Source organism: Cyprinus carpio, chromosome A9, assembly GCF_018340385.1.
Source record: "Cyprinus carpio isolate SPL01 chromosome A9, ASM1834038v1, whole genome shotgun sequence".
NCBI classification, from domain to species: Eukaryota; Metazoa; Chordata; class Actinopteri; order Cypriniformes; family Cyprinidae; genus Cyprinus; species Cyprinus carpio.
This window is the reverse complement of record NC_056580.1, coordinates 6,790,385-6,856,851: the sequence shown is the minus strand read 5'-3', so window position 1 is coordinate 6,856,851 and position 66,467 is coordinate 6,790,385. Positions and strand designations below refer to the sequence as shown.

At 38.2% G+C, this 66,467-nt stretch overlaps 1 protein-coding gene and 2 pseudogenes across 1 annotated transcript; 2 read left to right on the top strand and 1 right to left on the bottom strand.

Annotated features, from left to right (window-relative positions):
• Positions 1–20,511: 20,511 nt before the first annotated feature.
• Positions 20,512–23,931, bottom strand: LOC109089380 (annotated as a pseudogene).
• Positions 23,932–28,666: 4,735 nt separating this feature from the next.
• Positions 28,667–29,820, top strand: LOC109075828 (annotated as a pseudogene).
• Positions 29,821–38,860: 9,040 nt separating this feature from the next.
• LOC109075829 (TSC22 domain family protein 1-like) lies at positions 38,861–54,022 on the top strand. The gene is made up of 2 exons (XM_042763304.1): positions 38,861–42,005; positions 53,087–54,022. The coding sequence occupies exons 1-2, from the start codon at positions 39,421–39,423 to the stop codon at positions 53,094–53,096; spliced, it is 2,595 nt and encodes an 864-aa protein (XP_042619238.1). The 5' UTR covers positions 38,861–39,420; the 3' UTR covers positions 53,097–54,022.
• Positions 54,023–66,467: the final 12,445 nt, after the last annotated feature.

Genomic DNA, 66,467 nt, shown 5'->3' with positions numbered 1-66,467 from the left:
TATGAATTTCATTTGCAAGGCATAAAAACAAATACAACCAGCAAAGGAAAAATATACAAATATAAATATATAAATAAATAAAGGCAAAACACAATTTAACAGTTTTATCAGTTTATCTGCTTATTCTTCTCGTTGAACCATTTCTAATATATTTTGACCTCTCTGTTTAGTTGGTTACTGTTTACTATTCTAATAATGTCCAAGGCTGACATGGTTAAAAAATACATATCAACATATAATTTACATGAAATTGGAAATTAAACACTGTTGAAAAGAGCATTTATTTATGTATTTACATTTTTTCATCTGTTTGTCATTACTGACCAACAGTAATCTATTTCAGCTAAAACTTGGTAAATCATCAGCACTTCTCAGATGGGCTTCTGTGCTGGGGACCAGGAGGTGAAGATGGCTCCTGCTGTCTCAGCAGTGTACGAGGAAGCTGAGTTTGTTCATGGGCCACTCCACAGGCTCTGCCCCTCCTTCAGGAAACCAGTCCATTGGAGACACGGGGCCCCTGCCTGCAGGAGCATCAGACTGCAGCCTTCACATTAGCATGGGATGAACTTCTATGCTAATTCCTGTCAGCTCTCCACGGCACCCATCCGAGATGTTACAGTCACTTCCAAACCAGGCCACTGCTATCTAACTTAAACAAAAATCTAATTTGAAAATTTGAATTAAAAAAAAAAAAAAAAATACTGTTCAAAATGAAGACAAATAGTTTTGGTTGTCAAACAGATGTTAATATGTTAATGTGATGAACTTCAAGGACACCTGTGTGAACTTGAGGATAACTGACTTCATACATCCACTACAAATCACCAAAACACCAGATTAAAATGAATTCAATTGAGTTCAGAGGAAATGCTATTTGTTTGCAAGTCAGATATTGCTTGATATTTTGTTGTCTAATGCATTATATGCATTTTAAGAGTGTCATGTCCAAATGTCTGAATACATTTTAGTGTCACTATGTGTAATTGACATTCATAACATCTGTAGCAATGAATGCAAAATAATTGACTAATTCAGTATACTGTAAGTCTAAATAAATCTAATTATGAACGAAAGACTCTCTTAAGATATTTAAAGACAGTTTTCCATTCATACTTGTAAGTTGTAAGTCCAAATGCTGGAGCAAGTCTATGAATAAATTCTTTTTATTACAGTTCAGAATCTGCCACTCATCTCAAATACTTCCTTTAAAGTCAGTCAAAGGAAATGAATGGCTTGACTGTGAGTCAAACAAAAGCCCTGTGCGTCAAGGCTGGAGGCTCACGACAGTTCACCCCAGGAGTCTGAAAAAGCTCTCGAGTCACATTCTATTAGGATTCTTTTGGAGCATTAATTGATCAATCTGCCACACAGCTATACTGTACTTTCCTAAAGTTACATTTTCAGCTGTGTTAATTATGATTCAGCCCATTTCAAACTGAAAGCAAGTGTACTGAATGACTCAATAAAACTTTAAAGATTTATTTATAACATCAGTGATTCTTCAGAATGTGGACTAAAGATGCTATATGATTTCAAACAGTCTCATCATAAAAAAAATCCATAATTTCTCAAATATTTATATTTTGAGGAAACAGATTAAATGGTCAAAGCGTCAAATCCGGAAAAACGAATCTTTTTTTGTGCTTAATGCAAGATAATCACATGAAAAGCATGGCGTCAAATTCCCAAGTCCCAGTAAAAGAGGGTGAGCCTGCAGAAGGACTTGACTTCTCGCCCTTGGAGTGCTGAGCTGTCAAAACAGAGCTTTCTTCCTCGTCTCTCTCAGGCACATTCCTGCGTAATTGAGCTGATGATTAGTCTAACAATCACCAACACAATGCCAGCTGCCAGGATGTGAAACTACCTAAATACAGGCATCCCGGTTTGACCGGGCTCAGTTGGCACTCCTCTGTTTGTTCAGTGAGCTTGAGGAGCACATGGCAATCATAAAGACCGCTGTAACCAAATATGATCTGATCTCTCACATCCACATGCCAATTTTACAGATACATTTTGAATAATTTACTTTCCTCATGCAAGCCAGCAGATATAAAATGCTTCTCTCTGGTTCTGTTTGGATGTTAAGGGCAGGGTCCATTTTCTCTAGCCATTACATGTCAACACCCTCCTAAGTTGAATTAAATGGATCGTGGTTCTTGAATTCAACTGCTTATGTCCTTTTGATTGTTTTTAGTGCCACCTGAACATTTAGTAATTAAATGAGCGAAAACAGGCCACTCAGTGGCGTAGAGCAAACTATAGGACTGGTGTTGCTCTGAAGCCATTTTAGAAGAATTTTTAAATGATGTTCATGATGTTTATGAAATTTTTTATTCTAAACTGATTTAAACACATCTGACTGTATATCATATACGTAGTTCATGTACACAGTACATGTGGCATGCACTTGCAAAAAAAAAATGCATATTTGCACAGCACTGTTAAATTAGTGGTGTGAACTTGTGGTCTGGGGAAATGTTGGCAGCTGGCGTGGCAGTAAATCAAAGTGAAACACAGAGTTAATACATGGGCTAAAGTCCACACTGATGAGTGTTTAAAATCAGCACTTAGGAATATCCCATCAGCATTTCTGCTCAGTGCACCTGCAGAGCGCATGCCCACCCAGAGTGTAATGAGAGTGCATACCTCGCACTTAATGACAGTTTAGTTTCCTCCCTATTTCACACAGTGCAATAAAACCTAATGATGCTATCAAATATTTAACACCTGATAGTGGTCGTACTTTATTTCATATGCAAAAACTATATGAAGATGGTTCATCCATACTGCATTTAAAAAGTCAACAAAAGATTGTGTGTTGGAATGCATGAATTATATATTATGTAGTGGAGTTAAAGAGCCACATTCTCCATTCAAGGGTACAAATTACCCCTTTTGGGCTTTGAACCTCCAATGTTCCAGTTACCTGCACAAATCTCTAACCTTTATGGTACATTATGGGAACTGAATTCCATTGTCAAATGAACATTATAAAAAGTCCATGTTAGACATTCTACTAACTGTAAATTTGCAAGTTCATGTCAACTATTGCATCTGATTCCCAACCAGGATGGTACGCAACTTGATTGCCCAGACTGCTTTAGGACATTTTAATAAAATAGTCCACATTAAGAGCAAACAGCCCCTTTGTAATTATTTTAAAGCTTAACAAACAAAAAGCAAGTGACCATGCTGACCCCAGTCTAAATAAGATCTCATTTAGGACTATAAATCTTATACTCTCTAGGATGCACAAAGACAGATGAGAACATTAATATTTTTAATCTAGCACAATAATCAGTTTTATCTCAAGTATGTGAGGACCAGTTAGAGGACAACTAGAAAAAACACTGGCTACATTTAGTGAAATACACAATATAATTAACTTCACAGACCTGGCAGCTGTGACCCAACTTGAACACAAGAGGAATATAATGAAAAGAAGAGTATGAGGGAGTCTGAAGGAGGATCCCCACCCCTTACATTCTGCTTTCTCACCAGGACACAGAAAAACTAGAAGACAAAAGGCTCCACATTTAATAGGTTCATATCATATTTTTCCACTAAGGTCCACTTATAATGATAGTAAAAAAGGTCTACTTTGAATTGAAAAGTCCTCAATAAAACGTCCTGTTTGCATGTTAAATGGGCAAATGCATGCTTTCTGAACGATTTCTGCTCACACACAAGCTTCAGGTTCGTTATCAAATAACAGCCACTTCTTAAAGATTTATTGTTATTCTAATGTCAGCTGGGACATATTCACATAATTATATGTGTTGAATTTTTTTTTTTTTCTTTTCATACTTTATATTTTCTAGTTCAATTTTTTAATGTTGTTGTAAGTTGCTTTGGATAAATGTGTAATGTGCAGCTACTACTGTTAAGATCAGTGGTTTTATTGCAAAGATCAGTCGTTGAATTGCTTATTTCTAATGTTGGGATCATTTCAAAGAATATACAGAGCATTAGGTGCTACACAGAACCGGTGTTTGGGAATAACAGCATCTATCCTGCTAAACAGGCATTACTGAAGTGTAAATTTATCATGTGTTCAAATATATTCATCTGATGTCAGAAAGTTACTATTAATTTAAATAAATGCTAGTTTTTTTAATGGCTGGGATGGTTTGACTTCTGAAGTTACAGTATGTTTTCTCTGTAAATCAAGCTCTTTATCTCAAAAGATCAAGAGATATTTTGAAATAAAAAAGCATTATGAATCATGCCTTAGAAATGCATGGTGAATCAGTCTTTCCCTAAAAACATTTATTACTTGCAAGTCCATCTCATTCTAAGCAGCTTTAAATTACCTGCCCAGTCCCAAACATTTTATTCCAAACCCTACCCATCTTATCCTTGTTGCAAGTGTGAATGCCATGTTGGAAATCCGAGTAGAGCTTTAGAGTCCAATACAAAGTCTCCTCCTGCAAAACTCTTGTCTAAACCTTTCAGCTATAAACACTGCAGTTCTTAACATGAAGAGCCAGTCCACAGGGATGTGGTGTCTCGTTTGGATACAGACACACAGTAAGAGTTATTCACCCAAATATCTGAGCTCTGGCTCCTGGCCAGATAGACAAGGTCTGGACATGGTCAGTGCTTATAAGCTTTAAGAGAGGGATTCCTCTTTCCTCCCCAGAGCTGAAGTCAAACGTTTTCATTAGTGGTGCTAATCACTGAGACTCAAGGTCATCTGATGAGAGGAAGGGATTTATTAGGAGGCCTGCTCCTGTTCGCAGACTGGCACCTTTGTTTCCTTTGCTCATGTCTAAACTCTCTGTGGTCTGCTGATGGATGAATTGAGCAGGTGGAAGCCAGTATACAATGAGGCAGAGTTGATTCTTCAACAGCTTTATCCTCTCATTCACTCTATCTTGAACCCACAGCCGGGTCATTTCAATTTTATTTGTCTGTCTAAAATCTAACCATCTCCTCCTATCCCACACAAGGATAGGTTTAAATGTAGTTTTGGTGTTACCGAATTGCAGTTTGTTTGTTTGAGCAGCCTGACTGGGTTGGACATAAAAACGTTAGCTCAACAACCAGTGTAAATTGAATATGTTCCATCCGAATGCAAAATTTCTATCTGTTAGCCTTCCCATTAATTTCAATAGCAGCTCAGGTACAGATTCTGAAATACAAAATACGAAATACAAACACTCTCAAAATATGAATATCTCAGAATACATTTAAATATTTTTGTATATGTGCATGTTTTGCAGTAAACATAAAACATATTGTTTGTATGTAGAATTACAATCTTTAAATCGATAGTTTTGTTTATACTGTATCTCCATCATTTTAACACATACATGAAAGCTGTTAAATACACATAATTTTTTTCTTTTTGTCCAGTTTTCAAACTCTTCAAACACTCAAAAAAGTCAACTAGCCACTTTTCAAACTCTTCAAATCAAAGTAATGTTGTCACTCACCTTGTAGCTGGTTGGTTTGGTTCAAGGCTTAAAGCTCTTTAACAAAAACTTTAAGAAAAACCCTAAGGGAAAAATGAATGGGAAAACCAAACGCTGATGAAAAAGTGTACAGGCACAGTTGGGCTCTATAGGCATTCAATTATACGGTCCTTTACATAACATAACTAATCCGATAGCATAGGGTTTACTTTTCTCTGAATGACACTGTCATCGATATGTGAGCTGTGCTGAGCAAAATTGACTTCATTTTTCAAATTACCAATTTTGCATGGGAGCATGATTTACCATGGGAGAACCACTACACGACTTCTCTAGTCTGTTTTCTCTCTTAGCCAGAGGCACTTAACGGAGTTTGTGAGCAAAGCATGAGCCCTGTTAGGTAATGAAAGGCAGTGCTCAGCCAAGGGCTAGAATAACAGAGTGGAGCATATGCATAGCTAAAATTTTTCTCCACTTTAATAAGAGATTAGTAGGCACCCTCCACCTGTTTCTAGGGTTCAGGCGCTTGGCAACGGGCAGAGTGGGCTCAGCAAGAGAGTGCAGCCCCTACATCTGTTTGGCACGTTGTGCTTTTCAATCACAGTGCTGGGCCACAAGCTTCTCATGCTCACAATGAGATCACTGTGTTCTCCAGGGCCCAAACCCACCCTCAACAACCACCGCAGCAAAGTAAACAAACTCAGGGGAATGTAAATTCACAACACCACCATGTATTTAAAATCTACTTACATGAGCCAGTTACATTGTTGGCTAAAAAGGAAAAACAACTGTCACAGGCTGGTGAGATATGAATGATACGTCCAAAATCAACTTGCCAATTGTAGGTGAAATTAGAACATTTACAGTTAAAAAATATTCAATTATTTCTATTCATTTAAGATTAGATTTAAGGTTTTATGACAATGGGATTGTTTGATTGTGTGTGTTTTTTTATTTTATATTTGTGACAAACACAGGTCAAACACAGATTGGGGGCCCATGATTTTAAACAATGGCCCTGGTCTTTCATCACATGGAGAAAAAACAAATGTTGATGACGGATGACAGATGTTTTCTTTATTAGACAGTTTGATGAATCATGCACGTCACTTACATCGGCACGTGTTAAATTATTTTTCTCACTTAAACCAGGTACCCTAATGATGCAGCTCCTTATAAACTCATCATCAACAACAGACAAATAAATCCTTTTTATTTATTCACCAAAGCCATTTTTACCCTCAGTTGGCCTGGTAATTGATGGCTTAGGGGAAGTCGAGGGCGTATCTCATAAAATAAAATCCCATGTACATATAAAACCTAAGACAGTACTTGACATGGGAGTTTAGGATAGACAGAAGTGCCAGACAGGCATCTGAAATCACTTAGAGGTTGTGGCTGAGCAGCACTGAGGTATGTAGCAGCCAGAGGAATGCATTGACTTTGACTGCACTCTCTTACAAAAACCAACCACATGCCATGACTCAGTGCAGGTAAGAAGGAAAAGTGCACCAGCCAGAGCTTCACTGTAATATGCAGGCCAGTCATTCATCACTAACTTCCTTAAGACCTCCGAGGGAAAGAGGCTGAGACCATTGCCCAGGATTACAGCAGATTTAAGGTACAAGCAGCATGACAAATAAATGAAGCCCAGTAGAACATATATCTCATTCAGATGGCAATAACGTGAACTATCGGCATGAATGGCTTTACCTGTTGATGGACTGTTTTACTGGAATAAGTCAGCACTACTCACATTTCACTATGTTGAATATAAAACTAAAACATGAGAGTACAGTCAGACAGCCCTTACAGTGACCAATTGTTAAATGTAAGATATTGTGTCACATTCTTAGTACACCCAAAAATGAATATTCAGTTATACTTTATTTTACAGTACATGTACTTACAGTGTATATAAGGTAACTTAATGGGTTAAGGTTAGGTTTAGGGGTAGGTTCAGGGTTAGTACCTAATTATTACCCAGTTATTGTAATTGTAAGCACATAGTATGTGCACGAAGAACAGGACTTGCTAACCAATATTCTGTCATAATTTACATATTTCAATCAAAGTGAATGGGCACTGATGCTTTCAAGCTCCAAAACAACAAAAGAGCAACTTAAAAAGTGGAATTGTACAATATTACATTTTAAAATATTTAATAACTTGGAATATGACTCATGGAAAAAGACAGTCATAGAGTTTTGGATTGACATGAAGGTAAGTGAATGATGTCAAATTTTTCATTTTTGGGTTAACTTTTCCTTTAATAAAACACAATGGACAGATATTGTGTCAGTGTCAGTGCTGTGTTGGGTGGGTGTTGGTGGGGTGGTGGGGGTGTTCTCTTTTCCTCCCCTTGTCATTGACATGCTGGTTTCTGACGGCCCCCTGTAAATCTGAATCAGCCTAAATCTACAAACTGCCAATGCACTCCCACAGTGGTCCCACACTCCACCCTATCCCTACAAACACAGCCATTGTCAACTAACTGAGTTAGAACAGACGCTAAGGTTTACGCAGGAAGTGATCCGTCAAAATCCTGTCTTGTCCGCAATTAGGCTCATCAACTGGACCAGCCCTTAACAATTCAGCTCTGCAATTTAATAATGTGCTTCATGTACTACTCCTCACCCTTTATAATATTTTACCTATAAACCAGATTAACAAGCACCATAATCCACTTAGATTCAACCCCTTTACACATACTAGCCACTGTTGGGTCTCATGAATGGGGAAGACAAATTTTTATTGTAATTTTGTCGTCATCTTGGTAAAACATGCTAGAACTGTACACTTTTGTTGGTCCCAGAGCTAATTTTCTGCAATACTCCAAAAGCCAATGGAAAAATCCTATTGGGTTTTTGTAGAGGGCACCAGGATGATGTTCACTTTCTGGTTGGCCTACAAAAACATCATCACTGCAGGACTCTACATAGAACAAGCAGTTTTTGAAGAATGGATGGATCTTGATCAGCGCTCTATTCAAGTTCCTGATTCAGGTATGAACCCCCACATTGCCTTCCTGTAGCTCAAACATTAGAGCTTTGCATTAGTAATGCCGAGATCATGGGTCTGACTTCCAGGTTTGAGGGAATGCAAGAACTTACACCTTCAATGCAATGTAACTTTAGATTACAGTGTCTGCCACATGCATTACCTGCATATGCATGTCTATGTTTCCCAAAAGCAAAGTAGACTGTAGAAACCATTGGCACCAGTGGTCTCTACAATCTAATTAGACTTACAATGTTTTTGGAAAATGCAGCCCTTGACTGGCAAGTCTGTGGCCAATTTTTTACTCACTTCATAACCCATGCTGCCACCTGCACCCATTAACACAGTCAGGAGAGCCAAGGGAGGGAAGACATGACAGGAGGGAGACACCTTACATATGTCAAATGTCTTCATGAAGCCAGGCCCCTTAAACAAGTGTCAATCAGTTGCTCTAGGAACCAAGAGGAAGTCGAGTTGGTGAGGTGGGTGTGTGAAGAGCTGGGCAGGGGCTCCTGTCGCTCACACTAAGACAAGCCCGGCAGGGGGTCTGATCCAAACCCTACACCTACACAGCAGGCTGGGCAAGCTAGGAACAGCGTCTCGGTGGGTAGGCCAAGCCCTAAACAAGCAAACCTGCCAGGACCCTGAGAGAGCAACCCTGTTGCCGTCGATCCCCAAAGCTGGATGGCAAGACAATGGCTGGGTGAATATGGGACAATAGAATTAGCTCCCAATTTGTATCACTTCCCCGAAGGATTGAGATGTCTTATCCTGTTATAAGCTCCTCTCTGCTGAGCGACACATCCTTGCTTTGAAGCGTGAGAGGGATAAGCAGGCTAAAGCCCTTGTTATCCCACTTTTTCCTCAAAGAGATTACGATCTTAGCTGCGGTGCGGCTTTTGGGTGGCATGCGCACGTCGACTGGTCCTTCCCACGCTTGACTGACACCGTGCCCCGGGAGGCGTCATCCCTTTAGACACATCAGCCGTCGAGGCACTTTCAGAAAGAGCAACTCTCCTCAGGTGCTGAGTGCTCTTTGCGACACCCAGAAACCACTGCTTTCCGGCAGCTTCTGTCCTGTTTCTTGCATGAAAGCTGGAGGCAGGTGTAATAAAGAAGGGCTGAGAGAGATCGGCCCCACTCAAGGAGAGGGTGAATGGAGGGGAATGTGCATCAGGGGGCAGTATGAGTGGAATGTGTGAGTGATAAAGAGTCTTGGCGGGTTGGTTCTGTTCGACTCATGCCACAATGGCGTCTTTGACAGCTGAGAGAACAGAGCTTTTGTAGGGCCCTGCCAGTGACACTACACTTTGTTGTGAATGCTCCACATAGCCAGCATTCTCCATCATGCCTTCTTCTGTGCTCAAGGCTTATCAAGAATTCCTTCTTCTTTCTCTCTCGCACTTCTTTTTGTGAGGCTGCACATTGTGTTGCCAGCTGCTGTGGAGGCTGAAGGACTAGCACAGAATGCCAGCTCCTGCTGATTACCTCATTCACACATGAACAGCACAGTAAAACACTGGCTAATATGCTGCCGTTCCAGATCTCAGTTAAATTTAATAAGCTCTAGAATAGGGTGTCTTCAAGTACTGTTTTATTGACAACAGAAATGTTTCTTTTCACTGAAATTACTCTTAATATCATCTAGCATTTTCATAGTTCTCATTAAAATGGCCAATGCAGTCATTAATTTTTATGTAAATTACTGATACTTTTCAAAGCAAATAAATAAATTATATATTACAGTATATATATTACAGATAAAGTACATACATACAACTGCCATCCACATTAATGAACAAAACATTAATTAATTACTTCTTTTTTTTTTTTTTTTACTTTTTTGTGTTGTTAATTACAATTACATATGATATGTGTAGTAATCTCTTGACCACTTTAATATTTTATAACCTATTAATATGTTAAAAAGTCATAATTTATGTTTTATAGTTTTAACAAGGCAAAATAGCAATCTGTCCAAGTACCCTCAAGTGTATATGTACCTATGGTTCATAATCACTGCTTGGGAACATCTCTGAATGAAATGTTTTTAATTTAGAGAAACTTGAGAAACTAAGTTACAGATGTAGTGATGTAGTGTCTGTGCTGCATGCATCTATGATCCACAGCTGCTGAACGAGATTAACAGGATGAATAACAGAAGAGAGGATACCGGTCTTCCAATATGAAGCACAACTCTGGGAAGTAGAAAACACTTCAGTGTTCTTCTTTTATAATATCTTTGGACATTTATGATTAGAAGTAGATCCACAGTGCAACCACAAGGGGCAAACCTAATTGAGTTTCCATCTTATGTCTTTTGAGTAGATTTGATTACGCACATCCCAAGTGGTCTGGGGTAAACACACACATACACACATGCACGGACACACACACGGACACACACAAACACACACATATGCACAAACACACACACACATGCACGGACACATGCACGGACACACACGGACACACACACACACGCACAAACACACACACACATGCACGGACACATGCACGGACACACACACACACACATACACAAACACACACACACACACACACACACACACACACACACACAGACACACACACAGGCACACACACACACACGCAAAACATGTGGAAGGTTTCTGATAACCTTTTAAATAAACCATGTTGAGTAAGTACAATATGCTCTGTACATTTAAACATTGTGTGTATGAGTGGGGTATTTAAATGTAAAAATATTATTTCTGAGCTGGGGGAAAAAAATTCTAATAAACTTGAAAAAAACAATTAAAGGCTTTACAATCATTATGTGACAAATAAGTTTTGTTTTTGAATGTGAAAGTCCATACTATTTGTAATCTAAAACTGTTAAATAACTATAATGTATGCAGCTATTATATAATGCTTACAGACTGCATATAATTTGTACTTAAAATCCCATATAAAAAAATAATTTGTCACACTGCAGGACCATTTAAAATGAACTAATGAAAGCAAAAAGGTGACCAGTAACAGGACTTAAGATACACACATATACAGTCATATATTTTGCAATATATGAACAAACACCTTTGTAAAAACCTTCAGAATATAGATAGGAATAAAACTAAAGTTTGGTGCTACTGCCTTTGAGATTTCTGGCTCAGTGCATGAGAAAAAACTAAAGATGTGATTTGTAACTGAAATCTACAGACGCAAATAGATAGATGTATAAGAAAAAAATATACATGTATTTTGGACTTTTTCTTTCCACTAGTCTGAAAGAAGACAAGTTAAGGAAGCAAAATTGCACAGAATCTCAAAATTGACCAGTAAGAAAACAATGGTTTTGCCTGTAGTGTCTTGCTTTAAAAGCACTTAATAAAACAGCTTTAAATAACTGTATTCATCTGATGTACCCACAATGGCCACAGTTCCTCTGACTCTTGTTTAAATACTTTTCAAGAAAGCCTCTGAATACAAGCTGGTAGTGAACAGACTTGGCCCTGATCTTTTGAGGAGTCACACAGTGCAAATTGAAGCTTTGCCAACAGAGCTGACATTATAGTAGTCTGAACCCTGTCCAAAAGCCATGGTAATGAGGCTGGAATTAGGCCGGTTTCATGTCCTTTCACCATGCAGCAGAAAACAAGGGATTTTATTAAGAGACAACATCATTCTTTTCCATGTTCCCGGACTCATCCCTTTCTCATGTTGCACAGTTTACTGCGAGCCTGTGTATGACACCCACATGTGTTCCTTCTCTCGCTCTCTAGTGTACAGATATGAGGATCCTGAGGTTTCTGATGTCATGTTCACAGCATTTCAGTTAATGTGCTTGGAGCAAATGCACCATATTCACTAAATTAGAAAGTTATGACATTCTGCACATTAGAGAATCAAATACATATAGCAGTGGCTATATCAACAGCTAATGACATGATGCTCAGTACTCGCATAAAGCGCTAACAAGTGTTTTCAAAGCATGCAATCAAGCTCAATCCTGGCAAACTTACACCTCCAGCTGCAGGAGTACGACCTCTTTGCCAGCTTGCTGATAGGCGCATTGTTTGATCTTTTAGATTGCGCAGCTGTAACCAGAATCTGCTTTTATTTAGTGTGTTTATGTCTCCTTCACATGCATTCCCTGACATATGCCACAGATGTGACAGATAATGCACATCAAAGACTTTGTTATAATTCTGTGCTGAAAGAGACATGCTCAAACGTTCTTCCTTTTTAACTTGGTTCCAGATCACTTCTGGGGGAATCTATATAACACTTTTGTATTTTTGGACATTTTTAAAACACATTTTTGCATTAGACATGTTGTCAAGCATACTTTGTACAGTCAGACAGATAAACCCAGAATACGAATGCAATGCGCGTTATTTTGTGTATTTTTGGGAGTACAGTTAAGTGCGTGGAATTCACTGTCATAAATACAGTATATATCTGTATTTGTTGTAGTTTATGTGTGTATATGTGTATGTTTGTTTGTTGTTTGTGTGAATCTGTCTTTTTTTTGGATTTCGTACCCGCTCACCAACCTTACATACTCCCGAACAGTCATTAGAAGAGAAGCATGGGAAAGAAACATAAGCCATTCGCCTTAACAGAAGTCAGTGTACCATCATTCTTTTGAGAGGTGATCTAAATATTTGTGGCTTGAAACAGATGGAAAATTGACAGGCCTGTGCTGCAGTTCTCTGGATGTTTTACCCTCCAGTTACATGACTGAAACCTATGAATGTCAAGCTGTTTTTATGCTTTAAAGGACAAAAACAAAACAAGACAGCAAATATTATGAAGCCAGGGGAACAAAGGGGAGAAAAAAAGAGAACTTACAATCACAGACATGCAAGACCTTTGCATCACTCAAAGGTTTTGAAGATAGAGCACAAATGGACAGTTTTAATTGCGTTTCTATTAGTACTATAAAACTCTCAAGCCCTTCATTACGAACTATCCTGAGCTGTGACGTCAAAGCAGCAGACAGGGGGAAATATAATATTTTTTCATGCTTTTAAGAGCACTCTGAAATAAGGGGCACTGGTAAACATCTAATATAATATAACTGCATGAAAAAAAAAAAAAAAAAAACATTTCATCAAAATACATTGAAACTTGGCTGATGTAGAAAGCTGCTTTTTTACAGAAGCTATTGGACCTAATGATACTATAGTGTTTTCTTAAGCACATTGTGAAGCACAAACACCAATTATATGATAACAGACACAAGTTTTCAATAAATAGTCACATTAAGTGACAACATGTTAAGGATGCCAAGTAATTCGCTGTATTAAAGAATGCACTTATAGATGTCTGTATAACAACACCATTAATTGCGGGTTATCTGATCAGAATTTAAAATGGGAACTATACGTGTTTCATAATGGCCATATTAAGCATCTCAAACTATGAAATATTCTCCAATTTGCCACAGAATTCCTTGTGAAAAAGAAGTGTGGCGATGTATATAAGTATATTATATCTGTAATAAGTGCTCTTTTTAAAAGAATGTTAAAGTGTACATCTTTTAACACGAGGGACAGCTTTCCTAGTGTGTCATTTTAAGAACAAAGCATCTGTTACCATTAGACATCCAACATTTCTGGAATTTATTCCCCACTTTTTCCTAATTTATTTATTTCCTGGTTGCAGTGCTGTTTTTTAATGCCCAATACAAACAGCCAGCAGCATATGATCACCTTGACATCACATGTGCTAATGATCCACTCCTCTCCCATCCTCCAATAACTGATTGGTCCTTACCAAAGACAAGAGCAAGCACGCTCCATTAAACCTTAGGGCTGCCCTGGGAGTTTCTGGAATAGTTTCAAGATGACTTTGTTAAATTTATAACCCCCTGCAATGGGAATACAATAATGAAAGGAATGAACTATTATTGTCCTCCTGGGATTGGCTTGTATAACAGTGTCTGTTTCTGCATGGGTGACTTTTTAATTGCTGTAAGACATGTAAGGCAGTTTACAGAGCGATGGGAAATGTTCCTTAAAGACATGCTCTGAAGAAGACGAAGTGAGGTATTTTGCTGCACCCTACAGGGATAGATCACATTAGTATTATTATAACACTCATTTCTTTCTTCTGTGGAACAAAACAGCAGATATTTAGAAAAATGTCCATGCTGTCTCTTCCTCACTCTGCAGAAGAATTGGAATAGAGCATATGAGTTCTAGGGACTACTTTTACAGTACCAGGGTTACTATAGTTACCTAAAACTAAAATTATAAACAATTTGTGAAATAAAATAAAATATACATAGAAAAAACACAACTTCAGCTAGTTCTTCAGCCAGTTGCAAAAGCAACATTTCTCATTCTCATTTAGTTTATCTTGATGTGTCAGAATAACTTAAACAAAACTGGAATAAAATTACTGGAAACCATATAGACATATTAAAAAGAATTAATAAACATCACAGAGCACACAACAAAATAAGATAGCAAACTAAAACAGAAATAAAATTAATGAAAACTATGTATACATGTTTAAAAAATATATAAAAAATGACAAAAACAACAACAAAAATTAGCAATAAAACAAAAAACTTTACAATTAAAATGGAAACAAAAATTATAAAAATAAAAACTCAATCAAAATATTAATAAAAACTCTAAATCATACTAAAATAACTCTGTTAATGATACTTTAATGGTGCTTTTTAGAGCTTGACATCATCTGGTCCCCTTTGACTCTCATTGTATGGCAAAAATTTACTTGATCTTTTTTGTTTTTTTTTTAATCTTATTGCAATAATCTGTCATTTTATTTTGGTATAGTACTGTATAAACAATTCCAGCCTTTTATTTATTTATTTATCTATTTATTTATTATAGAACATCAGCAGCAATATCCTCCCTTCAGCAGAAAAAGGAGCTGCCATCAAATGATGGACTTAAGCGTTTGGATTCACAAATGGGATGTTGCTCAACTGTGATAAAGGCTATTCTTAGAAGTGTTTTTCTGTATTGCATTCTCCTCATGACTGTGTAGATGCGGTGGGAGGAGAAGATGAAGATCAGCAGTACCTGCCTCCTGTCTGTCTGGGTGTCCCTGAGAACCCTGCTATCCGGTCCAGTCGTCTCCAAACACAGCACTGGCCCTGAGCCGGCCACACATTCCACAACTTCCAGACAGCTACAACTTTATTTTCAGGCAAAACGGCATCAGCGCTCACACATGACATTCCCAAAAAAGGCACTGCGGCCCCAGACTACCCTGATTCTCTAAATGACTTAACCATTGAGGAATTAAAACAATATGAGTTATGTCAAAACCCGTGGAGGAGAGTCCAACATGCTAACGCTAATGGATACAGTGGTCCAAAAGTCTAAGGCCACTATTTTGCATTTTTGTAATATTCATAATATTCTATTTGTTCTAAATTTTAAAACTGTGCATTTCCCCATATTCAGTGTGGTCTTCAAGTCTGGAAGATCAGGACACTGAGCTGCTTTATTTTTAATTTCACCCAGTCGGCAGATGATTTTTTAAATCTACAAATTACAAAAATTTGCTGAAAAAAGTTTCAATAAAAGTTTGATTTGACTATTACAATTTTGAATTCACAAGTTGTATTTAGAACAAAAAATAAATGATAATAATAATAACTGAACCATCTTAATGGCCATAATAGGTCCATAATAGGTCATTAATAATTTATTGCCAAAATAATAAAATTCATTACTTTTGCAATTATCAGACATCTCATTTCTGTTCAGAGAATCTGATAATTTTTTAACTCAGATAAGAGACAAAAAGAAAGAAAGATAAGAGAAAGCATGATTTACTTAATCTGTTAAATTTGCACTCCAAAAGATTATTTTTGTTGACTGAAAATGCTAAAAGTAGCCTAAATGATTTTCTAAGCTGTTCTGGACAGATTTGTGTGAGTCTTCACAAGTTCATATTTGACTACTATGCAAAAAATTAACTCAGTATAATATCCCATGATTTTAAAGTCTAACACTTCTGCCTTTCTAGAGGTAATTTATAATTCTGTGATTAAAATCAAATTTTCTGAAAGTCCCTTACAGCTTAAGGGTATAAACTACACATTAAAATATTAATATTCCAATTAAACACAGTAAAATTACTGTCATAAATATAACCTGACAGCATGCACGAACAACCAATAAATGGTCAAAGTAAATCTTTGAAACCTTTAATATTTAAAAACTTTAATTTCCCCAAATCTGCACGAGCGTGCCCTGCACTTTCTCTGGGGAAGATTTTATGCCGTCTACAGATGAACATTTGAGCATAAAGCAGGAAATCGACTGGTTTGAATGGACACTATCAGAGTTATGAAAGGGTTAAAGGTCTCATGCATTGACGTTCCCTTTTCTCCAGATAAAAAGCGGAAAGAAGCTAATTTTGATAAATCACTCAGAGTCTAATCCCCAGTCTGAAGACTTTAATTGCACTGTGCGTTTATGACCCAGCAGCTCATCTGCACATGCAGCATATCTCTGAGGACACACAAACCAACACTGACTGAGGGACAGACGTTTTCATCCCACAGTGTAAGCATTTTATTGTAATTGAGTCACTGACTCTTGTATCAAGGGGCGACAGATAATTGGACAGTCAGCTGAACATGGCAAGTTGTTGGTAATTTGAGAATTTGATTGCTCTTTCTTATTATCTCTCAAGTGGACATGCAGTGAAGTGCCACAAAACAACTCACACATATTATTTAGCAGTTACAGTATCACCAATCACTGCTGCAGAACACTGCAAATCAATTCTGAGTGAAAAGAACCTATACCAAATAAAAGCAGGTGCTGAAATATTATAATAGTCTAAATTACTATGCTATAGCTATACCATCTTTTGTGATGATCTCGGTCAAAAGTAGCCTATTTGAGGGGATGAGTGTCAAGTAGCTGTGTTAGAGTCCAGTGCAGTAATGCACTACTGCCCTCATCTGGACATCGCTGCGTTTGTGCAACAGAAGCGCCACTGAGTGTAGTTAATTTCACCAGGCACTGAATAACAAACTCTCATTATAGCCTTCAAAAAGAAAAAGTGGGATTTTTTTGCGTACAAATAGGTTCCGTTTACTTTATCTGTATCCCGAGGGAAAATAAAATCGGTTGCAAATGGTTTTATTTTGCACAGACACTAATTAGACAAAAAGGAGCACCATTAATCATCTGTCTGAGCTCAGAAAGCCCCCTAAGCACCGTTTCCAGCATTAGACTAGACTGTGTTTACTCTAGTTTATAAACTGCTTCAGCATCACGGGGGTGGTTGATGAGCAACATTAATGAAATTACAAGGAGGCCGAGGGTTTAAGACAGTTTTCATTGAGTTATTGCCATGTTGAATGATCGTAGGCTATATCTTGTTGAATAGCGCCACCTGCTGGTACTAAGAGTAGCCTACTACAGGCAGGACTGCCAAACACTGAAAACCAACACCTGAACTCTTCCTGGCGCATATTTGTTTAATCTCCGAGCACATTTATCAAAAACAAGATTCTAGTCATGTGACTGAAACATGTCATCCACTGAAAATGATCGGATTTTACTGCTTTGAGGCTTAACAGAAGGTAGAGGGGTGAACTTAATATAGCCTAGAAATACTAAATGAAATATAGCTAATCATATTTGGGCAACAGAGAAATTAAAGGTGCAATTAGCTTCAAGCTACTCATGACACTTAATACAGTACAACACTTTTACTTAAAAGTGTATATCAGACACCATTGAGTGTTTGTAAAAACTACTGGAAGCAGTAGAGACTCAACTCTTATATCAAAGGCCAAATCACAGTCAGCTACGATGATTTCCCAGGACGGCATCCCAGATAACCTTAACTTTAACAAGAGTTTTAAATGAGCAGTTTTTCAGTTGTTCTGCAGCAGGTTTGTTGGTCCATGCTGTGCAAGGCCTGCTAAACACGTGCTCTGCACCATGACTTGTAGATTATGGCATAATATCATAAACAACTTGGTCATATGTAACGTATATTATATGATGATTTAAGTTAGAGGCAAGTTTTGTGCTTTTTAACACTTTAGTTAAAAAGTTAGTTAAAATTAAAAATATCTGATTTTGGACAAATATAATATTTTATCCTGATGCAGTGCAACTCAAGGCAAAATTTAATTAATATTCGATGTAGCAAATATCTATATGCACATAGAATTGGTAAACATAAATTTTATGGGGGGAAAAAAGGCCAATGGTAGGTTTTTCTAGACTGGTTTGTGGTGATAACACGTGACAAGTAGAAATTAAAATGACTGAAAATGCAAGCATACACACTTCACATAGCCTAGACGCATACAGAAGTTGTTTATTATTATAATCGGTGCTTCATTAGCAGTAATGATTATCCATTTGAAAAAGTTTTTGCTGCTTGGAAATCAAGATACATTTTTTTAGCATTCTTTGTATGGAAAGTTAAAAAAAACAGCTTTTATAAAAAAAAGTGATTATGGTCACTTAATCAGTTAAATTCATTTTCAATTATTTTTTAACATTTAAATAAAAGACTTTTTATGGTTTTCACAAAAAAGGGGCATATTAGAATGATTTCTAAAGATTATGAAGGAAAAGTAGAAACCAATTATAAACCTAAAGACCTTGACATGCATCATGTATAAAGAATTTTTTTTTTTATATAGTTTTGTCATCTGAAAACAACCCTGATAGGTTTATCAAAGTCCTTTTTTATGAATTAATGTATCTAACTTAACTGATCCTGACAAAGAAAGTGTTGCTTCACTGACCCTTATAACATTCATTTTAAACTAGGTTATGGGAAACAACTGATTGATTGACTGGAGTAATGAAGTGACTGATTGACACTCCCCTCTTTCCTGGGGTCTGTGCATCAGCTGAGAGCAGAGGAAAGGTGCCCATTAAATGAAAATGCATTTAACATGCAGGAGGCGGCGGTTACCTGTCCGTCAGGTACTGCATTAACATACGAGTGCTCACTATGTCAAGAGCCCTTCTGCCTCATGAATATGCATTAGAACTGATATTATGCCAGTTGGTGAATGAGCTTATTTCTGTGCTTTTTCTCTTAGGTTTGCAGCATTAAAGCCAAGATGAAGTGAAGCTTTGAATGGCACGCCAAGAAAATAACAAACACCAAGGATTGTAAGGTATGCTTCATCTTAAATGCACCTTTAGTGCAAATGGTTTAGCAACATGGACTAAAGTGAATGTCAAGACGTTAACGCAGTAAAGATGTGCAGTGATGACTACAAATCGCTGAGGTCACGACCTGTGAAACTACATAATAGCATGTATTACCTGAGCACATATTTTCTATGCTGGTTTGTGTGCTTTAAGGTCTGAGGGCTCTATTTTTGACTCCTTTTCTCTTGCCAGTTTTTTCACAGGCAAAACTATAAATCCAGATGGCGTGGTGGATCAGCCCGAGCCGATGAAAATAACAGTGGAGGGCTGCAAAGCCTGAAAAAAATATATATTTATGAAGGTGGTGATAGAATAAGAATTTTCACACCTACAGTACCTACCACACATGGCTTTCACACACTGGGTAGAGAAGGCCCAGATGAACACAAATGTAAATGTACCATTTTAGTATATGTTATATTAGGTAATGTTATTGTCTGATGCTCTCCACTGTAATAATTCTCCCTGTTTCATAATAAACAGTCTACAAGGTATCCAAACTGCAGTTGAGTTTTTAATGCTTGCTTAATGTAATGAAAAAAATAATTACAATTATTATAAATGACATTGCCTGCATCTTAGTAATTACAGCTCATTGTTTAATTATTGTAAGCAAATAAATTTATAAAATTGCAAATATATATATGCTTCTGTTAAGTTTGGAGTCACTTTCTTTAAAATAATAATAATAATAAACCCTTTCATACACCAAGACATTTAATCAAAAGTGACGAAGACAAAAGTTTTCCATTTCGAGTAAATGGTTTTTCTGAACTTAATTTTCAGCAAAGGATTCCTGAAAAATAAAAATCAGTTTCTTCTTGTATTGCAAAAATATTAAGCAGAACAACTGTTTTTAACATTAATAAGAAATATTTCTTGAGCAAATCACCTATTAGAATGATTTCTGAGATCATGCGACACTGAAGAATGGAGTAATGCTGAAAATGCAGCTTTACATCACAGGAATATGGTTTCTTTTCTTTTTTTTCTTTTTTTAAATATATTACAGTAGAAAAACTTAAAATTGTAATAAACTAAACCTCTTTGCAGATACGGCAGGCAGCACCTGTCCAGAACAAAAATTACATTCTGCTTTTAGAAAATGAATTTCTTATTTCTTAAACTACAGTAATGAGTAAACACTGTAGAGTATAATATTAAATACAGAAGCACTAAAAGACAATACAGTACTGAATTTTGGAAGAAATTGTGATTGTGGAACAATCCAAAAATCCTTGTTGGTCCTAAAAAAAAGGCTTCATCTTGCAATGCAAACATTGTTTTTCTTCAGTTGTGGTGAAGTGTGACCTGCATGTGATCTTGGACAGATGTGTTAATTTGCAGAACCTCTGAATTGTTACTGACAAGAGTTATGAAACTATTAAACTAATGGAAAGACCAAAGGGTCTCTGCGTTTTCATTAATGTCATTAATGTGCTTCTGTAACCATAAACACAAGTGCTCTTAACTCAGAAGAATGTAAGAGGCATATGCAAATTGCAGTATTCATTTCATAATGCTCTTAGAGAAACACTTTGTTATGTAACCCAAGAAAAAAGTTTATCTCATTTCTTTTATACTGACATCCGTTCCACCTGGGAGTGAACAAGGTCTAGAACAAGAGACCAAAACAAATCTGGCACAGAAACAAACAACAGTCGCTTGAAAGAAAAACCAACCCAGGCTTATGTAAACCGGATTACTCCATTTTTTCCTACTGTTCTTCTTCATAGTGGCGATATTCAGGCTTCAGCTCCCAGGTGCTCTTAAGAGGCCCTCGGGAATTGTACACGCCGATCTCCCAAAGAATCTCCTTCAGGTAAATCTAGAGGACGAGCAGATCGACCTGGGGACAAAATGTAATCATACATCCAACTCTTAACCACGGCTCTCTTAAGAACTTTGTGAAAAGAGCTAAATTCTTTATTTAGCCTCACTTAGTATAATCTGTCCACTAAATGGCAAGACCACTGTGGGAAGTAACAATTATCTTACTCAGTTCTGTTTAGTTTCTTTTCAGTTATGACTCATGTAACTTCAAGTCACATTTATATTTCTCCAATCCTTCAGGGAGACAGAGGCAGCAGTCAAGTGGCAATTATTCATAGGATCATCAAGAGCTCACTTAACTATGATAATATAATCAACACCAAGTCCGCATGCAGAATACTGTATTTGCAGTTTCTTGTTACTTGGTTTAATCTTTCTCGTGCGTGATTCAAAATTGCTATTAGCAGAACTCTTGTGAAGATGTGAACTTAATTCTACTGAAAGTGCACTTGTACCATGAACCTCAAATCTTCGTTAACCTCATCATTCAAATGTGTAATTCCAAATAAATGAAAAACAAGACATTAAAGTTTCAAAATAAATTAAAGTATATTTTAGTTTACCATAAAGCATGGCAATGCACTTTATTTCAAAGACAATGGCAGTAATTATGAAATTACACGTACTTGAGTCCTAAAAGTATACTAGTTAAAAGTATACTAAAGTCTACTTTTTTACAAGAGGGGAGGCACAAGCTCTCGTTTATATAATGGCACAGTGTTTTCACTTTCAACTGCCTTGAGCTGAAGAACTAACCAGCGGTTGCTTCGTGATGTCCACCAGGTCTCTGATGTTGTAGTACTGGTGCTTCTCAAAGGCAGAGAAGAGCACTTCCAGAACCTTCTGCTTGTCAGCTCTTGCACACTTGGCTTCCTCTTTCTTTCTCTTCTCATATTCTACCTGAACAGAAGCATGAGCAAACCAGAGCATTTATTTGTTCGTTCACAATATTATATCACACACACTTACATTATGGCTGTAGTTGGACACAGGTTTGTAATTTGTTGTGATGGCTTTATCGAGCTTCTGGGAAAAAACAAAGAGGTTTGGTGGATTCTTCAATCTGTAGCCTATAAATAAACACACATCTCTAGATGCATTTGATAAGACTGAAGTATTGTGATCAGACTTTGACTTAATTTTTTAGTTTCATGTAGCTCTCACTGACTGCAGGTCTGCTCTCAGCTCGATGCACAACCATGCCTTTGAAGGTCTGCACTCGGCTCGCTGCACAACCATGCAGATATTGTGATCAAACTTTGACCATGTATTTTTTAGTTTCATGTAGCTCTCACTGACTGCAGGTCTGCTCTCAGCTCGATGCACAACCATGCCTTCAAAAATGTATTTGTTTTAATGTGATTTACTGTTTTTTTAAAATTTTCTAAAAATCAGTTTATCTAAGGTTTTTTTTGATTTTTTTTTAGTGTTTACTTAATTTGGACAGATTTGGAGAAATGTAGCATTACATCAGTTGCTCACCAGTGGATCCTCTGCAGTGAATGGGTGCCGTCAGAATAAAAGTCCAAACAGCTGATAAAAACATCACAATAATCCACAACATTCCAGTCCAGTAATATTTTGAAGTGAAAAGTTGCACGTTATGTAATAAGCAAACCCATCATTAAGACGTTTTTAAATTCAAACCATTGCTTACGGCTAAAATATGAGTAATCTATGCATAATATTGCTGTAATGAAAAAGTCATCTTGTCTGAATCAGGAGAGAAATATGCAGAAATCAAGCACCTTTTACAAGTGAAATCAGTTGTAAACAAACATGTTGGTAGATTCTGATTTGAGATTTAAATATTTTGTTGGATTTTTATCTGGAGGAATAGACTCATATTTTGTCCAGAAGCAACAGCTCAGAGTTAAAATACCTTAATGATGGAATTGTTTCTTACAAACACACAGCTTTTCACTTCACAAGACATTAACTGATGGACTGGAGTGGTGTGGATTACTTGTGGATTATTGTGATGTTTTTATCAGCTGTTTAGACTCTCATTCTGATGGCACCCATTCACTGCAGATGATCCACTGGTGAGCAAGTGATGTAATGCTACATTTCTCCAAATCTGTTCTGATGAACAAACAAACTCATCTACAGTGCATTTTGGATGACCTGCTGATGAGTGAATTTCCAGCAAATTAAATTTTTTAGGTGAACTATTCCTTTAACATTGCGCAGTCTTTAACATACACTATGTGTCATGCATTACACACTCACTCACACAAAGGATAAGCAAACCTAATTAAAAATATCTGAATTTTGCGAGCACAACTAATGGCTTCGTATTGTCCTAAAACATTAACATACTTCAACAGCAAGCACTCTCTAATAAAGCGTTGGCACGAAACCCCTCTTACAAGGTGACAATTGAAATATTGTGATTCAACCAGTTGGTTTTTATGGCACTATTCTGAAGTATTTGACTCTTGTATGAAAAACGACATGGTCAACCTGCCATGAGTGATGATTTTAATCAAACCCCAAAGAGCCTCCCTCCTGCGGAACGGCATTGTGTTGTACCGCTCTCATATGATGGTGCACCGTGAAGTCAGCTTAATGGTTTAGCTTGCTTCTGTTGATTGTATTAATTGTACAGCGGTGCCTGTAATACCTTGTGGTTATGGTTGGTTATGGTTTTTAAAAGGGCAGAAATATTTCACTCACAAAATCCATCAGAACAGCACTAATGCGCACAATTATTGGCAATTATTGCCAGATGAGTGTTAGAGCACTTGTTGGAGTAACTCCATAAAAACGCCCACTTGTGTTTCACAACTTCAACAAAGCATCCATTTTCCTCGCAATTACCCGGAGGCTATGAAGAGGGGTCAGGGCAAACCGAGACCGTGAGGTTCGCATCTCCTCCCCGAGCGTCATGTGACTCGCGCATCTTACAAGACCGGTAACGTTACATAAGTATTTCCACACAGGATTCATATTTAAATCAGCCGGAGATGCATTAATGCTGGCTCTGAATGGAGCAGGACTGTGTTTGGGGGTGGCGCGAGTTGCTCAAACCGATGGTGGGCAGCAGATCCGATGCTGAGATTAAAGCGAGGTTACGGGGGTCGGCCTTCCACCTCCTCACAAGATCCCACCAGTTTGACTTCCTCAGAGACGAGAGCAATAACATCCCCGGCCCTCAGCAGGACACAGCCTCTCTACCTCCACTCACACACCCACCTGCAGGCAGAGCTTCAGTCCCCACAGTCTCTTCATCAGCGCACAACAGCAGAGAAAGAAGCCTTTTCAGCACCTCAAGGTCTCTTAAATGCAGCGTTTAACCCGGCGCCTGTTGATTTTGATCATTTCGAAATGCGTCTAGTGCACATGGTCCAAACGCTGCATTTTATGACACTTTAATTTATGCATTTCAATTAAGATTTTTCATTAGCTGACGGAGTACCAACCTTATTCTGCACTGAAATTTGTGAAGTGCCATAACACTGAGAAGATTTGCCAGAGCACAAAAACAGTTGTAATCGTTTTAAAGGACTCTGAGGGAGTAGAGAGAGATATTTTGGACAATACATGACAGTAAAATAACAATAAGACTCTTAATCATATGCATCAAAGGCTTTTTAAATCACGTCTGTGGCACAATTTCTCTCTGCTCTAACTCCGCCGGCTCCATTTCCACATCTGTTTTGATTGAAATACCTTGCAACTTGATATTTAGTGTATGCAAATATAGCAAACATCAAGCAAATGTACTTTTTTTTCTTGCATTTGCCAATCTCACAAACAGTAGCATGTACAGTATGGCAGCCTCAAATGTATTTAGACACTTAAGTCGCAATTAAAAATGCATGAATTTAATTGCATTAGTTATAAAAGCTTCTCATCTGGTCTCAAGGCGATTCTTAGGGCTGATATCATTTAGAAGTGTGCATTCTTTCTGTGAGGGCAGATGATTTGAAGCAAATGCTCTTAAGGGTGCAGGGCATTATTGTTTCATATGTGGCCATTTAAAAAGCCATACGTAACTGCCACTTTATTTTTTGTTTCCATGACAACAACATAAAAGCTAAATTCATACTTAAGAAAATTCAGCTGTTAAGACTGTGGGAGAAAAAAAAACATACGATGTGTATAAATGTGAAAGGAATATTTCACAGTGGTTTCGATTCCAAGTTAACTTATCAAATAAATAATTAAATACTTAAATTTGTCATTCATCCATTCTTGAAGAGATTCATTTGCTCAATTTCTTTCATCCATTTCCTGTGGTTTCCTTCAAGGGTGCAAAAAATGCAGTTTGCAATTGGCTTTAAGTGGACATACTGTATGAAAATTCAGTGGTGAATTCAAGTTCACACGAAGTAACCACAGGGTAGTACATCATATCAATTATGAACATGCTAAAATTTGAAAACCGGTTTCACACAGTATTTTTAGCTTCAGTTTAAACAGTATTATGTTCGACATAACACACTGTTTAAACTGATGCTAAAAATATTGAAAATATGTTTAAAATTGTGGTTGTTATATTGATTTTAGTTAAATTGTATTAATTTGTTATTTTGTTTTTGTTTTGTTTTATTGTTTGCACGTTTTATTTATGTTTTGTGAAGGATCGAATTAGTCCAAAGTGGTCATTATTTACCTAGTAAGAGAACAAATTAACAAAGCACGATCAATTGTGAGAATAAATTCTTGATAGTATCGAATTATTATTTTTTTTTTTTTTTCTTTACATGTATGTCATATGGTATATCTATAATTTAAAGCCAGTTTTTCATAAATTGTTATGACGAAAAGTGTGCTTGAGCTATTATCCGTTAAAATAATTGCCACTCAGTTTGCTATTCTGTTTTATAATGCATGACTTAAGTGTCCAAATAGTTTTTTGGCTAATGTAGTTGCATGAATATGCATAACTGATTATGAATCTGGCCACAAAGCACAGCATTTGCTCCACTTTGCCTTCGTTCATTGTGTTGTCATATTCTTCTGCACAGTTTCACTAATATCTCCCATCCATGTGCTCTGATCTACATTCGCCTGCTTGTGCCAGTCCACCACTGATGGACTAAAATCAATTTAGGCGTCTTTAAATTGAACAAACAAGTGCGCTAATTAAAACAAAAAACATAGATGAGAAAAAGCAGGTCAGCCACCCACTATTTTCTCTGGCATAGTTAAACCCTGTTTGCAATTCAAATGCAGATGAATAAACCCAGTAATCACATGATGATTAAACCATGACCGAGTCATCGTCTATAACAACTATAATCAGTCATATATGACCATAATGAACTGACACTGCATCTGTAATCAGATGGCTATGTGCATGGGCGGCACAGTTTAAAAAAAGTCATGAGGAAAGTGGCGCCAAGTTGCACAGACAAACGTGGGGAAGGCTTAGCTTCTAAATATGAATTATGCAATGCTAATTTTTTAAAAGGCAAAAACATGAAATTGTAAACTGAAAATAGAAATTGGACCTTTTTGCTTCCATAACATGTCTTCTTTAGACTACCAGTGGAGCAAAACATCCAAAATAAACATTTGTCTATTTCAAATGCAAATCATTTCTTTAATGGCTCCATATCATAGCACCAAACGTAACAAATTTTATTTCTATCTACTATATATTCTGCTTTTTTCAGGGGAGTTTTTTCCATATATAACTTGCCTGATTGTATGCATTATTTTATTCCTAAAAATGTGGTGAAATTGTTTTCTGGCTGTTGACAGTATTTTATGGGATGATAAAAAGAGACCAAAATCCCCTCTGTAAAAATCCTTTGACTCTAATATGTCAAAAAAAGGAAACCATTTTGAACCTGGCTTTATCCAATGTTCAGATTTCTGTTCTTGAAATATATATAAATGATTGCATATTTAATTAGATAATACCTCATTTGCATATTCAAACATAATCATTTCAGAAAAATTGTAATACAAAAATGTTTGCAATTCTTAATGCAATCAATCACCTGGAGAGTTATGGTAATATCTGTCAATTTTTATATTTGTTAATTTTTATAATTTAATACAATTTTATAATGTTTTCATTAAAAAAATTAACTTATGTGACATTTATTAATCTTGAGATCTAGTTAGCTGGAACAATTTGACATGACCCTTAGACTGTGCCGTTGTTCAAAACTCATCCATAGCAAGTAAAACTCAAGTGATTCAATAAATCAAAATACCATCTGTCACTGAATGTATAACAGAAGCAATGACAATTTTGCTTGCAAAATGTAAATGATGTGATTTTTAAATATATTTATTCCGTGATAAAGTGAGATGTGTGAAAACATCCAATTTAATCCATCTGATGAATATGTAAAGTCAAATCAACCCCAGCACTCAGACAGTGGATTAGCCTCCACCCCGTCTCAGCTGCTGCTGACGTACACTCAACAAAATGTATCCTTGAAGGGTCCATCACCCCTGTCCTGGGGCTACCATAGAGGTGCTCTCATTCAAGAATGATTGACAGGCTGCCATCGGTTAGTGACATCACTGAGAAAAATGTCATAGCGATTCTACTGCTGTTTAAAGGCATGTCTTCTTTGTGACAGATGAAGGCTCAGACCCTTTGTTACCAACAGCCCAAGTTTACCAAGGATTATATTAGGAATGTCGATTCTGGGTTTTCATCCCTGGGTGGTTTATATGGTGACACAGCACTGTTCATCTTGGTTGCATGTATAACACCCTTAAAGACGGCTTGGGGCCAATTACCGTCTCAGTCCCCATGACTTCAAGTGAAGTCATAGGCTTCCTTATCAAAGGCTCCGCCGATAACTGGGTCATGGCGAGTACCTCAAAGCCTCTCAAAGAGAGCGAGAAGGCTTCAATGCATTCATCTCTTTTGATATGAAGACTAGCAAATAATTTACATAACTACACCTACACTGTACTCGATACAGCTCTCGTTTGGCGATAAAGCTGCCAGTTGTCGGCTTATCACAGACGGCTTTCCAAAGCTACGATTTAACACTATAGATGCAACAGCATTAACATCTCGCTCTCATTGGAGGGAGTTCATTATGTGAGATCCCTGTGATTTGGCCCTCTTGGTGAGTTCACGTGCTGCCACCCAACCGAGGGGTCCTTTCATCAGAGGGCAGCGACGCTAATTGCCGAGCCAGAGCCAAAGAGCTGCTGAAGCGGAAAGGTGATTGTTCACGTGCTGCCACCCAACCGAGGGGTCCTTTCATCAGAGGGCAGCGTAGAGCCCACCCTTAACACCCCTCCTCCCACTGCGAGTGCATGCTCGCACACATATATGTGTGCATTTGCGTGGCTGTGAAAGGCTCAGACACCGTTGGCAGCGCACACTGCTCCCGCACTCCATGCCAGCGCCGCTCAGCTGCGCTCCTATTTGTCCGCCCGCCCGATCACGCGCGCGCTCCCCACACACTCCGCCAGGCTGGGTGTGAGGCACGGCATGGAATGGAACTGGAGAGTGAACTGAGACAGATCAATCCGGACTTGCTGCAGCCCAGCAAGAGCTTTAAGAAACCTTCCTCCGGCACCATCACCATCAACGTGGGGGGCTACCTGTACGCCGCGCAGCGCCATACCCTGGCCAAGCATCCCGGCTCTCTGCTGGAAGAGATAGTCATGGGGAAGAAGCCCGTGGTGCATGTGGACTCCATGGGCAACACCTTCATCGACCGTGACGGGCCCATCTTTCGGCATGTTTTTTGTGGCGCTAAACTTCTTGCGCATGGGCGAGCTGGACTTCAAGGAAGCCGGGCTGCTCCGACGCGAGGCCAACTTCTACCGGCTGAGTGAGCTGGCCCAAGCCCTGCAGGACTGGGAGCAGCAGCAGGCCACGCAGCGCGAGCCCGCCTTCCTGGAGGTGACAGACAGCCACGAGCGCTCGCAGGGTCTGAGGGTCTACTGCAGCGACAGCACCTTCATCGAGAAGGTGAAGAACCGCCTGGTGCAGATCTCCAAGAGCCGCTTGGATGGCTTTCCGGAAGAGTTCGAGGTGTCGTCCAACATCATCCAGTTCCGGCATTTCATCAAGTCGGAGCAGGGCTCTCGGCTTGTGCTGAAGCAGGACAGCACGTTTTTGTGTACACTAGAGTGTCTGAAGCTGGAGGCGGTGATGCTTGCTCTCAAAAGAGGCTTTCGCCTGCTCACCAGCCTAGACAGCAGCCGTGGATCAGTGGTTCAGTGCGAGGCTCTGCATTTTGTCAAGTGACCCGAGCAGAACTGTCACCACATGACCTGTCGAAAACCATCTTGCGTCAACAAACACCAGCGTCCTCAACCGAAAGCCTGTTCTGGAATACTCTACGCTAACCGCTTCTATGTGACACACTCATGTGACAGCCTTGAGAAACAAGAGAGAGATGCTGTGTACTGTGCTGTGGGGTTTTGTTTGGTTTGTGTTCATAGTCTGTTTAAAGATGTTTTTACAGTAAGAGAGTTGTTTTTTATGTGGTTGATGTGTTTGTTATAGTTAATCTGAATTGCAGAGTACTGTGGAATCTAAAGGCTGAGTGCAATGATCATTACATTTGTAAACAGGTTTTGTGATTTCTGGTAATGTGAACACATGTAGTAAACAACAGGTTGTAATTTTTGGTCTATAAATGTTTTGCACAATAAAGCCACATTATAATTTGTTCAAAATACTGTTGAAATGTTTATAAATGACACTGTGGTTTATCTTTTAGGTGACGATCTACACTGACAAACGCTGCATTTGGTTTTGTCTGTGAACTGTGAAATGTACGCAGGCGAATTACAGTGGGCTGTATAAATAGAGCTACATTTATTTTTTTCTTATTTGCTGTGGAGTCGGCTTGTAAGAGAGATACTCTGTCCTAAATTGTAAGTTTGCAATATTATGCAGCAAAATGTGACCTAAAATTAAATTTCCTCCAGCATTGATCCAAATTCGAATGGGTTTGTTCATTTTTAGAGCATGTGGCATACAAACATCTACTACAGATATTCTAGCATGTGTGCACTGATTCATAAACAACATCCGATGAATTCTTCTGTATTTCCAGAAAACTAGGCACACTCATGTAGCTCAGTGACAAAAAAAAATTGTTTTCAACCTAAAAAATGTATTTAAAGTCCAGTAACATTAGTCAGAGCCAGGAGCTCAGTTACCGTGGGAAAATATCAAATATCAATAACCCTGTGAATTTTGCAACAAAACATTCAGAGCGCAGTCAAGAGCGCTGAGTAATTCTAACAAACAGCTCTGCTCGACATGCAGCTAAATTCAATTACAGTCTCAGTCGGCTGTTTCAAAGAAAGGCAAAGGCAGACATATGGTTACACTCACTTTGGATTAGCTGACATCTCGACACAAACAGATTATATCCATCTGTTTCCATATATTCTGTCATGCAATCTCCCACTAAAATGAGTCTAAAGCACATTTCTGACACGGGAAAAAATGAAACACCCTCAATCTCCATGATTTTGTCATGTGGACATCAAAACAGGGTCCTTTTTAATTGCAGATATCAGTCATTCATATTTGATGAGACACGGCAGGGCTTATTAGCCGTCCTCACCAGCTGATGTGTTTCTAAACCGCTGCCAGCAGGGGACTGGAGACCTGCGGGAGGGTGCTGGTAAGCGGGAGCATTTATTTCAAATGGAAGAAACCCATTAACAGCTGAAATATTCATGGATTAGTCTCACATCCAATTGTTGCCAGGCAAATGAGACTCCTACATAACAAAAAAGAAGCCAAAGATTCTCATCATGTGCTCCCTAAGGAGGCATGACTAATGGCTCTCTCTCAATTTGATCAAAATTAATGGTCAGGCAAACATGTGACTTCAAGGACACGTATGCCCTTAAGAGACCAATTTCTCAGCCACACGGAAAGAGAACGGAGCGAGAGCGAAGAATAACATTTCCTGCTAATGTACTTTTCAAAGCGTGAGTTTGAATAGACAATAGAGGCACACCGCCATGATAGAACAAAGTGAAATGGGCAATAGTCAAGGCCATCTGTAAAAGAAAGGCACGACTTGAACAAATCAAAGCAAAGTTTGTTTAAGAGTTGGAAGGAGAAAAATGCAAGAAACAAAGCTTGCATATCTTCATGCTGACTACTGATATTCAAAAGCATTTATTAAACCAAACCAAATATTCAGATTAAGAAACTGCGGTTTTAAAATAAAACATCTGTCACAATAAATGCCAGCCAAATGCACTAAACATGCTTACAGTATGTGTACATGCCTGGAAATAACTACCTTCTCAACCCCCAACATCCAGCGTTGATTACCACTGTCACATGACTCTTTTGTGTGAGCTGAATAGTGGCATTTCTATTTCAAATCGCAGATGGAAATGTGCACAACCGTGTGCACAGAAAGTGCCTTTCACGACTTTCACAAGAGTAGCACACGTGTGCACAAGTGTCCGACTCTTCAAGTCCAACTTTAACCTGGCAACAGGTTTTAAGCGGCCACGTCAATCAAGTCAAGCTGCCTCTTCAACCTATTGTTGCAAAGAACTTAATAAGTAGGAAACAATATTCAACCTTGACAGCTTATCAAAGTCTCAGCAGCTCCTCCACACATGGCAGCACCTGGTCCTTAAACGCTGCTGCTTTCTGACAGACCGATCGCTCACAAAAGAACACACAAAATTCTCTGAAAAGCTTTTACAGAAGTCTTTCTCTCAAAATGAGGGGTTATTTAATAATATAAAACATCTCCTGTTTCACCTAAGCGTGATACACCCAAGTATGTGCATCTTAAATGATTGAGCCAAGGACACGTGTCCGGTCTGAATCACATGCATTACACCTAAGGTCACTATAGGTCATTAAAACAAATAGATGTGCAGCTCAAAGCAATCCCTAAGCACGCACACCCTCGTTGCGGAGGTCTTGTTTTGGCCTTCATGACAGAGAATTCAAAGCCCTGATCTTTCTGATACCTGCCTGCACACTGATGTGTGACCCCCATCCCTCAAATAGATGTCCTCTTCAATACTAAAAAAGAAACTATTACTAAAGAAGAGCATTTATGCTTTGCATTAGCCAATAGAGAGCGTTTCATACCCTGAACCATTTCAATTCATAACTTACTGAGAAAAAGACACTGTTACCCTTCCACCCCCAGAAAAAGCTTTTAACTGTAACAAGTAGAGGCTCTATACATGGACAACTTCTGTGGCCAACCTGTTGCTTAGCAACCACTTAATCAATACCTGGGGCTTGTGAACGCTAAACAGACAACTGGAAAAAAAAAATCATAAGTGAACAAAAGCGCACAACACAATGATTGCAATTCCACACTTAGGCTTGTGTGATTTTCAGTAAGGCTGCAGTGATTATGCTGTGAATATAAGCTTCACTGTAAAGCAGTGACCTTCAATCTGAATTAAAAATCTATATCTTTCGTTTTGCAAAGGTAAAGAGGGCGACCCTTAATGACCACAAGTTTACACAATGTACAATGATTACAGAATCAAGCAATTTGTCTGCCCAAAATGAACAATAAAATGCTTTTTTTTGTCACTTTTAAACAATTGGATGTGTCCTTGCTGAATAAAAGCATTCATTTCTTTCATAAACTTTTGAATGGTATACTTTGCTGGTATCAACACCTAGAGAACAAGGAGAAAGTGCAACGCCAATATATACAATAAACTTAATTACAGCACAGCAGTAATATTTCCACAAAATTGCTGGGAAAATTAAGACTGTGCTGGTATCAACACCTAGAGAGTTAGTTGTGTGTGATTGATGGGAAATTTATTTGTCGTGATGTGTGTTATTTTTGAAATTATATTTAACAATTAACAAGGCTGTTTTTTGATTTTGTGTGATGTGTGTGCTAAATGATACGGTGAAATCAGCGCACTGACCTCTAGCATCACACGTCAGCTTCGCCTCTCCACAGCCCAGGGTCCCTCTCCATCATAGTACCCTCTCCACAGCCCAGGGTCAGATTAATAAAAAGATGAGGAGCAAACAGTGCATGTCTTTAAAAACATTAGTAAAACTTACCCCCGTCTTCCCTTCAGCTCTAGAAGAGAGATTAAAATGCATGAGTGTACACATTTCAGACAAAATGTCCATTTCGAATGGGGTTTAAAAATGCACCATACTTCCTGATTTTAAGTTTGACTACTTCTCCTCGCCCGGATGCTTTTGCCCACTGCTGAGAAAGATATTTGGGAATTTAGGAAAAGTGATGAAGGCTAAATTTAGCTATTTGTCAGTTTCCTAAAACAGTAAACTGCTCATGATGGTCTGAGTATAACTGATTAATTCCATAATTCAACTATATGTTTACATTTTCTGAAGCAAATGTGAGTGTAAACTTGATGATACATATACTGTGAGGTTGCCATGGCACTGCTGTGCAGTTGCTAAGGTAGTTCTTAGCATGTTGCTATGGTTTTCTGGGTTGTTGCTAGCTGGCTACTTACTATTCCAAGTGTGGTTGAATTGGAGGTGTTGTGATGTTTTTAAAATGATTCTGGTCCTTGGATACAGCTTGGGTCCATCCTTCACTGTAAATCTGATCACTATCACACCTCATCTTCAAAATGACTTCAAATTTGAGATAAAGAAGATCAGAGTGATTTGTACCAGCATTCATTTAAACAATTAGACGAGCTACAGTGGTGAAATCACTGATGTACAAATAGAAGGTTTTTAATTAGAATGTTTTCTGTTAATTTACCTTTTTATGTTGAATTGTGTAAAATCAAATGGAAGTAAATTGGGAATGATATAAAAAAATAGTTTTTGAACTATTATATTTGATTAACACAATTTTAACTGATGTCCATGTTTGACTTTAATCTCACTTTTACTGACTACTAACTTCGTATTGGGACAGGTTTTAACAACAACAGGACACACTGCAGATTTCCAAATAACTTCAGTAGACTACTTTTGTAGCAAAATATTGAAGGAAAAAAAAACTGTAGAAAGAGTTAGTTAAGCGCCATAGTTTAGTTTCCAGACGTTGTTCAAATGATCAGCACCAATGCTTAGTGGTTAAATCGACGTCTTGGCCTTTGTCTGACATGACTGAAGGGCTTTGTGTTAAGAACAAAAAAGCTTTTACTGAACTACAGTAAACATGTGCTTGGTGAAGGCAACATGAACACTAGCTCATGAATCTGCATGGTCACCTGCGAGACTTTTATATCTATTTATCCCCATCTAGTGGCCATGTGAAGAAATTAGACTTACTTTACATTGCATCCATAGGAAGGTATGACTATAGGCTACATAAGGATGTAAAGCTTATATAAATATCCTAAAATTTTAAAATTTATATATTTTGACTCTTTTTTTTTTTCAAGCAAGCAATTTGTCTTTTTGATATTTACAAAATCACAAATCAACATTCTGATATTCATCCTCGTTGACAAAGGATTATACTTATGCTACATATAATTAATTCAGCAGAAATCTACACTTTCCTGAATGGTTAAAGTTAAATCCAAACTGTTATGATTTCAAGTATGCGAAAGAAAATCTCATGAAGCCGCCACTAGATGCAGCTGTTTTGTTTCCATAGTCCTCAAATAAATCCAGGGCCTGTTTCCAAAGACCTGAGATGTACACAGCAAACTGAATTTTTCCATTTACAAGACCATTCAAACTGCAAGTAATTAGGTTAGTAATAAGTGTTAATAGTGACTACATTTGTATTACCTGATATTTTTACCTGATGTTTATTTATACTAATAATAATTAGATAAAACAGAAATAAACTGAAGAAAAGCTGAAAGCCTCATCCAGCGTTATAGTTATTTTATCTGATGGCCTAAGAGGCTGTAAAATCTATCCAGTTCACGTTTGATTCAGATGGTTTACACAAAGTACATCTTTCATAGGCCAAAATGCTTTTCCTTCACCACATGTTCATATTTCATGTGAATTCAAACCTTTTCTGAACAAGCTTTGCAAAGATTATTCACATAATATTACAAAGTGCTGAAATGAAGGGAGCGCCGTCCTTGCTGTCACTGTCAAGGACATCATTTCATGAGGGAGAGGATTCAGGAATGCGCTGCATTCGTTTATTATTCGAATGAAAGTTTCAGACTCAACATTTTAACATCATTGCAAATTGTGAATGAAACAATGTGAATAAATAATAATAATAAAAAAATAAAAAAAAAAACACATGACAGAATGAGGTTTGAATATCCTGCCATGTTACCCAGAAGGCCTCACAGAGTTCAAGAGAGGAATTTATCCAGTTTTCAAGCTAAAACGGATAATGTCATTTAATGCCTCTAATCACTTACCTTGCCTATTCACGTGTCCTATGAAGAAACCGGCTCAAGTTAGTAAACTTGTAAAACCTGCTTTAGTATGTGCACATTTATCAGTAACTTCCCATGCAATTAAGAAGTTAGTTAGAGGTTCGATTTTATGGATAACAGCTTTATTTGCTTGTTTTGCTTCCACTTTAAAAGGCCCGTTGTTTGAGATTTCTTTAGACACAGTTTCCTGGGCCTCAAACAAGTGAATAGCATACTGTTAGGGATTTATGTCAGTGGTTTTGTGTGTATGAATATGCTTTGTCTTTAAAGTTATTTAAGAAATATGTGAAACTACTTTAAAACAGTTGCATTTCCTCACAGAGACAAGAAGGAGGTCCAGGTCAAACACTTATGATGAATTCGCAGATGAGAAACGGATGCCCTTATCATGATGCTCTGTTAAATACTGTAAAGTCAGCTAAGCTTTCCTCATAATGCAGCAGTGTTATAAGCTGACTCTTCAGGTGCTCCATACGTTGTTTTGCAATCAAAACAAGTCAAGTCACATTTATGGTGCTTTATTTAACACACATTGTTTTAAAACAGCTTCAAAGAAATTAACAGGAAAATAAAAGTGTTACGAAACTGAAATGAAATTACTTTAGCTGTAAAGCAGCTCTACAGAGGGAACAGTGCCATTATTCAGCTCAATTTAGATCAAGAGTGAAATGTTGCAAAGTTCATCAATTATGAAACTATTTCAGTGACAAAGCAGCTCTGTAGAAGACCATAGTGTCATTATTCAGTTCAATTTTGTTCAGCGTTGATTCAATTCAGTTTGACACCTGTGTGAATCTTGTTAAGTTCCTTAATTATGAAAAACCTTCAAAGGCAGCTCAACAGAAGACAATAGTGTCAATATCCAGCTCAATTCAGTTCCAATTTTGTTCTCATTTGATAGTGCCAGTACAGTCAAATCAATAATATTACTGAATATGACCAAGTTCAAATCAAACATGATTTAGTTTTTTTAAAGACCTCATTTTAATCTGCCCTTTCACCCTTCATTAAATGCGTACAGTATCTAAACAGTTTGCTGTCAGCTCCAGTATAGTTCATAACTGCCCTATCATTCAGTAACAAACTCTCTGCAAGGCCTGTATTACATTGCGTCGGACTTTAAAAAACAATCTCAGTAAAAATGTGCCACACAAACTGTTGAGGTCAGATTAAAACGATCGGCAGCCTTGTTAAAGTAAACCTCGGCCCCCTCTTCCTAACACTGGCATTCTCCGGAGGGATAAGCTTTCATTTCGGGGTTAAATTGCACAGAACAATGGCAATTCTCATAGAGAGGTTCTCTATTTATTCCTATATCACCAAAGATACTAATTTTAATAAGTGTTTACAAAATGAAAGTAGACTCCGGTGTGTAAATTGACCATTATTGTTCGGGAGCACAATAGCTCTCTGTGTTTTTTGTTGTGGAGTGCCTGTGTGATTTAAAGCTGCTGACAGCACCAGACGCTTACATTGCAATCAGCTCTCGCTGGCTCTCTCCCTCTGAAATTTGTATGGATGGGCACAGCCTGTCTGCTAGGTCTGGACATCAGGGCACACGCCCATTTTGGGACTGTCGTGCCCCATTTCCTCATAATGTGTTACACTACGATCACTCACTGGGGTCACTCCATTTTCACATTCAAGTGCAAAGGTTTGGCGATGACAAAGAGATGTGTCAGCCCTTTCTAGAGACACTCATAAATCAACAATTTGATGTAATAAATGACAAGATGATGTGTCAGACATTTGGTGACTTGTCTTTACGAGTTCTGTCTGTATGTGATATCCTCACACTGTATATAGTCCATATTAAAAAAAAAATCACATGCAGAACTTTATATTACTGCATATAACAACACAATTCCACATTAAATACACATAATATCATAAATTGTACTATTTACAACTATAATATCAAATATAGCTAAATATTAAATATAGTCTTCAATGAATTTCTATTTTTTATACTTAACTGTATTCAAATTATCAGTAAACCACTATTTCACCCAGTAGCCGTGAACGTTACACATATCTGGTGTTCGTACTTTTGACAATTTGTCTTCTTCCACACAACAAAGATTCTTTTCTCACTGTCACAGCTGACAGCTAAATATAGTTGGATCAGCGCACATGAGATACATTCCTTGTTGTAATTTTATAACCTAGCTTTCAGTGTCTGAAATAAAACACATATTGTGGAATTAAATTATACCGGTGTAAAGTAAAACACGTGAATAGTAAACACAATGTATTCTGCTGCACCTGGACCTCTAGTCCCCAAACAGAGGTGAGCAACAGTGTGTGTGTGTGTGTGTGTGTGTGTGTGTGTGTGTGTGTGTGTGTGTGTGTGCATGTCAGTTTAGATGTGTTTGGTTGTTCTTTTCTGTCTGTGGAAATATCTGGCTCCTCTTTCAGACTAGCTGTTTTGTAAAAACAGAACAAATCTGTGGACTATGTTGACAACCCTGTTGAAAAAAAAAAAAAAAACAGCATATGCTGGTTAGGTATGTTTTGAAGCTGGGATGCTGGTTTGAACTGGTTTAAGACCTAATGGGACTAAGACCAGCACATGACCAGCAAAGGACCATCTTAAACCAGCAAAGGACCAGCATCCCAGTTTCAAAACATACCTAACCAGCATATGCTGTTTTTTTTGTTTGTTTGTTTGTTTCAACAGGGAACAATGTTGTCACAGGGTGCGTTTACATCTTGTTGATAGCTGCCCTGTATAGGAAAAAGATGATGGAAAAAAAAAAAAAATATATATATACACACACACACACAGTAGCACCTAACCTAAAATACCGATATTTAGAAAATCTTTCTCAGGTTAAAACAGTTTATTTTCGAATTCGGCATCAATAAAATCTCATGTCCAAACACATTTTTTTTTTTCTCATAAACCAATTTGTTAGCCTTCTGGGACCTAGAAATCCCAGCCCTTTCTTTCTCTTCCCTCCTTCGATGTCAAAAAATAATAATAACAGTGGACAAAAGATGTTATTCTGAGTGTTTGCTGCCACAGTTACCGAGGGCTATAATAAGAAGCATCCCTCACCACAGTCGGCTGTACTCGGGTGCGCTCGCGTTTTTTCGGAACTCTTCGCCAGCCGTCTCTAGGAAACCCCCCTCCCCCCGCCCCCGCCCATCCTCGCCAGACTCTCCCGGCTTTATGTCTGGCCGCTGTGGAGGGGAACTGCCATGCGCGGTCGCCATGTTATCGCGCTCTCCTCCCCCTTTTTGGGGACAGGCTGATAGCACTAGCACAGGCTACATTACAAGGAGGCAGCTGGTGAATAGGAGCGGAGTGGGAGAGAGACTAACACAGGACTAAAACAAAAGAAAGCACGGGATGGAATAAAGCAGGACAGCGCTGAGTCGCTCGGGTTCTCTCTGTCATCTGACGCCGGATGAACGACTTTGCTTCGTGTGATTTCGTGCTCTGGTGACTGCGATACAACAATTGAAAATGCGCCTGGCAGTTTGAACTGTGATGGGGAGAGACTGTGTCGTTGTAAGGGTGTGTATCGATCGTCCCGGCCGTCTGTGTCGACTCCTTCACGTTTAAACTTGTGTGCTGAATGATTTTGCGAGGATATACGCTTGAAAACAACAGGTGAAGCGAATCCGTGTCAGCTAGCTCGCTAGCGGGTGTTAACTAGCATTGACGTTAGCCTGCTCCTCATGGTGGACATTTAAATACATCTCAAGTGGAATCATCGTGGCAGGAAAGTGTTGGTTTTATGTGGAAATTACTCGAGCGGCTTCAAGTTGCTTCCCAAAAAGAGCTTGTTCTCTTGAGCTGTGTTTATAACTTTGCTGGAGACCATCCTATTGAAATGAATCACCACGGGGACTCCGGCAGCGCCCGAAAAATGGTTTACCCCATGAGTTTACCCAAACGGGAGAGCAGCTGCAGCTCGGTGGGCGGTTCCTCCACATTGACAACTTCTGGAAGCACCAGCCTTAATAGCAACAACTTGATGTTGGGGGATGATTATTCGTCACCCGTGCTGATTCAGTCTCAAACGCCGGCTGCGTCCTCGCTCGGGCCCCAGAACCCTCCCCAGAGCCTGAATATCCCCGTGCAGGCCACCCTGTTACCCCAGACTCAGCCCACCACAGTGGCTCAAATGAAAAAGAAGAGCGGCTTTCAGATCACCAGCGTTACTCCCGCTCAGACATCCGTCAGCACCAACAACAGCATCACAGAGGACACTGAGAGCTGTGACGACTTGGACGAGTCCCACACCGAAGACCTGTCGTCCTCCGAGATCATGGATGTTCCACTTTCGCGGGCCAACAATGCGAGGGGACCAGAAAGGAGCTCCTCGGAGGAGACGCTGAATAACTTCCATGAGGCGGAGACCCCGGGGGCCGTGTCGCCCAACCAGCCTCCCATTCTCACCCAAGCACACATGCATGGCTCTATGGTTAACGGGACTGTTCACCATCATCACCATAATCCTGCTTCCTCTGGAAAAGCCCATCCTGCTGGTGGGACGCAGATTGGGATACCTTTGGGTGCCACGGTCACGTCTGCGGTGACATCAAGTTCTGGAGCTTTAGCTAGCACAGGCCAGAAAATGCCTTCAAATGTGGTAGGATTGATTGAGAGCGCCTCTGTTGGTTCTATCGTCGGTCAGCCTTTGGCTTCTGTCGCCTCGGGAACCGGAATGATCTCTGTGACTTCAGGTGCCACAGTTAGTACTGGTAATCCTATAACAAATAATGTTTCTATGTTAAATTCTGCCAGTGTGCCTGCTGTGGGTGGCAAGAGTACCAATAGTAGCAATGTAAACTACTCCCCTGCTTTGAATAGTATTAGTAACCAAACTGTAAACTTGACACACATTCCCAGTGGAATAATTGGCATGGGCATCACCGCTGCTACCACCGTTTCTGGTGGTGTTGCTCCAGCAGGTGGAGGGCAGGTGGGTCCAGCTGTCATGGGCCAGCACACAATGCCTGCTCCCTCGGTCCCGCCGATGAACGCTCAGCCTCAGCAGGCCCAAGTGCCTACTCCTGCCTCCACCAGCTCACGTTTCAGAGTGGTCAAATTGGACTCTACCTCTGAGCCTTTTAAGAAGGGTAGGTGGACTTGCACCGAGTATTACGACAAAGAGCCCCCAGGCACGGCGTCCTCTGAAAACGCCCCCAGCACCCGAACAGTGGAGAGCATCCGCCAGTTTGTGCCTGAGAGTGCTGCGTGCCCGGACCGAGAGAGTGTCAGCAGCACGGCTAGCCATTATACTGAAAGTCTGGGGAGTGGGGAGACGGGCGGCCCCTCGGCTGTGAAGCAGACCTTCCAGCAGCCCGCTGCTCAGAAGCACGACTACTCATCTTCACATAATGTGTCTATGTCTCAGATGCAGCCCCAAGACTTAGTGCATGCACACCTTAAAACTAGTGCAGTTGCTCCGATGCCAGCAAGCATTCAGCCGCAGCAGCCACCGGCAACTATGGGAGGATTGCAGACCACAATCGGACATTCGACTGCAGCCGTGCCCCCTCATATGCCCAAACTGACATACGCCCAGGCAGCACAATCCCCCCCTGCTCAAGCCCTGCCTGTGGTGACCCAGCAGCAGATGGGCTACCCGCCCGCACAGCAGCCGGCTGCACCGGCACAGGTAGCGCCGGCACACATTAACCCCTTAAGCCATGGAGGCAGCCTGCCACATGACTTCCCTCATTCGAAGCAGATCATGAACACTGTGCCACCTGGGTCGACACAAACACTTCCCCACCTGTCTGCCTTCATCCCTCCAGTGGCAGGGAACAGTCAGCTGATTGCAGCTTCGCAGCAGCCCGTGGGCACTGTGCAACCCCCTGCTGCTCAAACGCTTGCGCAAGGGCTCCTGCAGCCACAACAGACACCCGCCCCGCAGCTGGTCCAGGTCGTGCCGCAGTCCACCGGCGCCGGTCTCATACAGCAGACCCAGGGACAGCAGCTCACCCCTCAACCTTCCATGGAGCAGCAGTCACAGCTCAGCAGTCAAGGCCGTAGTACCCAGTTTGTGACCTCAACAAACGTGCCTCCTAACCTTCAGAGTGATCCCCAGTCCAGTTTGATCCAGAATGGCTCAAAGGAGCCCGGGCCGCAGCCTGCGGTGACCACCCTGTCCTCTGTGATGCCCACACCGCAGGAGGATGCCCAGCTCCTGTTACAGCACCCAACTCTGCTCACGCAACCCAAGCCCGCCGGTGGTGAAGTTGCCTCCCAGGTCGGCACCTCCCGTGGTCCTGAGGGAAGCGGTGGAGTCAATGCCTTAACTGCCTCGGCCAGCCTGCTGAAGAGCTTACCTGTGGATGGAGAAGAAGATGGGTAAGTTTCAGTATCTTTTTTTTTCTTTTCTCCTCCATGGGTACTGTTTCCAATTCATTTGCTTTTGTAATTACAGTTTGAATAGCTTCATTAAAAATTACACATGCAGGCAGTGGGTGATCAGCGGTATGGCTTAATCTACTGCTATAAACATAAATGGTTGTGTGCATTAAAAATCACAGCACGGGGGTTACAGAATGAGGACCATAGGCTTCTACAGGATGGCTAGAAGTGATTACTGTATGTAACAAAAACTGCAGACTAGCAGACTGTTATTGTTGTATTACAGACAGAAATGTAAATGCTTCGCTCTCTAAAGCCTGCCTTTAAAGACCCCATGAAATCATTTTAGAATGCAGTGTTTTTCTACTCTTGTTATTTCCTTTTGAAACATGAAGTTAGGGCAGGAGCCGACAGCCTTTTGTTTGCATCACATCCACAAACATGATAAATTTTTTTTTGGCATGCTGTTGATAAGTAGGTGGTATTAATGGTGGACTTTGTCATTCTAAAGAACATTAGATTGGACAAAAAAAATGAATGCTGGGTGAGTCAACATTATTTTTGGTCCATGTAGTAAGAGAACATTTGGATGTTTTAAATGTGTATATCTGCTAAAAGTTAATTGTCATAATTTAAGGTGTACACAATTGTTTAGCTGGAAATCTAAAACAAAAAAATGGCATTTTGCAACTTTATATTGAACTTGCTGCAGGCACTTTTTTTGAACGGTTATCATTTGTGACGTGTTTGCTTCAAGCTGAAACTCTGTTAAGCCCAAAGTAGATCAGTGGAGTGTGCCTGTTTAAACTCTTAGGTTGTCTCTGTTTGTTGCAGATATAGCAGTATAATCTTTTAGCAGACATCAGCTGATTAACATACTTGAAAATATTTTCTCACTCTATTGATAGTCTTTCTGAGTTTTTTGAAGACTCGGAAACTGTAAATTCGGTCTAGTCCTAATTTCAGTCTTCTCACAGCAAGCCCAAGAATGTATCCTAAATATGAATGCTTACATACTGTTAAACATAGTGCTAATATTGTGACATATGTTTGAATTTGTCTCGAGCTGTTCAGAAGAACCAGGCTTGCGTGTTTGAGTTGTTCATAAGTGAAGTTTCCTGTGCTTGACAGAGCTTGTCTAACAGATGTCCAAGGGATGACACAGTGCTTTATAATCTGACTCTCCTTAATGAAACAGACAGTTTTATCACCTTGCACACACATCATTTTGGCACTGCTTGTTTCTCTCAGGTGTTAGTCATAAGCTGTTTGTCTTGCTTTACTTTATAACAATGTCAGATTGCAGACCAGACTGAGACTGTTCTGTTCAGATATGTTTCGACATCAAGTAAAAGGATGTCCCAAATCATCAGCCCCTCATTAGGATTGATATCACACTTGTATTACACTTGATGGTCTAATAAATTGTTGGTCAGAGACAGCTAGATAGTCATTTTACATTTACATTTAATCATTTAGCAGACGCTTTTATCGAAAGTGACTTACAAATGAGAACAATAGAAGCAATCAGACCAACGAGAGAACAACAACAGTATACAAGTGCCATGACAAGTCTCAGTTAGTCTAGCGCAGAACATAGCTATGCGTGTTGTTTTTTTTATTGAGAATAGAATAGAAAAGAAAAGGTAAGTGCTAGTATTAGTCCTCAATATACCTGCAAAACCTGGGTGCTATATCCGTATTAGTGGTATAGTTTTCAGACTTTTGGCAAGATTCAGTTTATATTTTGAAGTTTATGTGTTTTCTCTCCAATGGTAGGTTCTTTTCTATTAGAGCCATTTTTTTTCCCCAGGTCGATTCATAATAATGCAAGAAGTAAGATGCACAACATGGACATTCTTTTGTAGTGATGCGAGCAATTTAATCATAAACATAAAGTTTATAAACTCTTAACATTAAATCAGAAATACTATTAAAATTTGCTCTCTTGCTCGCTAGTTACACGTTGGGGAGGGATTGTGAACATGGCCTAATAAAACACTCTTCAGGAAACTTAATGACCAAATACAAGTGGATGCATAAGATAAATATCGCACGATATTTAATGCGCATCTCGTCAGTAAAGCTGGTTCAGTAATGTACATGCTTTCATGTGGAGCAGCATTTACTACACAGAGCCGTTGTTCATTGACAAGCTGCGCAAAACCACGATCATATTTTTCGCAGCCTGTCAGTGAACAATGGCTCTGTGTAATAAATGCTGCTCCATGTGAAAAGCATGCACGTGTAGAGATTTACCGCTGATTACAGAACCGGCTTTACTGACGAGATGCGCATTAAATATTGTGCCGATAATTATCATGCATCCCTATTTTTGACGTTCAATCATTTGATTGAAGGTAATATGGAAGACTAACACATCTAATGGATTCAGACCTGTGTTTCAAGGCTTGTTATCCTATGGGAATTGTAAGTCCTGTTTTGTTGTGTGTATCATGACTGTCCTTTTTGACTGGTGTCATTTTTGGTGTGATTGTGTCTGGATAAAGGATTTAAAGAGCCAGCCATTTAAAATATAACACAGACTTCCGCTCCTCAGTGAGCAAACGATTTAAATTCAACCTGTTATATTTCTTTGTTGTGAAGGGCAATGTGGTGTAGAGCATGAGGCCACTTGTACAGGATGAGATCATTCAGTTTTCTCGCATTTAGCTCTTGCTCAACAGCAGATTAGGTCAGCGCAAATTATTTTAATCTGTTTTTTGGCTGTTCTTGGGTCACGGTGTTGACTAGCAGCCTCGTATAGAAAGATTATCATCTCACATTTGCTTTTTTCAATGTAATCTGCTCTTGGCAGTGATAAAAGCCACACATGAGAGTCTCAATGAATCGCTCATTGTGTAGAGATCAAGTAGATTATCTCTCCAATTAATGACCCTGTGGAATGGGAGAGGAGAGGAAATGCTTTCACTCGGCCAGAACGGGCTAGAGCAGATAACGTGGCAGAACTTAAAGTGGCAGTACATGTGTGCTTTCTCTCTCGGTCCCTCAGTGATATTTATTTAATAATATGGATTGGAATGACATGAGGGGGTGAGTAAATGACATGATGTTCATTTTCGGACAAACTTTCCCTTTATTGTGGTTTTTAGCCACATCATTATCAAACATCAGAAGGGTCATTCTGCATCTGTAATTCAAGACGAGATCCTGTACTTTGAAGTCTTTTTTAGACCGGAGAAGGCTCTTTATATGCACGTCTCTCTTTTAGGATGATGTCATTTGGTTTAGAACCTGTCCTTCCAAACCTGAGAGCAGAGAAACACAGCAAAGTACTTTAGGGACTGAAAGCTAATAGGGGCAGAGACCACATGAGCTCAGCTGAACTGGTTTCTCAAACACATTCACAACAGGCGTTTGCGCTGGTCTCGACTCTTTTCAGGTTTGAAATCTGCTGGCTTTCATATTCTTTCCCAGACGTGACAACAAATGATCCCCGAAAACCTTTCTGCTTCCTACATCTGCTAATTGCCATTGTTTGTCTCTAAAAAATCTCTAATCATTTCTGAACACACATTAAAATTAGCATTGTAGTTATGAAATTAGAAAGTCACATCTGGTGGAACTGTTGTGTTGAATGTTTCTTTGGCCATGTTCTGCACTCTTCATTTGTCCAGACAGAGTCGCCCCTGGACAGCTGCTATGCAACACATGTAAACATTTCATTATTTTGAAGCCTCTACACAAAGCGTACAGGGAAGTGCCAGGACGCAGCAACAAATTTTATTACTTATAAAGCATATTTGCCAAGTGGGTATTTTCATCTGGCCCATTTAGACAGCCTTATTTAAGTGCACTCAGAACAGCAGGACTGAGACCAAGCGAAACAACATCATGGCTGTAGCATTGTCATGTTTTAATGGACAATTAACATCCTTCTTTGATCTGCTGGGTATAATGATTGCAGTGCATGGCCTCTTTAATTTTATTTTCATTGCTTTAATAATGTTTGCTCAGCAGTGAGAGGAATTAGCAGTTTGCATTCACAAATCACTGGGGATGGGTATTGTGTTATTCTTCTCGTCAGTAGATCTTTTTTTTTTTAAATGTATGAGATATTTGCATAACTAAGCCTCAGCCTTTTGTGAGTTTCATTATGACCATGTTTGTTTGCTCTGTTATCGTGAGAAATTATTTTAAAATGGACTGAATTAGTATTTAAAAAAAAAAGAGCTTATGCTTTTATTGCACAGATGTTTTATCTGTTTTACAAACTCCGGTGTTCTCACTATCTGACATGTAATGATAAAGATGCATGTGTTTTACTTAAAGGTCAATCCTGTGCCGCCTGATTAATATGTCTACAGAGAAATCCAGATAGCTGCTCTGAAATTAAACCGCTCTCCAGCCCAAGTCGTTATTCATGCCTGAGCTACAGTCTGTAGAAAGTTTGGTCCCTTCCTATTTTGGCTTTCTAAGATCAGGCGGCACGTGAGTCAGCAGAGTTGGAAAGCTGTCTCTCGCTGTGGTTACAGATCGGGGCAGGAAGTCTCGTGTGCAACCTTGAGCATGTCGTGCTCTTGCTCTGTTAAACATGTACAATGAGATTTCCTCTTCTTGTATCACCAGGCTGGATGGAGTGAAATGAGGTCACCGTGGAAAACATGGCGACTGCTGCACACAACACATTTAATTGGACAGCTTCTAATTTAAATAGGATTTATTCTTCTGGGATGAATGCGAAGCTGTCTTTTCAGCTGACGTTTATTTGATTGCTTTTTAGTGCTTAACATAAACTTTTACTGACTTTATTAATGGATTGTCAGGTGAGCGATTGATGATCTTTGACAGTGGGAAATTTTTCCCACCCAGCACCTTGCTCGATCCCTGAAGGATTGCTCCATCTGTGCGGAGTGTCTTATCTCCACTTCCTCCCCATCCCTGTCACAAACTCCATGTGTGCCACGGATTATCTGCCAGTCAAGTTCTCGCCTCGGCACAATTCTAAATTCCTAATACTGGATAACGAGCAAACAGCTTGGGCTTGTGCGCAAATTAATCACCTCTACAATCCATAGCAGAGTCTAGATCATCCATCATATGAGTGCTGTCCACTTATATGTAGGGCCCTATGGTTTTCGCTATAAGGCAAACCTGAAGTATATCACTATATGAGGACATTCTACATTTTCATTTGATTTAACTTTTAAAAGATTAAGTTAATGTTTTATGCCTTCATTTGATTACCCCTGTTTTTAATACATTTATTTTAATTCACAAATCTAGAAAAATGTAAAAAAACAACACATAATTAAAAAAAAAGTGCACATTATTGCAAACATTTGAATAAATTAAATTGACATTTTATGAATTGAGTAGATTAGACATGTTTTTGATTGTTAAAATAGAATTAAACCATTAAAATGGAATCCACAAAATAAAATTGAATTTGAAAAAAACTGAAAAAATTTAGGTTTTGTTAAACTTTTAATAAATCATATAAGTGTCATGATTTCAGTTAATAAGACATGCTTTTTGATTACTGAAATTTAATTTCGCCATTAAAATGGAATAAAAATTTAATTTGGGAGAAAATATAATTAATTTTGTAGTGCCCTAATATGTGAGTGAACACTGTTGCCATCTCATGGAGTTGCCTCGATTTAACGCAGTCCCATCAGATGGAAAAGTATGCTTTGGTTATGATGGGGTTTATCGTCGTCCTCCCAACACTTCGTCCGAAGTAATCCCTCTCTCTTATGCGAGGAGGCTGGGTGAGTGCTGGGCTCTGTATTTAGCATACAGCATGCCGCTGTGAACCATTAGCACTGAGTCATTGTTTCAGCCCCACTGCCAGTGCCGCCTGGCCGCCGGCCATCTCGCTCTTTCTGTGCAGACCCCCATGCGCTCGCCCATCCTTGTCCTTTGCGCCGGTCTGCCTGCTCGTCTGAGCTGCCACCTAGCTGCTATAGCAACCGGCAGCCCTAAAAACCCCTAGCATAGCCCTTCCAGAGCCAAATGTGTCTTCATCAGTCTCGCACTGGCTCTGGAGAAGCTGCTCTCATTCAGCTGGAGCTGCGAGTTCCCATTTTAAAAACAACGCCTCGCCTCTCCGTGCTGGAAATGGGAATCAAAGGACTTTAGCATTATTGTTTGCGTAGTTGTTTGTGGATTAGCTGCAGAATACATGCAAATTTATGCCTAGCCTTGGTTCATTGTCTGGCAGAATGGCAGTGCTCTGTCGTAGTGGTTTTCAAGGAAGCATGAATAAAGCACCGATCCCTACAGACGCTTCTGAGTTGCTTTCTCATCCGGGGCACTTTTGGGTTACGTTTGTTCTAGGACTGAATCATTAATATCATTTTGCATTGTACAATACCTGTATACGTAATATTACCTGGACAACAGATAAACAGTGAAATTTGGGCTGTCAGTAGATTTAACAATTCAATGTCAAATCATTGTTTGTAATATGTGAATAATGTGGGTAACCAAACAGTTGCTGGTCCCAATTGACTTTGATAGAAGGAAAAAATTATAAAAATACTATGAAAGTCACTGGGGACCATCAAGTGTTTGGTTACCCACATTCTTCAAAATAACTTTTGTTCAACAGAAGAAAAAACGCATTCAGGTTTAAAACTACTTGAAAGTGAGTAAATGATGACAGAATTTTCATTTTTGGGTGAACTATCTCTTTAATTTTAATAAAACAACAAAACACAAAGAGAAAAATCACTTACTGCGCTTGACTGAAGAACTTCAATACAGTTGCTTTAATAAGAATAAATGTGTAATTTATACAGTGAAGTGTTATAGTGTTTTATTTTTAGATTTGATCATTCGATTTCTTGAATGCTACTGCTAGACACACCTACTGTACCTGAAAAAAAGCACTGTTGTATTTCTATATTATGTATATTTGTAATGTGTTTCTTTGTTCTTATTTTAAAGATAAAATAATGACAAAGATTTATCTTCGCCCACTTTGGCCTAAATGTCTCTTATTGTTGTAAGGCTTTGTTTTTAAAATAGGGAAATTAGTTTGGCTACACTGTTCAGACAACTTGCAAAATAGTATAACCAAAATCACAAAGAATCGTGATTTAAATCCTGAATTATGATTTTCCTGAAAAAAAAAAAAAAAAAGTGATATGATATTTTTGCCATATCGCCCACCTCTAATCCGCAATGTCAGTGCATGTTGTCTCGGACCGTACTAGCTGTGTGGGGTGAAACAGTGGGCAGTGCAGTAACCATGGGCTCGTGTCCTCAGACAACCTCCTGCTACACTGTCCCAGGGTCCTGTGGCCGTCTGTATTTGCAGTACTCCTCTCAAACAGGGACTTTCCAGTAACGGCCCCTTTAACAAATCAGGCCCTCTCCTTGTTTTCTTGCTAGTGGGAAGCTGTCATTTATGTCATGTAGTCTGGGCTTTTTTGGCTGCTTTATAATCCTATTCTAGGTGCAAGATAAACAGCAATGGTACAAAAACAGAACAGAGTAGGACTTATTGCAGACGACTGGAAGTTTGTACCTGCTGTCCTCCATGTGATGCATATGCAAACATAATGTGGTTGTGGCAGAGTCGTGGTTAGCCTCCTTGTAGCATTCTTAGAGCAGGCCTGACTTTCCTGTTGGATTGTGGCCAGGAAATAAAAGAATAAATGTAACACATTCCCATATACTACAGTAAATCTGAAATCTAGACTAAGGGAGGTGACTTTGAAAAGTAAATTCAGAATTGGAGGGGTGGGGGGGGGTCTCAGATGATCTTTCCACTATCACAGATATAATAAATGATATACGTAAATGTTATTTTTCTTTAACATTTAATGTTTTATCTAGCTCTCAGTGAAATGTCAGATCAAATCTCATTTCTATCTGATGGCTGCAGATGACTGGGGTTTCTGCCGTGGCTTGTTTTGAATGCACAGTGCCAGAAGCTCCCTGACTGCGCTGGGTTTGGCTCTTGTAAATTGGAGCCAACCCACCCACATGCATCTAGAATCCTGCCTTTTCACTTACTGCAAACCTGAAACACTGTACACAGAGCCTTTATTAGACCAGACACAAACATCACAAACTTCTGAAAGAATCTTGTAAAGGATTAAAGGCCCCGATATACTTCAAACGGAGTTCGTTTTTGTTGTTCTATTGTTGGGGGAAAAGAGGTTTTAAAAGGGTGTGAGATGTTGTATTGTTTTTTAGTATTTTCACATATCCGCGCTGTTGTGGGTGTGGTGTGTATTTTTATGTAAACGTGTCACGACGCTCGCGCATATGCCATAAACACAACAATGATGAAATGATGAAGTGTAGGCAATCTAGGTGTGAGATGGGCACCAGTGGTCAGAATATTATAGACAAAAGAATAATGATTAGCAGCAGTTTAGAGTCAAGTATCATGTTTGCAATACAAAAAACCATACCATTTCCATAATCAGTCCTTTATGGGAAATGTGAATGTCTATAGTCTGAAAACTTTAGCATGATGTGGAAAAAAAAAATTTTTTGAGTCAGTTTGTTACTTTATTTTATAAGTGTTCATTTATTTTATTAAACCTGATAAATTGTTTTACCTTTTTTATATTTTATGTGGTGTCATGATTTACTTTTGATAAAAACAAAGGTTTATTATTGTATGTTCGTTTGGCAGTTCGTTTACGGTATACCCTTTAAGTTCTCTTATTAAAAGAACAACAGCAGCAGCAGTATGGTGGAACATTAATTTAAAACACATGTAACAAGTACACGGTACTTGCTACCTTATATCTTTACACTTTCCTTTCATTCTTTTCATGGCTTTGGAAAACTTGTCTCGGATGTTTCTCTGCGTTGCTTTTTGCATAACTCCTGGTCATCGACACCAAGCTTCGTTGCAATTTCTTTCTAGGAATTAAATAGTTTCTCTGAATCTTTAAAGTCTGTTCGTGAGCGATCGTACAGGTGCGGATATATCTGTGCCAGCTCATCTATTCGACACTCCAGTGTATTCATGTTGCTAGTGTCTAGGAGATGCTGTTATCTTGCCTGACCTCCGTTGAATGAGAAACGAATCGGGAAAAAAAATCGCACGTCAAAGAAGGTGGTTTCAGAACACACCCACCGATTGCATAACCGCCACGTACCAATGGGAGCTCAAAGGTGAAAACTCAAAACGAACTTCGTTTCGGCCTGATTTTGTTAGAAATTACATCATATCGGTTCGTTCTTCGATTTCGTTTGAAGTATGTCCCTTTAGGCCTTTAGTCTTAAGTCTTAGAGCCCGTCCACACAAAGGCGCATTTGGCTGTATACGTAAAAAAATTTATAGTATCGACATATTGTACAGACGGATCTGCCATTTTGGGAGCCTGAAACCGCAATTTTATTTTATTTTTTTTAACCAGGTCGATAAATCTGAAAACGACACCCTTGCGTTTTCGTATGTACAGCCAGTAGTATATTTTGTGACGCGAGGATGTCATCACCCCACGTCTCATCCCTAGTTAGACACCGCTACATCACGTAACAACAAGAATGGCCAACTACATGCTTGTCTTCGAGCTGAAGAAGCTACTGAGCCGATTAGCTTTACTAAAGCAAAATAAAAAAAATACTAAAGCAGAAAGTTTGTATACAGTGCACAAGGTTTATGCATGTTTATGCAAGTCTTATTCTCTCTCTTGTCTTTACAGTAGAATTACAGCGCCGCATACTGGTCTGGCATGTATACTACATTGTTTTGAGTCGGTTCCAGTGGTTTCGTGTGTACACAGATATTTCTTGAGACGACGCCGTTTACAAATTTTTTTTTTTTTTTAAGAGCAAGATTGGAAAGGGAAATCTCTGGCTTCGTGTGGATGTGGAGGCTCAGACTTGAGGCTGTCTGCACTGAAAGCTGTCTGTCACATTAGACAACTAACTAACAACAAACCAGTCAGCCAGACTTGAACAACAGGTTGCTAGGATGTTCTGGGTGGTAACTTAGTCTATAAATATTTATTTATTTATTTATTTATTTAGATATTGGCATATGTAGGCCTTTGTTTTTTTTGTCACTTTATATTTAATAATTTTTTCATTTGTAAATTTTGGGTTATATTGTTATATTCTGTTTAGTTAATTACTTTTTATTTTTTATTTATTTTTCTTTTTATATTTATACATTTCTTATTTTATTTTTCCTATTTAGTTAATACATCTTTTTCTTTAATTTCCTGTTTGTATTTATTTACTTACTTATATAAAAATAAATATTTAGAAATATATGTTTGTTTTATTTCTGTGTTTTTCTGTTAAGTTTATTAAATACTTTCCCCTTGTTTCTTTAATTTCTTGTTTCCTTTTTCTTTTTTAATTAATTGATTAATAAACATTTGTTTTATTTTATACAAATATAAATCAAATCTGTGTTTTATATACATTTTATTATATTGTATTTTTATATATTTTATTATTTAGATATATTAACTATTTACTTTCTTATTTTTATAAATTTCTGTTTAGTTATTTAATAAATGAAATAAATAATGATTTATCAATGTATTTTATTTATTTAAAGAGAGCATTACCTTTTCTGCCAGGTGAAATAAAATAATTGTCCATTTTGGTATCCATCTATTTATGTCCTTAGCAGGCACAACTGAATTTTTATTCTTTTATTTGTTTGATTGATTGATTTATGAAAATCTGTTGGTCTACAAGTAGACTTTTGCATAGGTTAATTTCGAATGCTGCAATAATTTATCGTCTGATGTAGTTGCTTTATTGTTGACAGGCATTTTGTAGTGTATGGTACCGCAGGTGGAGCTGATACAGAGATTACTTCTCTTTATATTGGAATCTGTCATCATGAGCTTTTTGGAAATAGCTTCCGAAGCTCCTAATGACTGTGGTTATCTCCCCGGTTGCGGTGAAGCTGAGGTTTTAAATAAATGGTTAAATTGATGAGAGTATTTTAATCTTTCAGTGTTGAAATAGCCTTATTCTAGCTGCTTTGAGTGGATGTGTGCAGGCATATCAGGTATGCCGTTTGTAAACTGCAGTGAATGGGAGAGTGTTGACCATGAATTGCATCCTTTCAAGATGTGCTCTGCAGTGTCAAACTGTTTTTTTTCACCCTTTGTTTGTAGATCTGGTTGAAGATTGGCTGCATCTCACTAAGAAAGAGCTTCAATCCAAGAAGAATGGATCTAGTCGTTCTGGTCTCGTCTTAACAGTGTGATCCAACACTGCTTTTGAGGTGAAACCAAGCCTAGATCTAGTCTAGCAGCTGGTTATGAATGTCTGACTACTTTCGTTTATACTTTTGCTAATGTGCTGTCCGACACAAATTGGGTTTCGAGTTGATTTGTTTACAGGCTGCTCACACTCACAAGTGTATGCAGCTTTCTCAGGGGAGCATGAACGCACAGGATCCTGTGACAGCCATGCAGTATTGATGGAGAACTTTCCTTTGCCTTTCATTCACCCAGCGGTGGGGCCGAGTAATGTGAGAGTGTGTGTGAATAAGAGAGAGTGAGCTGGACGCATACACACGTGATGTGGTCTGCTCTCACATTTCCCTCACTTCTGTTTCCTCACTCTGTGTGCTACTTGTGACATACACAAAATCACAATGCACAGAACTGTCCAGTACTTCCCTTTGCCATTAAATGAGCTCATTTAATGTGCTTTTACATAAAACCGTCAGTTCCTTCCTCATCAGTCCTTCAGATCCAGCAGGCTCGTGATCTAAGCCCACAGTATTGCAAGTCAGCATGTAGGTGCTGCTGGATGTTTTAATGACTGTGTAGATGTCTGATCGACCCCAGTGGCTGTTGTGATGAATCACCATGTCCTCAGCTGTCATGATCTGGGAGGAGACATTTATTTAATGCTTTACTGCACTTGGCAGTTCCATGGGTTTTAGTTTTCAGCTACATTTCTATTTTGGCACTGTTTTTAGCAGTTGTTGAAACGTATATAACATGCTGTTAAGAGTTCTTGAATGTCCAGTGATGTATAAATCCTTTAGTATACTTTTCATAAGCTTTTTTAACATTTACATTTTTGATTCTGATTCTGCTGCGGTCATAATTTTTTATTTGTGTATGTTTTTTAATTTGTTTTTTAATTACATTACATTTATTGATTTTGCTTCTACAAATACTGAATGCCTTCCAGATTATTATTATTTTTTTTACTTATTAAATATAATGGTTTTATTTTTAAAAAAGTAATTTAATTTAATTAAAACCATCTTCTAGCATTAAAGCTAAAATTCTTTTGACACTGACTATTTCCGTCAAAATCCCCCAAACAATTCCCCTTTCTCGCTCGTATTTATGGGAGAATATGGCTTTTCATTCTTGGTTGGCAATACCTTTTGGCCAGAGATTTTAATTGGCCAGTTTGTGCACTTTGTCTGCACATCACTAGGTTGTGTTGAAGGTCTTGTACACATGACAAGACAGATTATAAAGTGAGTAGAACAGTGAATTTGGTAATATAAAGACAGTAATGTTGTGAGGGTACAACCTAAATCACATTGAGAATATAAAATATTTGCACTCAGCTGTTTATACTGAATCCAATGTTGTCAAGTTTGGATATGTTGAACTGATATTGAATAAATTGTTGGCCAGCTGAACAATTGAAAAGAAAAATTAGTTCAAATGATATGTTGAACTCTATGTTGAGTTAATTTTTTTTCTTGCCTAAAATTCATTCTGGTGTGAATAAGGCTTTAAAGGGATACTCCACCCCAAAATGAATATTTTGTCATTAATCACTTACCCCCATGTCGTTCAAAACACGTAAAAGCTTCGTTCATCTTCGGAACACAATTTAAGATATTTTGGATGAAAACCAGGAGGCTTGTGACTGTCCCATAGACTGCCAAATAAATAACAGTGTCAAGGTCCAGAAGAGGTATGAAAGTCATCGTCAGAATACTCCATCTGCCATCAGACGTGTAATCTGGGTTATATGAAGCGACAGGAACACTTTTTGTAAGCGAAGAAAACAAAAATAACGACTTTATTCAACAATTCCTTTGTCAAGAGTCTCCTCTGTGTCTCTCCATATCACCGTATTAGGGTTGTGCCGATAGACAGTAGTATTGTGTATCGACCATAGTTAGAGATATCGATGATAGCAGATGTCTCTGTCGATAGTCAAGATGATATTAGGCTCATTCTCCTATTAATGTATTAAATTATAATAATAATAATAATTTTTATTTTTATTAGGGGGCCTATTATAATTCGGTTAACAAATGCTAACTGTATGCTTTGTATGCTCTTCTGTCTAATCCACGCCACAAGGCGCTGTTATCTTAAATCAAAGCTAAATACACGTAGAAACAGCGCATCCTCGTGGCACGGCTGATACAGAATACGCAGCATACAGTGATATGGAGAGACACAGAGGAGACTCTTGACAAAGGAATTATTGAATAAAGTCGTTATTTTTGTTTTCTTTCCTTACAAAAAGGGTTCACATCGCTTCATATAACCCAGATTGCACGTCAGATGGCAGATGGAGTATTCTGACGACGACTTTCATACTTTCTTGGACCTTCACACTGTTATTTACTTGGCAGTCTATGGGACATTCACAAGCCTCCCGGTTTTCATCCAAAAACCATCCATTGTGTTCCGAAGACGAACAATGCTTTTACGGGTTTGGAACAACATGGGGGTGAGTGATTAATGACAAAATTTTCATTTTGGGGTGGAGTATCCCTTTAAATAGAAACTTTCTGTGGGTTAAATGTGTCCTGCACTGCCTCAGCAGAGAGCCTGTGGTGGAGACAGTCACACACATTAACACAGACTGTGGCTCCCGGACAGACAGTATTGCATAAGAGTGCTAATGAGGACTAGATGTGACAGTCGGGATCTTTCAGGCCATAGCCATGGTGAGGTCAAGCTACTCGTACTGTGAATAGATTTTTGTATGCTTTCACATTATGGTATGTGCCTGGGTTTGAGATTGAACAATTCAATTTCTGTTTCGTTCTGTTTGTTTGTTTATAATTAAATATATAAATATGTAGCCTACTGTTAATCATATTTTAAAAACTTTGTGTATTTTAATAGCGCTATCCATTTTTACATTTATAATTTAATAGTTATAATTTAAAATTATACATTTGAAATGCGCGCGCACACACACACACACACACATATATATATTTATATTTAAAAATATTACATTTATAATTTAAAGATATATTTAAAACATATATGTATGTATGTTTTAAATATATACGTTTTAAATATATCTTTAAATTATAAATGTAATATTTTTAAATGTATATTTGAATACTTGTATTTTTCATTTATATTATAAATTGATGTTATAGATTTATTAGGTCGTGTGGATATTTAGTTCATTAGTAGAACTAAATGATTTTATAGGAATTAAGTCGGCATTTAAAAAGCTGATGAAGATAGAATTCTTTTGAAAACTGTAGCCTAATAAATAAAAATACACACCAGCTTAGAGACATTTAAAGTGATCGTTCACCCAGAGTTAACATTGTCATGATTTATTCCCCCTCCTGATGGTCCAAACTTGAAAGACCGTCTGTTGAACACAAAAGAATCTTTTAGCTGTTTCTGTCGATACAGAAATAGTCTAAATGTTTCAAGCTCCAAAAGCTTTACTCATGAGGGTGGGTAAATGACAGTTTTCATTTTGGGTGAGCTTTCCCTTTAAATGTGGTTGAACTGCGCCGTCATGCTCACTAGCTACTTGGCAGACGGCATAGTTTTCTTATGACAGTGACTGACTCATATCTTTCATTGCTGAGGTCATGAAACAAGTTTTATCAACGTGTTACTGTCTCACACTATGACGGCATCAAAGTCACGTTCACATGAACTTCACCTGTCATTAAAAATGAAGCATCCGGATTAAAAGCATATGTCTGAAGATTTCTCTTGCTTTTGGGATCGGTTCTGCACCCAAACACAAATGAAGGAGCTCTGTTTGTTTTGGGGCCGGTTGTTTCACATTACCTGAAATGGACTCTCTCTGAGCTGCCACTCCTTCGGTTTATGTAAGAGTTGAGAGGCTTTATTGGAAATGGTGGACACAATGATTTTGGCTTTTGATAAATGGGAGTTTTGGCAGGAGGGGTCGGTGTTGTCACAATCTGTGGATGTGGCAGCACGGAGTTGAATGAGTGTGTTAGTCACTCAGTCTTCGCAGTGCTTGCTTATGTTGCCCTCTAATGGTGATTTTTGACATTGGTGCAACTAAGCCGGCCTGTATTACATGGAAAAAGCTCAAATTTGTTTGGGGTCAAACAATAATTATTGGAACCCCTGCAGTATCTCTACAGACCACCTCATGCACACAGACTGGACTGGATTGTGCTAACCAGCCGAACTCAAACCCCTTGGATACAGTGTGATGACTGAATGATTTATGCATATTCTGTTTAATGAAGTCTTTCAAATTCACATTACAATGAACAACTCTAAATCTGGCATGGTGCTACAAGTGTTAAATGTGCTTCCAGCTGTAGTGAGTACAGATCTTTCACATTTGCATTTCTGGGACCAGGACAACACCCTTCATACTGTAACCTTTACAGGGAATTGAAGCGTTTGTGATTGTTTGCTCATCAAATTAAGAGTTGGATATGGATTATGGCTGCAGTTCTTGCTGTATTTGTCCAAAAGATGCCTTCCAAGTGCCCGGACAGGCATGTAGTAGGATCTCAATCATGTAGGGTGTTATGGCACCATCTAGTGATGATTTCTTAATCTACACAATGTTGTAGTTTGATAACAACCATTACTCCTTTAAAACATGTCTATGAATAATATAATAAAATTCCATATGAAAGCCCACATTTCTGCCACAATACCATGGTACAGTTAGTGTTACCACAGTAAATCAATGGTAAATCCGTGTAAAAGCCTTCTAACCGGATTGTTCAAGGCACAAAGTTTCTCGTGTTTGCCCAGGTTGTTTCATCTGGCTTCGATCAATTCAAGCGCTTCTTGCTGGATCTCACAGCGCTGGTCACGTGATCGAGGCTGATCAGTGAGTAAATGCATCTGCTTGCCAGGTCTTCAGAAATAGCCCAATTATTTTCCGTGGATTTCCCCTTTAATAATTTTAATAAATTTTTTTTTTTTTAAAGACCAGGGGCCGGATTCACAAAACATTCTTAAGATCCATTTTAAGAATATTCTTATATTTTTTCTTAAGATTGTTCTTAAGACAAAACCTAAGAAGAATTCAAATTCTTGAAAAGAATCTTCTTAAAAATCATCGTGCATAACTTCTTAAATTTAGGACAGCCCCAGACTGGTCTTAAATCCCAAACAGTAAGAATTATTTTATTAATTTATTGGGTCATTTCAAATTAATTGTTATATTTAAGCATTACAAAAACAGCTACATATAATACATAGTAGGACTAGGGATGTGCACGAGTTTTCTGAAGTGATCGATGACCGTTAATGTAAACATGATCGGTCATGATGATTAGCCTATGTGTGATGCTACTTTTTGCTGACTTCAAAACTCAGTAGCAACTCTAAAATTAGTCAGATAGGGAGCTTTAATTGAACGCTTTAAAATAAGATGTTCTTAAGAATGTATTTGAGAACTTAAGAATTTTTCAAGAAGTGCACTTGAGAACATTCTTACGAACTTTGTGGAATTTATCTTAAGACATTTCTTTATTTCTTAAGAAGATTTTTGCAAATCCGGCCCCAGGTTTATGGTCTACCAGGCAAAAACACTATTCAGAAGTTTTAATAAAGTGCCCCTATTATGCCATTTTTAAGGTTCCTAATATTGTTTTGGGAGTCTCCTACATAGGGCTGAAATGATTAGTTGATATTATCGACAACGTCGACAATAAGAAATTGTCAACAAATCTTTTTGTTGTCGAGTAGTCGTTTGATCTCATATGACCTAATGTAAGAACCTGCAATAATGCAGTTTGACCAGTGTGGCACTGTAGCGCAAGACAGTAATTCAGCCCTCCTGGATGCAATTCAAGAGAAGACACAGTGCTTCAGTTCAGAGCAATCAGCCAAACCTGAAGCTGCTGAGTGGCATTTGGATAAATATGTAATTATATGGTGCACTTTTTCCTCTCAATAACAAAATAAACACAACAAAAACTGACCGCAGTTAAGAAAGCATCTGATTAAAGCTATGTGTTACACATGGGCGTTGCTAGGCCATTTTTAGGGGAGCTACAGCCCCCCTAAAATGACCACTCAGCCCCACTAAAATTTTGAGATTACATAAACTGTACACGAATTTGTGGCCACCCCGGTCCCCTTTAAATTTCATATGAAAACGGCGGCAGACTTTGATCGGCTCCTCCCCGTCTTTCACGCGTTCTTCAATCAAGACCTCAGTGGCACAGAGCGAGAAACAGAGGACAAGGTGTGTGTTTATCGATAAATTGTTCTAATATCATATGTGCAGTTCTTTGTCATAAATACAGTTTACAAAATATCATGAGGGAGCAATTGGTTCCACATGTATTTTACTGCGTTTACCCCTCATCACACCACAGCTGTTTCCCCAAGAGAAAATGAAGCACATATAAACACATACTGTATAAAACGATGTTGCCATTTTCATTTGTATATATATATATATATATATATACATTTTCATATATATATATATATATATACACATATATATATATATATATATATATATATATATATATATATATATATCTATATATATATATATATATATATATATATATATATATATATATATAATATTATATATATAAGGATATATATATATATATATATATATATATATATATATATATATATATACATATATACACACACACACCCTCATTGGGGGCTAAGCCCCCCTAAAATAAAAAACTTGGAATCGCACCTGTTACACAAGCTCTGCAGTTTGGTACTCCAGTAAAGTCCAGTCACATCACGTTTATTTATATAACTTAGTACTTTATGCAACAGATAGCCTTAAATCTAGCAGCTTTACAGTATTAAACATGAAAAGCCATATCAGGGCTCCAAACAAAAAAATCGAGTAAGGAGCCATTGGCTCCTATGAGAAAAAAACTTAGGAGCCAAATAATTTTTTTAGGTGCCACAGAATAAACGCGTTTTATTTATTTTACGATTATTATGTATTTATTTATTTACATTTTAACATTTCAATCATACTGTCATGTGTTTATGTCTCATCTTTTCTTGACTTTATCAGCATTTTAATCCATCTTGTAGATGACCTGGGAACTAAGGTTCACTTAAAGTGGGAACTAAATGTCTTTTCCAGCTTGAAATATACAGTCACAAAGAATTGTTCATTACACAGAGTCTGTACCAGTATCATGGAGCATAAGCATCACTTGGCCACTGAGTGTAGCTTGGGCGGCTCCTCGGTGCATCCTGTAAATGTTGTCATGCACTCTTAAAAATAAAGGTGCTTCACGATGACATAGAAGAACCTTTTTTGTCTAAATGGTTTCATAAAGAACCTTCAACATCTGAAGAACCTTTACGTTTCACAAAAGATTATAAAGAAAGAGATGGTTCTTTAAAGAGCCTTTGACTGAATGCTTCTTTGTGGAACCAAAAATGCTTCTGTGAAGAACCTTTTAAGCACCTTTATTTTTTAGCTGACTGATGAGCTTATGGACACTTAATGGTTATTCTGAGGTAAACGTATATTACATTGCAGTGTTTACAAGCTTTTACATGTTTTCCGCAGTTTGAAACACTGAATGAGCTTTTACACGAGACATTTCAGTAAGTCGTACTGTAGGATCTCTTATAAAATAGCCTATCTTTTGATGTTAATTCATGTTCCCTATGTACAATATTAATAAAGAGAAAGATTAAATGGGTTCACTTGCCCTTGGACTGAGGCGCTAAAGCGACCGCGCCTGCCCCATTAAGGTGCGCCAAAACGATTTATTGTTTGAATTTCGTTATGAATTCGGAATAATTTTAAAGCTGGTACTTTTTATTAAGAAGTGACAAAGCAATGAGCTTTTTGCGATTACTGGACGGCAGTTGCACTTCAAATAATGAAGTTCACGCATTAAAAGAACACAGACCAAGATCTTGTTTAGAAGAAGCCATATTAGTAATTATTATAAACGAGAATTGTTAACGATATTGCCAATATCCACACAGCTGACAGCTCTACCTGTTCTAGTTTGTTCAAGTTGTGCACAAAATAGACGCTGTATTTTCTGCACTTTCCCTTCTTACGTCTCCGTCATTTCTCTCTCGCTGCACAGCGGAGCTGCGTTTATCAGACTGTGTGCGTCAGCACTGATGTGCGGCAGAGTTGAGGACTGTCTGAAACTCTCTTTTTCCACTAAAACTTTGATGCGCATCGTCTAAGTTTAATACGTGAACATAACAAAAGATTTGATCGCAAAACAATTAGGAAAAAAGGCATTACATTCAAAGTTTTTAAGTTATAACATGTAAATATATACCCAGATAGCAATAACACTCGGGCTGATTCTGGCTGAAATGCGTCTCTGTCGGTTCAGTCTCGGCATCGGTGAGAAGATAATGGGCCAGAGCCACGCCGACTCTACAAAACACTTCTGGCTGACAGACGGCTTTTTCCCTCTGGGCCGATCTTGGCTGAAAGCTGTTGTACACGCGGCAGGTCCACACTCGGTGTAGTTGTGTGTATTAACCTTCGGCCCGAGTTCGTTTTATCACAGACGGGGCGCTGCTAGAATGAAGCAAATCATCCGCCTGAGAAAACTTTTTTAGAGGTTAAATCCTGAGGAGCTTTCGGCGGGTAGTCGCCAGTGGCGACCTCAGCAAAAACGTCACTCGCAAATTAATATTTATGGTCGCAAATGCGACTGTTTTAGTCGCAGTTTGGAGCCCTGCATATGCAGTGTCATTCTCAGTTAGAATTACAACTTGATTTTATTATAAAGCGGAATAAAATAGTTTGTCAAAAAAATAAAACGTGTTATCACTTACCTTTATTTTGTTTCTTATTCATATGACTTGCATTCAGATAATACATTTATATCACCTCATTTTCTAACGATTCCTTCGAAGCAGTTGTAAGATTCAGTCTCTCTAAACACATCCTTTCCATGAGCTTACTCTGCTCTGATTGGTCAGATGGCCCAGTCTGTAGTGTTTGGCCTACTGCGTACAGCGTGTGTCGGAAACGATAAGCCTATTGCCATAGTTCTGTATTTTGAACTCTCGATAGGAAATATAAGCATCTATTATTTATCATACTTACAGGTTGTGATTCAGTGGAGCAATCTTGTCCATATAAACTGGGCACTGATCCATCTTTCAAGAGCAAGTGTTTGTGTTAACCACACGAACAAGCTACATTGTTTAAGAACGTGTCAAGATGTTTACAGCCGGCCAATGCAGAGCATAGGCTGGAATTATGCAAATGTGTTACCTTGTGTTACTGGCGACTCGTTTAGGCTGTTCAGAGTCGATTCTTACTTTTGGAGACAGTAACTTTATTTATCATGCACTTGCAGCTTTACATGTTTGCAGATCATTTACATTCACATACAGCTACATTACACATAATAGGGATACTTTAATCTATTCTAAAAAGGTTGGAAAAGGTATCAAAGGCAAATGGGTGTAAAACTTCATTATAATTGTGATACATTATTTTATTTTAAATTGGGATTAGAATTTATGATGGAATAATGGTGTAATAATTCAAAGCGGCAATTAATCGTTCAAAGTCCACTTATGTTACTCTGCGTGCTTAAGATGTGTTTTTTTTCTTTCTACATGTTATCTTAAGGGTTTTTCCCATTGTTTTAGTTTTAGTATAACATTACAATACCATTCATATTTTTACAACTTTTTTTATAATTTTAAAGAAAGAAAAATCCGATGTATATTTGACATTTGAGGATTAATACTAGAAAAGCACTAAAGGTTTTTCAGTTAGTGTTTTCAGCTTGTTTATTTTCATATAAAAATACGGCATGCAGTTGCATCAAAACAATGGTATAAACATAAATTTTAATTGTGATAATCGTAATTAATAATCGCAATTACAATTTCAAGGGAATAATCGACAATTACGAATTTTGTCATAATCGTGCAGCCCTAACACCTTCAGTAGAACATATTTCCAAGGTGTTCACATTGTTCTGTCCAACCCCTGTATATAAAATGTTTATATATGTATGTATGTATACCCACACAGTTATAATTATTTGTGTGTGTGTGTATAATTCAAAATTTGATATGGTATTATAACATTATATGGTGTTATGACAAATTATATGTTATTATGTGGCTGTTGCCACAAATGAACACTAGAGGGCAAATGTGACCATCCAAACTGGTGCAGTGACTAACACTCTAGCTGTCCAGAGGCCTGTGAGGTCATGTGTTTAAAATGTCTTTGTTGCAATGGTTAAATGAGTCCAATGGTTCAGAGTATTTGTAGGTAACCTATATAACTCTGTATGAGTTTATTAGCGTATAAGATGGAGAAATGTTCAGCAAATAGCTGCATATGTAAGCAAGGGTAATTCACACTACAACAGTCATACAGCTTTTGTAAAGCAATTTGAATAGGCAAGCTTACAGCAGTCACGGGTCTTAGTGGGTCTATTGAGTCAGATTGATATATCAGGTGAGAATGAGGCTTAACAGAAAACTACTTCAAATTGTATCTCTTCTCCGTTTTGTTTGACTTGATGTATGAAGACTGACGAATCGTTTGGAAAAAGCTCAGCTGATGTCAGATTGATGTTGTGTATGGAAAAGCTTGGTTGTTTTCCAGTGCGCTTCATTGTCTTGACTTGCACCGTGGCAGAACTTCATGCTGTGCTGAGCTAGTGAGATGTAGGCTGTTTACGGTTAGTTGGCAGGTTCATTACTTTTCCGATGGGGAAAAATTGAATAAGGTGTACAGTTTCTTCTAGAGCCTGTATTGTTGTAGAAATAACACTAAGTAAAACCTATACATTTGTTTTGAACCTTGTGTTATATTTCGTATTGTTCTGTATGAAGTCGATAAACACCAAAGACCTTGTTTCGTCGGGCAATTTGAAAAGTTGCACATTATCACATACTCACTGACAGCATGAGGTCCACCTGCCGTAGCGCAGCTCTAAGGTCATTTTAACAGTGCTGCTTCAGGTCCTGTGCGTCAGCTTTCACACAGGCAGAGGGATACTGTAGATGTTTTTGAGAGTTGAGTTATCATATAAAAGGTTAGTTCTGCAGTGTTGCCTTGATGACCAAATTAACATCAGCTACTTCAGACTAGGGCTGCAAGATAAATCGAAATGGAATCTGCAGTGTTGCCTTGATGACCAAATTAACATCAGCTACTTCAGACTAGGGCTGCAAGATAAATCGAAATGGAAAAATCTCCATCCGAAGGCCAGAGGGAACTCTCTCGCTGAAACTCCAAATACGCCCCAAAGAAGAAACCCAGGAAATGCCTATAGCGGAAGCTGGATAAAACAGGATTTTAACTGCTTTTTATTGATTCATCGTAACTAATAAAAACACGATTATGATAATATATGGTTTATCTGAGTTATTATTATTATAATTTTCCATTCAAATAAAGTAGATTTATAATGCAATGCCTTTATCACTGCTTAGAATACTATGAAATATGTTGCGTGCCTTATTCTGTGTAAGAAGCCACATCATCTCACAGAAGGATTTATTTCAAACACTCGAATGACGTTATGAAGTGAGTTTGGAGTAGGGCTGCACAATTAATCGAATTTCTAATCACGATTACATTTATGGATGCCACAATTACGTAATGTTCAAAGTGGCAATTAATCGTCAACTTTCCACTTATGTTATTCGGTTTGGTTAAGATGATTTTTCTTTCTACATGTTATCTTAAGGTTTTTTTCATTATTTTAATTTTAGTTTTAGTATAACGTTATAATACAATTCATATTTTTTCTTTTTTATAATTTAAAGAAGAAACCAATCCGATGTATAGTTGACATTTGAGGCTTAATACTATAGATAAGCACTTTCAACATCATTCAGTGTAAATTTTGATAATTGTAATTAATAATCGCAATTACAATTTCGAGTGAATAATATTTGACAATTATGATTTTTGTTATAATCTTGCAGCCCTAGTTTGGAGTAAAAATGTTATTAAATGTGGTATTTTCACGTGCTTTCAGATGGAGCAGCATTTACTACACATAGCCATAGTTCAGTGAGAAGCTATGCAAACAGCTTTCATAATCGCGAACGATTTCTTAGATTTCATAATCATGCAATAAAATTGTCTGCGATTTTTTTGCGTAACTTGTCAGTGAACTACGGCTCTGTGTAGTAAATGCTGCTCCATCTGAAAGCATGTGATGATGATTTACTGCTGATTACAGAACCGGCTTTACTATCAAAATGCACATGACAATCTCATTTGATTAATCGTGCAGCCCTACTTCAGACTGCACTCCTTTTACAGCCTCCTTATCTAGATCTGTTTTACTAGTGCATACTTGCCTGGGTCTATTCCTCGAAGTCATTGCAATTCCAGCTTTGTCTTCAAGGAAAGCATCTTCGTAGAAACACCTCACTAGGCTAGAGTTCCTAGAACTACTGTTCAGACCTCATGCTTGTTGTTTTTTTTTTTGTTTTTTTGCAAAACTTCAAAAAACTCTTCAATTAGCATGTGTAATCGTTTCATTATTGAGTTATCACATTTGTTTGTATTCATGTAATGTTTGTTGGATTAATTCGGTTTTACTTGTAAGCACTTTCAATTAAGCAGTCTGAGACTGAAATGTTGATGACGATAAAAGTTTTTTTTATGTGATATATTGTGTGATATGATTTGTTTTTATTTATGCAGTCTGAGACTGAAATGTTGATGACGATAAGATACGGCATTCTTATAGGGCTTGGCATCACTAAAATGTTATCATAGTAGAGTCGTTTTATATAGTTTTTTTTATGTGATATATTGTGTGATATGTTTCAATATACCAAAACGGTATATGTCATTGTGTAAATATTGTTGCTGGAAATATAATGATACCTTCATCTTCAGATTACATAAGACTCAAATTAAAAACAAAACAGCAAAAATATTACAAAAAACAGTACCCACTCTGAAATCTGACTGGATGAGCCACTTTATGAAATACACATAAATGTAACCCCATTATCATACTAAAGCGGCAAGTTGCAACATTTCTTGGCAACAACTAAACTCAGCTCTGCAATAGTGTTGCTTAAATTTTTCCTCTCCTTTTTTTTAGGCATATCACATTCTGTATTTTTACTCCACGTTTTCCATCGCCTTCACGTAGCTAAATTATGTAAAGTAATCCTGCCCCCTAATAGTCGCAGAAATATATCCATCTGTAAACAATGTAGCAAAATCTCTACCGGATGATGCATTTCTGCTGTCCTGCTGTGTTATAAAATCACGCCTGGCCTTCTATTGTCTTTGTTCCTTTGTTTGTTTTCAGCTTTAGTGTTCAGTGTTGTCATCATCTAAGCAGTGCTATTTGTA

Bases quoted from the DNA above. Each gene is read 5' to 3' on its own strand.
- LOC109075829 (XM_042763304.1), top strand. From the start codon at position 39,421: ATGTGGAAATTACTCGAGCGGCTTCAAGTTGCTTCCCAAAAAGAGCTT.